At 49.5% G+C, this 70,839-nt stretch overlaps 2 protein-coding genes across 3 annotated transcripts in view; both read left to right on the forward strand.

Annotated features, from left to right (window-relative positions):
- Positions 1-3,526: 3,526 nt before the first annotated feature.
- On the forward strand, positions 3,527-50,234 carry PGAP6 (post-GPI attachment to proteins 6). The gene is made up of 13 exons (XM_065411933.1): positions 3,527-3,654; positions 13,244-13,421; positions 23,646-23,853; positions 28,030-28,163; positions 28,630-28,895; positions 30,264-30,613; positions 39,530-39,623; positions 40,495-40,618; positions 42,585-42,721; positions 44,801-44,979; positions 46,385-46,531; positions 49,112-49,228; positions 49,938-50,234. The coding sequence occupies exons 1-13, from the start codon at positions 3,552-3,554 to the stop codon at positions 50,232-50,234; spliced, it is 2,334 nt and encodes a 777-aa protein (XP_065268005.1). The 5' UTR covers positions 3,527-3,551.
- Positions 50,235-60,722: 10,488 nt separating this feature from the next.
- The window catches only part of MRPL28 (mitochondrial ribosomal protein L28), a 13,084-nt gene continuing 2,967 nt past the window's right edge, over positions 60,723-70,839 (forward strand). Inside the window, exons 1-5 of one of the 2 annotated variants that reach the window (XM_065411927.1) lie at positions 60,723-60,837; positions 61,555-61,855; positions 66,457-66,609; positions 67,235-67,369; positions 68,091-68,177. In XM_065411927.1, coding sequence (XP_065267999.1) covers positions 61,568-61,855; positions 66,457-66,609; positions 67,235-67,369; positions 68,091-68,177 — 663 coding nt within the window. In that variant the 5' untranslated portion in view covers positions 60,723-60,837; positions 61,555-61,567. Of the gene's footprint in view, positions 60,890-61,554; positions 61,856-66,456; positions 66,610-67,234; positions 67,370-68,090; positions 68,178-70,839 lie in introns of both variants that reach the window. The other variant, XM_065411926.1, reaches the window with a different exon arrangement.

Consider the following 70,839-nt stretch of genomic DNA (forward strand, 5'->3'; position numbering starts at 1 on the left):
AGGATGCCCTGTCCGCTCTAGCGGCACATAAACTAAGGATCTTTCCCTACAGGGTACTCACACAGGAGAGGCTAACGAGGATGGCCACGACCCTCCTACACCTCCCTTCAGCAAAGAGCGTTGGCTAGTCTCTGAGAGATGGTGCCGCTTACTCTTGTTGCATCCAGTGAGATGATCAGACTGTCAATGGCTCACACAGAGAGGAAAAGGGGAGGGAAGATGGGTTCACACACTCCTAGACCCAGGTAGCCTCCTCACCGGACGATGCCAGGCCGAGTTAGCCCACCATGGGTTGGATCTCCTAAAAGATCCTCTAGTTACCGGGCTTGCGTTAGAGTAGTTCTGGTCACGAGCCAAAAGACGTCGCAGAGTACTCTGGGCATCTTCCGGTAACTCTCAATTCACACTGCTGCGCACGCACGCACACACACACACACACACACACCTCCAAATACCACGATGCATCTGTACCTTATGTCTGGACTCAATACACTATGAGGTGGTAACAACCCCTCTTGAGGCGGTAAAAACCCCTCAGCACCGGTGCATACCTATGCATCTCTCTTATGCATATGGGGGCGGCCAAACTAACAGTTCCCCAGAACCGCATACAACTACCTTATTGGGGGCGGCAAAACAATTCCCCAGAACCGCTCTGCATCTGATCTTGCTGCACAGTCAATAAGTTCGGATGGCGTGAGCCCAACAGGGACTGATGGCCCCACGGACAGTCCTCCTCCGACACCCCAATAGAGATTTCAAAAGGTCTCCTACCTCTATTGTGGCGCCATGGGGTTCGAAGGGGAACGATCCATAGCAGCTGCCGGTGCCTCTGCGGGCGTTGCCATCCCGGACGAGCCCCCAAATTGTCAGAGAATAACAGAGTTCTCACTTTTTGTTTGGGTATAGCAAGTCAGATACTTTTATTTTCTCTCTATCAATTGCATAGAGGGAGAGAGCTAAACAGGTCTCTCAACAGGTAAACAATTACAGCAAGCATTTATACCTTTTGTTACAGACAATAATGAGCAACAGCTGCATTTTGTTTATACATAGGTCATTCTGATATCTTGTTTTGCTCACTAATGTAGACTTTTAGTCTACATTCCATATTATCTACACAAGGTCGCAACAACTTCTTACACAGTTCTTTCCCACTTGCCTTACACATTCCTTGCTTCTACAAATCTTGCGTTATTAGGGTTACAGTTAGCCTGACTCTTGCTAACAAACTGTCATGCATTGCAATCCCCTTCCTGTCAGTTCTTTCTCTGCTTCCACAATGCTCTCCAAATCTTCTGAACAAGTCTCTCATATTTCAAACTTATAAGTAACAGCCAGGCAAGGCGTGTTTGGTTTATCTTTGTTTTCTCAACTTGTAAATGTTCCTTTTGCTAGGGGAATTACCTCTGTGTGCTGTAACATTGAATCTAAGGCTAGAGGGGGTTCCTCTGGGCTCTTTGAATTTGATTACCCTGTAAAGTTATTTTCCATCCTGATTTTACAGAGATGATTTTTACCTTTCTTTCTTTAATTAAAAGCCTTCTTTTTAAGAACCTGATTGATTTTTCCTTGTTTTAAGATCCAAGGGGATTGGCTCTGGAGTCATCAGGAATTAGTGGGGGGAAAGGGAAGGGGGGGGGAATGATTAATTCCTCCTTGTTTTAAGCTCCAAGGGGTTTTGGATCAGTGTTCACCAGGGAATTGGTGGAGGAGTCTCTCAAGACTACCCAGGGAAGGGAGTTAGCACTTGGGAGTGGTGGCAGCAAAACCAGATCTAAGCTGGTAGTTAAGCTTAGAAGTTTTCATGCAGGTCCCCACATCTGTACCCTAAAGTTCAGAGTGGGGAAGGAACCTTGACAGAGGTTTTTAAGGTCAGGCTTGACAAAGCCCTGGCTGGGATGATTTAGTTGGGAATTGGTCCTGCTTTGAGCAGGGGGTTGGACTAGATGACCTCCTGAGGTCCCTTCCAACCCTGATAATCTATGATTCTCCAGGTGCAGAGAATATTTTCTTCACTTCAATTTATTTAGTTCAATGACTAATTCATTCAACGGTGAGAAAACAATTGAGTTGAAAAAGCAAGAGAGTCACTTTTCTCTTTCAATCTATGAATAAAAATGAGGTGTGGGAGGATGAGCTTGACTACTGTTAAAATCTTTAAAGACATGGTGTCCAGAAATAATTTAAATTCACTAACTCTATATAGCATCATTTTTTTAATAAATAAGTTTTAAATGCAAAACATACTTTGATAAACTTTTTCTTCTTTCCATCAAATTTAAAGGTACTTGTATTTAAATTTAAAAAAAATAATGCTGTTTTTGTGCTTTTTAAGTGAACGTGAATTTCTATCCAGAGCTTGGCACAAAACACAAGTAAAAAATTTAGCATTAAACATTTTCTAACATAAAAATGTAAATTGCTTAAATGTGTACTCGTATAGTGTATTCTTCTGGTTAGTAAAAAAGAAGTACCAACTTTAGTGTAAAGGCTATATTTAGTTGCAAATTAACATGTTTTAGGTTGATTCTCATTTGTTGGTAATCTTTCTTTAGGACTGTACAAATGCAAATGTACAAATGCAAAACACAATTATTAGTTAAATCAGGCTTTCTTGCTTGCTGAGGTAAATCATGATTAATATTGATGATTTAAATCACTTTCATTTCAATGAAAATCAATCCTGGCCAGAACTAGGGCAGGTCTGGAGATGGCTCTGCCTCCCAGATCACATATGTGCTCTTGCATTTTTCTAGCAGCACCGCTGTGGTTCTCATCAGCCCAACTTATGTGCCTATATTTTAAGGGCTTGTCTACAGAGGGACACTTTAGAAAATTAACCTTTGAATTAATTAAAGGTGTGAATTTGAACTGCAATAAACCTCTCTGTGGACATTCTCAATCAGAATTAAAGTAGGCTATCAGCTTAATGGTGAATTAAAATAAATCAAATTAAGGCCGCTTTAATTCTGACTGAGAGGCATGTGTACGCTACAACATTGCTCTACCTATTTTACATCAGCATAGAGCCCCAACAGTAATCACCAGAGTCCTGCCCCCAGCTCCAGGAGCCTCTTCAGGGTTATGGGGACGGGTGCAGCACAGGGAATTGCCGGGGGATGGGTCACTGTGGGGTGAGGGGTCATTCTTGGGAGGTCTCTGGAGTCGGGGGTATACAGGGAACTCTCTTGGGGCTAGGGAGTCTCTGAGGGGGTCACTCCAGAGTGGGAGGTGTCTAGGGGGTGACGCCAAGGGGCTCAAGGGAGGTCACTGTAGAGTGGGAGGTCTGGGGGGGGGTCACTAAGGGCTCTATGGCATGACGGGTAAGGGCGCCTGTGGGGGGGTGTTGTTCCGCACCCCGGGCTAGAGGAGGCGCCCCGCCCCGGCCGCGCTGAGGCTGGGCCCTTCCCCTCGGGCGGGGCCGGGCCAAGCCGCGGAAGCCGGGGCGGGACTTGGCGGCCAGGGAGCCGCAGGGGCGGCGATGGGGTCCCGCGGCGGGAGGAGTCCGCGGCCCCGGGCGGCGATGCCAGGATAGCGCAGCCGGTGCCATGGTGCGGGCAGCGGCCCCAGCGCTCTGGCTCCTCCTCCTGCGGCTGCTACAGCTTCTCTCGTTCCCCGCCGCCCGCAGCAGCCGGACCGGCGACCCCGGCGGTGAGTGAGCGGGGCGGAGCTGACACCCCCGCCCGGCAGGGCCTCGCCGTGTGGGGCAGAGCCCGGCGCCCCCTGCTGCCCGGCTCCGCGCCCCACCCCCGGCACAGACGCACAGCAGGGGCGGGCACAGCCCGGGTAGCTGCCTTCAACGGGCGCTGGGCACTGGGGAGCTCTCCCGGGCTCCTCCCGTCTCCAGAGACCTGTCCTGGGAATTCGGTGCGGCGCCGCGCTCAGGGGGCCGGGTGCTTGGCACCTACGAGAGCAGCCCCAGCCCCGGGGAGGGGAGCCCGTGCGCCAGGCCCGCCGGTGTGGGGAGCGGTAGCGTCCCTGAGCCCGGCCACCGCGGCCCCTTGGCGCTTTTCCTGCTTCCCGGTGGAGGCGGAGGAGGCAGGGAATGGGCCAGGCTGTGCAGGAACGGTGCTGATGGCCTTGGACTAATGCCCTGGTTTGGGAGGGGGGAATGGAAATAGCCTGAATACTCCCTTAGCGGTGTCTGCGTCTCCTCGCTCCATGGCTGGAGGAGGGGAGTCAGCCTCTCTCATGCTGCTTCCTGGCCTCAGCGGCCGCTAGGTCAGCCTAAGCCTGGAAACAGGGCAGCTGGCGGCCTGCTGGGCCGTCTGTCTAGAGCTTGTTGACCAGCTGTGCAGTGAGAATCGGGGGCCACTTTGCTCTGCGTTCTAAGCTGGCTGAGGGGGCTTAGCAGTTTGCGCAGTGTCTGTCCTCTTTCCTTCTTCCGTGCTCCAGCCGGCTGACCCTATAGAAATTGAGTGTTGGAGCTGGCCCCTAATTTCAGCCCTTTAAACTGTGGCCATTATTCACGTCATCACTGGAGAGATGCTTGTGAGGAGCTGAGTACGCTGCATTGGCTGGGCTCCTGTTACTTTTGTATGTGGCTTTCTCCTGACCTAGTCCTATATGCTAACTGTGTGTCATCCTTCCTGGAAGAGGGTGAGATTTCTGAACTCCTGTCCCTGAGGAATTATCACAGCCAGACATTTCTGTACCAATGCTGTGAGCATTGTTGGAATTTGGTGATGGTGACTGGCTTGTGCAGCCTGCGTCACTCTCATTTAGTAAAAAGCAACAGAGGGTCCTGTGGCACCTTTAAGACTAACAGAAATATTGGGAGCATAAGCTTTCGTGGGTAAGAACCTCACTTCTTCAGATGCAAGATGACTTGCATCTGAAGAAGTGAGGTTCTTACCCACTAAAGCTTATGCTCCCAATACTTCTGTTAGGCTTAAAGGTGCCACAGGACCCTCTGTTGCTTTTTACAGATTCAGACTAACACGGCTACCCCTCTGATACTCTCATTTAGTAGTTGCATCTGTGGGCACATCAAATTATGATCTCTTTCCATCTCTTGCATGTGCTGGCAAATTTTTCACCTGGCAAATTCTGCTGCCTGCATTAAATATGTTAGACTGAATTTACTGCTTAGGAAGGTCATTCAATCTATAATCAATGTTAATTAGCCCTGCCAGAAGCTCTCTAAATGTTTATATATAGCATAGTTTCAAAGCTGCAGAATTCTGTCTGTGTGTGTAAGATTTCCTGATCCTCAACACTGCCTCCTCCCTATCTGTGTAGGCACTGGGGAGACTTTTCAGAATCAGTGGGAAATGGCTATCTAGGAAAGTTGTTTGCAGTGTTGGTTGTAGGCATGTTGGTCCCAGGATATTTGAGACACAAGGTGGGTTAAAGTTAAGAGCATTCAATCCATATGCTCTATCAGTTGAGACTGATTAGCCTAATCAAATTCCATGGTCAGTGAGTCATTCTCTGGTGCCTTGTGATGTGCTGGAAGTGGAACAATAGAGGGTTGGTACAACAGACCTGGCTTTTGACTTCCTCACTGATCACTGGTTCTATATGTGAGTTCATCAGTGAAATGGAATTAACAAGATTTTAGGAAATTTTTTTGCTCAGCCTGTGTAAGGGGAGAAGAAGACCCACACTAAGGGTCAGGGAGCTGGATGTGTCTAAAAAGGCAAGTCCCCTTTGCACCAAGATCACTTAAGAGACTTTCCACACACTCCTGGTTAGGTGGACAAGCTGTTCTAAAAATGTGGAATGCCATTTTGAAAACTTTTCAAAATTGTCTTTTTTGCCCTATCCTGGCTACAAATTGCCTTGTCTGAGAAGCCTCAGAAGAGGATTATCCAAAAGATCATGGTGAGTTGTTTCCAGGCCACATCTGAGGTGCTTCCCTGCACACGTTCTACTTGGAAGTCCCCTCCAGGTGGGCTATCACACCCCTCAGCTGGTCTGCATCCTGGAAATGCATTCTGGTGCTGTTTGGGAGGAGCGTGCATCCTGTTGAGACCACATACTTCCTTTCCTAGAGGCCAGGTTTCAGTGCAAGATCCTTCCCCACCCACGCTGAGTTGGATCATGCACACCTTCCCTACAGCCAGAGGCCATTCTCCAACTCAACTTCATTAGTTAGGGAAGCACGTCAGTGATGCTGTGAAAGTTCTGTCCTGGGGCTGCCAACCCTCCCAGCATGGCATTTGCTGGAGTAATCAACCCACGCCTGTCTTGTGGCTGCCATCCCTTAGCATGGCTCATTGTTCAAATATTTGTGTTTTAACTCCTGCAGAGCTGAGAGTCCTAGCTGAAAGGGCAGATGGGGTATTCTATGAATCCATTACAGAGCAATGGAAAGCAAACAGCACTGTGCCCTTGCTTGTAATAAAGGCAGCTCAAAACAGAGTAAAATAAACATAATTAGAAGCTAAGCTTGAAAGTGGCAGGACTGACCTGACTCCTTATGATTCTCATGGATAAAAGGTTACAAAGGTTTCTTTTACTACAGAGCCTAGCCCCTATTGACAGTTGTTCTAGCCACTCCCTCTGTAGCGCTTTGCCCTTGGAGTGAATAGGACTGGTGGTGACAAACAGAGCAGAACTGGGTCTTCTGGTTTTTGCTCTTGTCATTCTCTGCAGCGGGTTGTTGCATAGTTCATGCCTGATCATGTTAATGCCCCAGGTTCCCTTGTCCCTGCCATCCACATTGTTCTAATTTTCACAGTGCCTGAAGGTGTCTTGCCCTCAACAGTGTCCGGAAGGCAGTGACTCTTCCCTGGGTTAGGATGCAGAGGGCGGTAGGTTATAACATGGCCATGTCCAGAGAGGTTCATTGAAATAGGACCATTTCCTTCCAGTCTTAGATCTGGGGGAAAAGGAATTGTTCTGATGTTTGTGACTACCTGTCTGGGTTGAATTTGTGCCGGGGCTTGAGTTGTGGTGTTTAACCTAGCGTAGAGAAGTCCAGTAATGGTGTCAGCTCATGGAGTCTCCTTTGTTTTCTCTCTGTGAGGTGCTTCAGCTTCTTTCCATGTAAAGTGAATCTTCAATTTTAAGTGTGTACAAAACACAATCAACTTGAAATCTAGTCAGTCAAACCATGACTTAATCATAGTTGTTCCAGATACTGCTCCTGCCGGGGGTCCCTCTGCCAATGACTGATTTTCAATCATGTTTTCCTATCTTACAAAATAAGGACCCACAAAAATGGGGAGTGTGTGTTTACAAGGAAGCCAGTAGCACTGGTGATAGGCATATGCACAAAGGAAACAAATTGAATGCTTACTGTATTACAGTGGTGCCCAGAATGCAATGCTGACCACAGGATGGCCCAGACCATGCCCTAGCGAGCTGCTTGTAACCCACTAAAAAACCAGGAAGTGTGATGTTTAAGTTGAAAGTGTCCATTTAAGTAATTTGGGGTTAAGGTGTTCATAAATAGATTATTTATTTGTATTGTGGTTTAAGACCAGGGCCCCACTGTGCTATAGCTGCTGTACACAGAACGAAGACACAGTCCATGCCCCAAGATTTTTTGGGATCCCACTACTCAGCCTTTGGAAGTAAGGAGATAATTGACATGTGATTTGAACCCTCTCTTCAGACCCACCCAACATTGTTTTTAATGGAGCGTTAGCTGTCTGCTGTGTTCTGCATTGAGCTTAGGGTTACCATACGTCCGTTTTTTCCCGGACATGTCCGGCTTTTTGGTAATCAAACCCCCGTCCGGGGGGAATTGCCAAAAAGCCGAACATGTCCGGGAAAAATACCGGCCGGGCACTTCCCCTCCCAGGCTCCAGCTGCTCTGCTCCGGCGGCGCAGGGTCCGGAGGCAAGGGGCCTGCCCGAAGCCGGAGCGCTCGGGCAGCTCGGCTCTTAAACAGAGCCGAAGAGTCAGGGGAGGAGCACAGCAGCTGGAGCCCGGGAGGAGAAGTGCCCGGCCAGGGGCGCAGGGTCCGGAGGCATGGGGGCTGCCCGAAGCCCGAGCGCTACCGGCTTCACGGTTTGCCGGGCAGCCTCCAGACCCTGCGCCCCCGGCTGGGTGCTTCCCCTCCCGCGCTCCAGCTGTGCTGGGGAAGCGCCGGCCGGGGGCACAGGGTCTGGAGGCTGCCCGGCAAACTGTGATGCCAGTAGTGCTCGGGCAGCCCTTTTCGCGTGGCTGGGAGGGAGAAGGGGGAGTTAGGGCGGGGACTTTGAGGAAGGGGCGGGGAATGGGCAGAGTTGGGGTGGGGAAGGGGCGGAGTTGGGGCGGGGCCGGGGTTGGGAAAGGGGCGGGGCCAGGGCCGGTGGAGTGTCCTCTTTTTTTATTTTTTAAATATGGTAACCCTAATTGAGCTGCCACTGGTTACCTAGTGGAGTTTGTATGGTAGTTGATCTCTAGCCTTTGTACTCTCTCTGTGACTCTAACAACTCCCATGGCTGTGATACAGCAGAGTCTCCGCTGCCCTGGAGAGCCCAGTGTGGGCTGACTGCCTTGAGTGCAACAGGGTATTTGCAGTCATTGTTGACACAGGCTGTTTTAAGGAAGCTGCTTCTTTAAGGTTTATGTTTGGCCTTGGTTATCCTTTGACAGAATTATCTTTCGGGCTTCCCTGGCTACTCCCTCATTGTTTGCCGTGTTTGTTCAAGTTGCTGAGGAGCACTGGGAGCCAGCTCTTGGTACAGCTGTGCTCTAGCCCCACCCTCGTCTGGCAGGCTGTTTGGTGGGTTAACCAACCCCGCTCTTAAGCTGCCACCCTTCCTCCCCGGGCACAGTGCACTTCTGGTGGTGGGGGGTGGACAGAGCCTGTTAGACCTCCAACACACAGCTGGAAATCAGGCTCTGATCTGAGAGCCAAAGGGGAATTTCTAAGGGCCAAATGAACAAACTTTCCCAGCAGGGATGTCCCATTCCTGGGGATGATGTCATGAGGAAGCCAGCCCAACCGAAGACATGAACAAAGAAAATGGGGTTTCCTTTATTTTAAAAAGCGAGACAACCCATCATACTTAGAGCCCTACAAATCTGCAGATACCCGCTTTATATCTGTGGACCATGTTTGTGGATCGCAGATCAGACGTGGATACAAATTTTATATCCATGCAGGGTTCTAATCATATAGCTGCACCATACTTGAGCCAAGCGAACGCCATCTCACTAATCGCTGATGAGCTGTAACTGGTGGGGGGAGCTGCCCCTGGAATCACTCATGGGTAGGGGGAAGGGCATTGCCTTTCACCTGCCTGGGAATTTGTCATTCTTTGCAACTGCTTCCATGCCCAGCTCACCCTGTGTACAGTGTAGTTCTGTTCACAATGGTTTGTCTCAATTCATCTCTTTTCTCTGCATCTCCCTTTAAATCCCACTGGCCTGACCTGTCCTCGGGATGTAGCTAGGCAGGTGCTGAGCTGCTCTGTGCAAGTAGCTAGACTACATGAGCACACGCTCCTACTATGATTATTCTGTCCTTTCCCATGCCTTATTTCATCCCCATGCGTCTCATGACTGACCTGGACTGTGAGTCCCTTACTGTGTTTGTACAACATCCAGCACCCAGAGCTGGGTTCTTGGAATGCTCCTCTAAAAAGTCATGTGAAAGGGAAGCCAGCTCTGATGTTTGTCTACACACAGGTTACACTGGATTATCTACAATTGTATTGAAAATTGGTTCACTGGCAGGGGTTTGCACCAGTTTACCAAATGAAGCTGACAGAATAAGCCAGGTGTAGACTGATTGACATTGCTCCACACAGCAGCTGGGAGCAGAGCCTGTCACGTCAGGAACTGACATTAAAATTGCAGAAAGGCTGTTCCCTGCTCAGGTTCTGTCAGATCCAACCTCTGGATGATTTAGTTGGGGTTGGTCCTGCTTTGAGCAGGGGGTTGGACTAGATGACCTCCTGAGGTCTCTTCCAACCCTAATTGTCTATGATTCTGACCTGCACCCACTGGCTCTGCTCCCAGCTGCTGTCTGGCTCTGCTCAATCCCCCTGCACTAACAGCTGTGCTTAGCACCTATCCAGTAGAGCTCTTGCATTAACCTGTTCAAAGCCAAATCACCCAAGGAGGTCAAGGAATTATTTCAGTGCCTTTAGCTATCCTTAGGGGAGGATGGAGATGATCTAAGAAATGGCAAAGGCCTTGTCTACGCACAATTTGTGCAGGTTTAGCTGAAGTATTTTTCAAGTTCATTTAAACTGTTGCAGACAACTGTGTGGCTCTTCCATCTCCCCATATCCCTGTCTACGTGTTCTTCCCCCAACCAGATCCCCTGGTGCTTATAGGCAGTGGCTGCTTTAAATGTTTGTTTCATTTATAAAGTGTAATGCTCTACTAGCTAATCTCAAAAGCCTGCAGTAGAGTTCCTGGGAAGAGGGGGAGCAGCATGACAGTAGGGCAGGTGGAGCAGTCCCTGGGTAGGGAGGAGTGGGGCAGGAAAGGAGAAAGGACAAGAACTCACAGCCTAGTTTATTTTTCTAAAGGGCAGGTAAAGAGAAATAAGTCTGAGTCATCCTGACTCCCTACATCACCGGAGGCTGCTATGTGATGCTGCTCCCCGCAACTTTGAGATCTATTGGCTAGGGTCAAAGCAGGGGCGGGGAGAAGAGGAAGAGCCGCTGTTGCTCTCCAATAGCTATCAACTTTCTTGTGTGTTTGTAAACTCCAAAAGTGCCTGTCCCATGCTTGTCCTTGGCAATCTTAAATCAACATGATAAATAAAGAGACCCCTCAGTTCCCCAGAACAAATCAAATAACCCTGAGACGCAAATATAATATTACCTAGCTCTGGTATAGTACTCATCATCTGAAAGTGCTTTATAAAGAAGGTAAGCATCATGATCCCATTGTACAGATGGGGAAACTGGGCACAGAGAGGTGCAGTGACTGGCGCATGGTCACCCTGCAGGTCAGTAGCAGAACCAGAAATAGAAGTTTATAGATCTACTATCCACCCCACATGAACACACTGCCCTCTGGGTCCGACAGTACCATTACCAACTGTTCCCTACAGCTGATCCCCTTGGATAAAAGCATTAACCGGGTATGAAATATTAAAGAATGTTATTGGAATGGTTCTCCTTGGGCTCAAGAGTTATCCCCCCCATTGAATCGAGTGAGAGCAGTTCCCCTCTCTTAACTTACACTCTCAAGCTGTTTTTCTGCAGACCAGGGAGCTCCGTCTGCACTAAGAAACTGAGAGCCTGAGTTGCTGAGTGGAAAAACTGGGCCTGTGTGCCAAGAAATTAAACCCATGATTACCCTGTCAAATTGCAGTGCCTTGAGTGCAGGCCAGGCCAGTTCCTGCTTTGAGGTATCAATCATGTTTCCTGTTGGCAATAGGCTCCCCTAGTTTCTCAGGCCCTGGGCTCCAAACGCTGCTTGGGGACCAGCCCAGCATATGTTCTGCTCTAAGCAGGCTCTTTATGAAGCTGCCAGAGCCTTAACAGCACAGGTTAAACAGCACCCACTGCTCTGTTTCTTTCCCAATAGAAGTGAAATTGGTCTCAAAGGGGCCATCTTCCCCTGGTGCCAAGGAAATTGTGGGTAGAAAGGAGTAGTAATGGAATTTGGGAGGAGTGTGAAGTGGTGCCGCCTTCTCCCCTCTCCCCAGAACATTGCTGAATGTTAGGAAGCCTGCGCTCCCTGCAGGCATAGAATGGCCCAGGCCACTTGTTCCAATGCACACGGGCAGAAACCGGAGCGCAGTCTGCTAATTCTCTGCCTCCATGCTCTCTTCCCAGCACCAGTCATTTTGGGTATGTCTAGACTGCAATGAGAAACCCTTGGCATCCAGTCTCAGAACCCAGGTCAGGTGACTCGGGCTCGCGGGGCTATAAAATTGTAGCATAGACATTCAGGCTTAGGCTGGAGCCTGGGTTATGAGATCCACCCTTCTGGCAGGGTCTCAGAGCCTGGGCTCGAGCCCAAGCCCATATGTCTACACTGCAGTTTTATAGACCCACAGCCCGAGCCAGCTGAGCCAAGCCAGCTGCAGCCATCCTGCAGGTCTCTTATAGCAGTGTAGATGTACCCTAAGTGCTCTGTATCCACAATAGCCTTCTGGCTACTGCGTCCTATAAACTTTGATTAGGGCTGAACTTTTCACCCCACCTGGGAGCTGTGTCCCCTAGTTACTGGACAAGAGAAACTTGAGTTTGATCTCCATGTCTGTCTTGGGCAGCGTGACTCGGACTACTCTGTTGAACCTCCCTGGTGTAATATTCAGGCCAGTAGACTGGCCTGGCCCATCAGTTCAGAGCCCTGCTTCCCCAGGAGACTCTGAGGAGTCCTTGGCTATGGACCCTCAGTGCCTAGCTCTGTGTGCTAGTGCACGCCCTGAGTTACCATGAGCCACCTTGTGTCTGACCACGTTCTGTTGGCCTTTCAGGGCTAGGGAGCAAGGCCAGGCATTGGAAGGTGCATTTGAAAGAGAGAAGTTGGGGGCTGAGGATTGTATAAGCTTTTGTCATTCTAAATGTGGTCTTAAATTTCAAAGAAATTGTGAAAGTGTGCTACAAAACACTAATACCCTCGCAACCAGCCAAGGATGGGAGTGACAGTGCAATCAAGGGGAGTAAGACACGGTTCTTTTCTTAGTGATGCCACAGCCAGTCACTGAGATGCAAAGTCCTATCCATGCCCCAAAGCCACTAATGACTTCTGCATGCCTAGTCCAAGGCCTCTGTGTGAGCCTCATCCTCCTGGGTCCAGCCAGCTCATTTTGGCCCAATTATTAACTCCATCCACCTGCTGCTGGGCTTTTGTGGCTGTTTGCTTGGTGGCTTTACTGCCTCCATCATGTCTGACTGTGACATTAGCATCTCCCTGGCTGGCTTCTCCCCTTCCCCCTCCAGAGGGTCCCTCCGGGCTGTCTCTGTCCTTGGTCCCCTCCCTTCTACCTTGACTCCCATGTTATCCGGTAACTAGACTGCACAGGATGTAATGTGTCTATCCAGCTAGGCAGTGCTGAGGATGCCCTTTCCTCCTCCTCTGACATATCCTGGCTACTGAAGGCTTGGCCTGCATGAGAGTGTGATCTTGCAGTGTGACGGGAGTAGTGAGATTGGCATCTGTGTCTGGTTAATGCTGACAGTGTTGACTGTCCCTCTCACAGGAGCAGGGCTAAGGTGGCACATAGGTGACTGACTGGATTGTGGCAGGAGGTGAGAACACAGGGTCCTGTGTGAGAAGTTGGTGAAGTAACGGGGTTCTTTCCAGTGACACTAGAATGCCCATACATCCCTGTGGATAGGACCTGCATGAAGGGTCCCTAACCTGTGTTCTGCTCTCTCCCTTCCAGACCTCGTGTACATCTCTGAGTATTTTTCTCAGAGTGCCCAGAAGCTGTCCTTCTACAGCTGGTATGGGAACGCCAAACTCTTCCGCTTCCAGGTGCCGGAGGACACAGTACTGCTGCGGTTGCTCCTGCAGGCGTCCAAGGGAAAAGGACCTGAGTGCACCAGTACGGAGATCACCATGTATGTATAACCTGGCATCCATGGAGGTTGATTCTAATCCCCTCCCCCCTTAAAATTCCTTCGGGGCTGCTATCAGCCCAGAGGGGAATTTGCCTGAGCTGCAACTCCTGATTTTTTGAAGGGTTAGTTCCTCCCTCTGTGTTTTGCACTTGTGTATGCTTCTTGTGCATTTAAAATCTATGTGTAATGCATTTTCAGCAAACTGAAACTCTGAATTTGACATATGTTCACCAAATAGTTTTGGCCAAAAGCATTTTTTTATGAGGAGGTGGTGGCAGTGTCTCCCTTATAAGCTGCAGCCCAGTCATTAGGGCACTGGCCTGAGGTATGGGAGACCCAAGTTCAATTCCTCCCTCTGCCCGATGTGGAGCAGGGATGTGAATTTGGATCTTCCATGCTGCAGGAGAGTGCCCTAACCATGGAGCTATGGGATGTTCTGATATGGGGCTCAATCTCTCCTGTGGAAACTGTTCCACTGTGTATAAGTAGTCATTGGAACAAAAACATTAACTTGGGTGTCTCGCCTCCCAGATGGGAGCCCTAACCACCAGACCAGGGGTCGGCAACCTTTCAGAAGTGTTGTGCCGAGTCTTCATTTATTCACTCTAATTTAAGGTTTCGCGTGCCAGTCATACATTTTAGCGTTTTTAGAAGGCCTCTTTCTATAAGTCTATAATATATAACTAAACTATTGTTGAATGTAAAGTAAATAAGGTTTTTAAAATGTTAAAGAAGCTTCATATAAAATTAAATTAAAATGCAGAGCCCCCCAGACCAGTGGCCAGGACCTGGGCAGTGTGAGTGCCACTGAAAATCAGCTCACGTGCCGCCTTTGGCACGCGTGCCTTAGGTTGCCTACCCCTGCACCAGACTATAGAGTCATTCTTGCTCGCTCTCTCTGGCCCAGTGATTGTCTGTATTTATACACAGTGGAATAGCCTCAACAGGAGAGAGTGAGAGATGCCACCTGTAGGCTGATGGCCCTAGTCAGGGCCGTCCCTACCTATTCTGGGGCCCTACGCAGCCCCCCTGTGGGGTGTGGGGGGGCCCCAAGCCTCCACAGGGGTGGGTGGGGCTGGCCCAAGGCCTCCGCGGCGTGAGAGGGGGCTGGCTTGGGGAGCAGGGGGGAATCACCCCCAGCACTTACAGGTGGCGCGGAGCGAGCTGGGGCCGGGTCCCTGCACTTCCCACTGCTGGTGAGTGCAGGCCCAGCCCTGCTGCACTCTTCAGGGGCGGGAAGAGGCGGGGCTGGGATGGAGCAGGGGTGGGAAGAGGTGGGGCAAGGGCTGGAGCAGAACGCAACTGCGCAGGGCACCAGGAAATTTGGTGCCCCAAGTTTCCTGGTGCCCTACGCAGCTGCGTACTTTGCGTATGGCTAACGACGGCCCTGGCCCTAGTCTGTCACAACCATCGCCTGTCCCCAGGAGCAGTGTTCCCCACACCTCCTTTGAAGGCATCGTACCCCCTGCCTTTGGGTTCGCCGAAGGCCTGTCTGTTTCCATGAGAAGTGTTGCTGTATCAGGAAAGCTGTAAACTCTCAATATTGTAACTTTGCCAGACTTCACCAAAGACAAAGAATTCTGTGTGGTTGGGCAGACGAGTGTGCGGGCAGCCAGTGGGGTCTAGCTGGGCTTCCCAGCACTGCAGATTCAGGCTCTTGGGGCTGCTGCTTTGAGTCTTGGCTTCTCCTGAGCTCAATTAGCGTCTGAGCTAGATCTTACTATACTGCTGCCGTCCACCTCCCATCCAACTGTGAGCTCTGACCCACAATGGCACTTGGGCAGCTGCAAGTTTGGGCACAATGCACCATTGAATGGCAGGCGCTGGGCACTGGCTGGCACAGCTTAGGTCTTAGTCTGATAACGTAAAGTGTCTCAAAAGGTTTGGTATGGTTGGACTGGATGACTTAATAGGTCTCTGCCTCTGTCAGAGAATGGTATGATCATTTATTAAGCAGCATCCCAGCAAGTGCTGTCGTGACCAGTACTGCAGTGAGAGGATAGTGGGCTTCCAGAGACCACATGTATAATACCTGCCATTCTAACCCTCTGCAGTCCCATAACTCCAGAATTAAAGGAGTGTAATATAATTAATGGCAATTAACATGGATTTTTGGAAAATAGATCCTATCAAACTCACTCGATATCTTTTTTTTATGAGAATACAAGTTTGATTGATAAAGATAATAATGTTGATGTAATAGATTTCTGTAAGGCATTTCACTTGTTACTGCATGATGTGATTAAAAAACTATAAAATTAGAACTATAAAATTAACATGGCACACATAACATGGATTAAAAGCTAGCTAAGTGATAGGTCTTAGAATGTAATTATAAATGGGACTCATCATCAAGGGGATGCGGTTCTAGTGGGATTCAACAAAGATCAGTTCTTGGCCCTATGCCATTTACATTTTTATTAAGGACGTGAAAGAAAAGAAAACCATTGCTGGTAGAGTTTGCAGATTCCACAAAAATTGCGGGAGTGGTAAATAATGAAGAGGACAGATCACTGATACAGAGCAATCTGGTTTGCTTGGTAAATTGGGCACAAGCAAACAAAATGCATTTTAGTATGGCTAAATGTAAATGTCTACAGCTAGGAACAAAGAATGTAGACCATACTTACAGGATGAGGAGACTGTATCCTAGGAAGCAGCGAGTCTGAAAAATAATTGGGAGTTATGGTGGATAATCCACTGAACATGAGCTCCCCATGCAATGCTGTGGCCAAAAGGGGTAATGCAATCATTGAATGCATAAACAGGAGAATCTCAGTTAGAATAGAAAGGTTAGAAGTCTAGAGAAGTCTAAATACAAAGATGGGTGAACGTGATTACCTGGTATTAAATGAGGATATTGATATAATAGGCATCACAGAAACTTGGTGGAACGATGATAATCAATGGGACGTGGTAATACCAGGTACAAAATATACAGGAATGCCAGAGTAGGTCACGCTGCTGGGGAATGAAAGAAATCATAGAGTAAAATATAGTAAAAATCTTAAATGAATCAAATTGTACCTTTAGAATCTCTATGGATAGAAATTCCATGCTTGAGTAATGAGTATAGCAGTAGGCATATACTACTGACCACCTGACCAGGATGGTGATGATGATAGAGAAATGCTCAGGGAGATTAGAAAGGTTACAAAAACAGAAAACCTAATAATAATGGGGGATTTCAACTATCACCATATTGACTAGGTATATGTCACCTTAGGACATGATGCAGAGATAAAATTTCTAGACACCATTAATGACTGCTTCTTCGAGCAGCTAGTCCTGTAACGCACAAGGGGAGAGGCAATTCTTGTTTTAGTCCTAAATGGCACACAGGATCTGGTCCAAGAGGTGAATATAGCTGAACTATTCGGTAATAGTGACCATGTAATTAAATTTAACAATCTTGTAAGGGGGGAAAATACCAAAGAAACCCACCCCAGTAACATTGAACTTCAAAAAGGGGAACTACACAAAAATGAGGAAGTTAGTTCAATGGAAATTAAAAGGATCAGTCACAAGAGTGAAATGCCTGCAAGCTGCATGGAAACTATTTAGAAACATCATAATAGAGGCTCAATTAAATGTATGCCCCAAACAAAAACAAACAAACAAACAAACAAAAAAGGGGGGAAGAGAACCAAAAGAATGCCACCATAGCTAAACAGAGTAAAAGAAAAAGTTAGAGGGGGAAAAAAGGCATCCTTTAAAAATTGGAAGGTTTCAGAGTAGCAGCTGTGTTAGTCTGTATCCACAAAAAGAACAGGAGTACTTGTGGCACCTTAGAGACTAACAAATTTATTTGAGCATAAGCTTTCGTGGAGCTTATGCTCAAATAAATTTTAGTCTCTAAGGTGCCACAAGTACTCTTGTTCTTTTTAAAAATTGGAAGTTATATCCTACTGAGGAAGATAGAAAGGAACTTCAAGTCTGGCAAGTCAAGTGTAAAAGTATAATTAGGCAGGCCAAATATTAGATGCTGGATGACAGCCAACCAATCAGTGGGGCCACTGGATGATCAAGGTACTAATGGAGCACTCAAGGAAGACAAGGCCATTGCAGAGAAGCTAAATGAATTCTTTGGTCTTCACTGACGAGGATGAGAGGGAGATGCCCACACTTGAGCCATTCTTTTTAGATGACAAATCTGAGGCCTTGTCTACACTGGGAAGTTTCTGCGCAGTAAAGCAGCTTTCTGCCGTGTAACTCCTGTGGTGTACACACTGCCAAGCCACTTTGTGCACAGAAACTCCTCAGTTGCAGCGTTGCAAAAAACCACCTCGAGTTGTAAGCCTTACAGCGCAGAGGATCCAGCGCTGTATTGGCAGTGTAAACACATTACAGCGCAGAAAGCAATCAGTTGGCCTCCGGAAGTGTCCCATAATCCATCAAGTGGCCGCTCTGCTCATTGTTTTGAACTTGGCTGCTCTAGAGACATGCGCCCCTCCCCTTTCAAAGCTCAGGACACAAAGCAAACCATTAATGTGGAATGCTCATGCTGTTGAACACCGAGGCATTTGTGTGTGTGTGTGTGAGAGAGAGATTATCTCTCCCCCTGCCTCAGGACTGGTTGCTTCCTGCCACTGTATGAACTTACAAGACAACATGCTGACACTCTCTGTCCCCCAAAACACACACTCTCCTCCCCCACTCCATACACACACACACACTCTCTGTCACACACTCTTCCCCCCCACCACTTCAGTTGAAAAGCAGCTCGCAATCTAGTAGGATGCCCATGGAACAATGGGATTGGGAAACCTGCATCATGTGATGCTGTGCCTGCCCCATGAGGCATTGCAAACCCTTCCCAAAGCACCCTGTGGCTAGTTGCACAGTGGGATAGTTACCACAATGAACTGCTCTCTTTGCAAGAGCTGCTAAAGTGGATGCGCTCCACCGTCACAAGGAGCACAGTGTAGATACGCAACAATGGTTTAATTCCAGCGCTTTAATAAAAGTGGTATAACTTGTTGCACAGAAACTTGCCAGTGTAGACATACCCTGAGAAACTGTCAGAGATTGAGGTGTCAGTTAAGGAGGATTTGGAACAAGCTGGTAAATTAAACAGTAATAAGTCACCAGCACTAGATGATCTGGAAAAGGGGGAAAACAGTGACGTGGCAAAGTTTGCAGATGATACACATTTACTCAAGATAGTTAGGTCTAAAGCAGACTGTGAAGAGTCACAAAGGGATCTCACTAAACTGGGTGACTGAGAAACACAATGGCAGATGAAATTCAATGTTGATAAGTGCAAAGTAATGCACATTGGAAAACATAATCCCAACTATACATATAAAATGATGGAGTCTAAATTAGCTGTTCCACTCAAGAAAGAGATCTTGAAGTCATTGTGGATAGTTCTCTGAAAACATCGGCTCAATGTGTAGCAGCAGTCAAAAAAGCGAACAGAATGTTAGGAACCATTAGGAAAGGGACAGATAAAACAGAAAATATCATAATGCCATTATATAAATCCATGGTATGTCCACACCTGTATGTAGTTCTGGTCTCCCTATCTCAAAAAAGATAGTAGAATTGGAAAATGTACAAATAAGGGTAGCAGAAAAGATTAGGGGCATGGAATAGCTTCCATGTGAGTGGAGATTAAAAAGCTTTAGACTGTTCAGCTTGGAAAAGAGACGCCTAAGGGGGGATATGATATAGGTCTATAACATCTTTGAATGGTGTGGAGAGAGTGAATAGCGAAGTGTTATTTACCCCGTCACATAACACAAGAACCAGGGGTCACCCAATAAAATTAGTAGGCAGCAGGCTTAAAACAAATATAAGGCAATACTTCTTCACAGAATGGACAGTCAACCTGTGGAAGTCATTGCCAGGGGATGTTGTGAAGGGCAGAAGTATAACTGGGTTCAAAAAAGAATTAAATAAGTTCATGGAAGATAGGTCCATCAATGGCTATTAGCCAAGATGATCAGGGACGCAACCCCATGCTCTGAGTGTCCCATAACTTCTGACTGCCAGAAGCTGGCAATGGATGACGGGAGATGGGTCACTCTATAACTTGCTCTATTCTGTTCATTCCTTCTGAAGCATCTGGCACCGGCCACTGTCAGGATCCTGGGCTAGCTGGACCATTAATCTGACCCGATATGGCAGTTTTACCTCTGTGTTTGGCACTGGTGTGACCACTGCTGGAATACTGTGTCCAGTTCTGGTGACCACAATTCAAGAAGGATGTTGATAAACTGGAGAGGGTTCAGAGAAGAGCCATGAGAATGATTAAAGGATTAGAAAATATGCCTTATAGTGATAAACTCAAGAAGCTCTATCTACTTAGCTTAACAAAGAGAAAGTTAAGGCGTGATTTGATCACAGTTTATAAGTATCTACATGGGGAACAAATATTTAATAAGGGACTCTTCAGTCTAACAGTCAAAGGTATTACATGATTCAGTGGCTGGAAGCTGAAGCTAGACAAGTTCAGAAAAGGGCAACAAAAATTATTAGGGGTATGGAACAGTTTCCATATAAGGAGAAATTAAGAAGACTGGGACTTTTCAGCTTGGAAAAGAGACAACTAAGGGAGGGATATGATAAAGTCTATAAAATCATGACTGGTGTGGAGAAAGTAAATAAGGAAGTGCTATTTACTCTTTCTCATAACATGCAAATGACATGCACATGCAGAGCTTGTGTGAGGGCTTATTGAACTGCATCAGCAGAGCTGGGAGCAGGACTGGCTGCTGCAGGTCATGATAGATACTCCTGGGGGAATTCTGCGTCACTGCACGTGCACAGAATTCATGTCCCCCGCAGATTTCTTTGCTTCCCCACAGAAAAAATGACTTCTGGCGGGGAAGCTGCAAGAGCGGTCACACGCCCCTCCCCAGCAGTGTAGGCAGCTTGGTTTGGGTGCCCGGAGCAGCCGGTAGGGACGTAAATCACCGCTGGGAGGGGGGTGCACGTGAGAGAGAGAGAGACACTCTGTCCCTCTCATTCGCTATTGCAGCACGCTCAGCATGGAGGGGCAGGGCTTCGGGGTGTTTCTGAGGAGGTAGGCGTGGGGCGGGCTCTGTCCCCTCAGGCAGAGCAGAATGTAGCAGCCTGCCTGCTTAGTGATTTATTCCCATTGTCTTTGTGAATTCCCCCAGGAGTATAAAACAGGTGTAAAAGTTTTAAGGCTTCTTTACATTGCCAGAGTGGCGTAGAAGAAGACAGTATGGCCTTATAAATGCGTATAGTGCTTTAGTGATTAGAACTGGTCTAAATTTTTGGACTGAAAAAATTTCCTATCAAAATGTGCTCCAGGAACTGTTTGCTACTGACCTTTCTGGAGATGGTCAGTAGCCAATATAAATTGTGAGTTTTGATTCCCCTGCCCTCACTTGCTCTTCAGTTGCCTGTGATGTAACATGGAGAGCATATAGCTGCATATATTTGTTGACTCGAAATAAAGGGTAAAACCTAGCTATATTACTATTAGGCAAGGGGGTTTGCACCCCACTCCTGTTCGCTATCCATTATATTGTAGTTTAAATAAATTACCAAAATAATTGAAACCAGAGTGATTATATTGCATTATTTTGACAAATAAAATATGCAGAATTTTGCAGAATTTAAAAATATTGTGTGCAGAATTTTTTTTTTTTTTTTTTTGGCAGAATTTTTAGTTTGGCGCAGAATTCCCCCAGGAGTAGATAGAGGTGCATTGGCTGAGCTGTGGGTGCGGGGATGGGAATGCAGAATTGTAGTCCATTAATGGGGCTGAGTGGGAAAGCTTGCACAGCTCCAACACAAGCTCACCTGCTTCTGCCAGCATTGCCTGCCCTCTATTCGTAGGCACAGTTCTCACTGAACTTCTTTTCTTGTGTTATTGGTTGTGTTTTCCAGACAATGGGGGTGGGGAGGAGAGCCAAGTAGACTTTTAGCTCTGGTCTACACTGCAGAGTTAGGTCAATGCCAGGCAACTTACATGGACCTAGCTATGGAAGCGTCTACTCTTCAGCTTCGCTCCCGCCAACGTAACTTCCCCGCTGCGCTGACTTAATAACTCCACATCCATGAGCGGCAGAGAGTCAAAGTTGATGGAGATAAGTTGATGCAGTGTCAGTGTAGACCAGTGGTCCCCAAACTTTTGAGGATTGCACTCCCTCCTCCCCCCCTTGTCTGTGCCCTGTTGGGTCCAGGAGTTGGGCCGTGGCTCGGGAAGGGGGGAATGTGGATGGGGTAAAGAGGCAAAGGCTGGGGCTGCAGCTGGAGGTGGCTCTGGGTCTGGGTCCAGGAGTGGGGCTGTGGCCAGGGCCTGAGGCTTGGAGATGAGCCACAGCCAGGCTGCGGTGGGGACCAGCAGCCGGGCAAGCAGCCAGGTGCGACTCCACTCCCGGCCCTATCCCCAGCCTCGTCCCCAGGTCGGGAACAGAGCCGCAGCCAGTGGTTGAGGCTGGGGGTGGGACCAGAGCAGAGCTGAGGACTGGGGAGGGGCTGGGTGGCGCTCCCTCTCCTCTCCCTCCTCCCCTGTGGGGGCTGGTCCAGGCCCCGCTGCACCCCTTGGATGTTCCTCCATGCCTCCCCTAGGGGGGATGCCCCACAGTTTGGGGACCTCTGGTGTAGATGCTGTGTTGCTTATGTCCACTCATACTGGCTTTCAGGAGCCATCCCACACTGTCCCACGCCGACAGTACAATGGATACTAGCGCTCCTGGTGAGGATGTGAACCGCTGACACAAGGAGCAAAGTGTAGACATGTACAGGCAATGTAATTACTATGGCGGCTGCATGCAGACGTAAGTTAGGTAGATATAATTTTGAAGCATAAACATGGATTTAGCCTTTCTTGGGGCCTGGCAAAGTGCCTTGGGTATGGTCCCTCGCAGCTTTCTCTCTCAGAGGTAGGGAGTGGTGCTGGTAGCTGAATTTCCTCATGCCCTTGGACCTAGCTCTAACTGCACTCTGCTGTTCTCCCCCTGAAATGCACGCAGCTCCCTCCTGCACTCCAGACTGGATGCATCTCAAGTGCCCCACTTATTTCTGCTGTTGATTCGCCACTTAGCTCCCTCTTCCCAAGCACCCTGTGGGTAAAGCCCTCCTGCCCACATTGCTGGCATATGGTGATGCCATTCTATAATGAATGGTGTGGCTGCCGCTGGAATCCCGTGGGCAGGACTGGCTACCCAATCTGAAAAAGGAAACTGCAGAATTAGAGAGGTTCAGAGAAGAGCAACATGAATGATTGGGTCTGGGAAAACTCTCCAGTGAAGAGAGATTGAAATGACTGAGATTGTTCCCTTAGAGAGGAGAGGGATAAGAGGTGATGTAAGTCAGTCAAATAATTGTCTAGAAGTGATAGATTGGGAGTGTCTGTTCTTTCTGTTTGATAACACTAGAAAAAGGGGACAGTCAATGACTTTAAAAGGGGACAAATTCAACACTGATAAAGGAAATGCCCTTTCATACAGCAGGTAATCACCACAGAGTTTTGTTGAGGCCCAGAACTTAGCAAGATTCAGAGAGGAATTGGACACTTACTGGGTAGTGAGACTATCCAGTTGTTATAGTTTTGGAAGGACTATAAACCCTCCCACATTAGGGCTCAAGCCATCTTCTAGGAGGAGACTTCTAAAGGAAGCATGTTATCCCACAGTGGGACTGCAGGGTTCTTGCACCTTCCTCTGAAGCATCTGGTGCTGGCCACTATCTGAGACCGGATACTGGACTAGATGGATCTTGGGTCTGATTCAGCCTGACAATTCCTATGTCCCTTTGCTGCTGCAGCCCAACTTCCTGCCTGTGACTGCTTGAATTTAATCAGTCACTGGTGTCTGGACCCATTTTCTCTTGGTGCGGGGGACACATGTTGGTTGCTCTGTTGCTCTGATCTCTGTCCTGTGCTGGCTAAAAATGTCATCCCCATGTTGGTTTGCACACTGAGTACACTGGTGGCTGGAGGGGAAGGTGATTCCTAAGTTCAGACCCGTTGAGCATATTCTGCTGCTTTAATTATTTTCCAGGCCAATGAAATGTTCCCACTTTCTTTTCCTCAGGAGGATTTGCCAGCAGGTCAAGAGTGGGAGGGGGCAAGGCAACATCTGGAGTCCAGCCTGCAGCTCTGTGCTCTCCTTGGGACCAGGCTGCTGCCTCCTTTCTGCTCCCCAGTTGATCCAGTCCAGCCTGGCTGTTGCTGTAGGTGCTCATGCTATTGGAGGGTGGGCATGGCATTTTATGTGCATCCTTCCCTGCTTTATCTTGCAGCCACTTCCGTTACGGAGCCCCTCCCGTTATTAACCCACTGGGCACTCGGTTTCCCTCAAATGCAACTGTCCGCCCGTCCTACAACCTAACCATGACTCTGAGCAGCACTCTGCAGAACAGTATCTTTGTGAACATCACCACCCCAGCTGCCGGAGACTGGTTCATCGCTGCACACCTGCCTCAGGCTGCAGGCAAGATCGAAGTGAAGGTAAGGGCTACAGGGGACATGAGTCCAGAATCCTTTCACCAGTCCAAGGCCCCCAGCAAGGGAAGCCCTTGCCCGTAGTGAGGTATGGCGGTAACTGTTCACCATGGCCTGTGCAGTTGGGCATGGAATGGCGTTCCAGCCACTGGAGAGTCACTCTGCCAACTCCGGGTTCCCAGTTTGCAGCTGAGATGTGGGAGAGGGGCTGCATGGGGGTGGAACTCTCTGAGCTGTCCATGCACGCTTGGACCATGTCTATGTTCCCGTGGTAAGTGGGAGCCCAGTTGGCATCCAGGCAGGCTGTGAGATGGTTCCCCCTCCGCTGGGACACCAGGCCATACAGCGAAAGGCTGTGTGGGAGCTACACCCCTCTGCTTCTGGGGGGAAGTGATTTTCTAGAAGATCTGCTCTAGGAATTATTGTAGCGTAGTTTTCTGGCCTGTGTTCTACAGGAAGTCAGACTAGTCAGCGGTTCTCAAACTGTGGGTCGTGACCCTGTTTTAATGGGTTCGCCATTAAAACCCCCTACCTGGGGCTGAAGCCCTTGGGTTCAGCTTTGGCCCCCCTCTGCCCGGGGTGTTGGGGCTCAGGCTTTGCCCCTCCCCCCCCCACCTAGGGCGGCAGGGCTTGGGCAGGCTCAGGCTTCAGGTCCCCCTTCCTGGGGTCGTGTAATAATTTTTGTTGTGAGAAGTGGGAGAACCCCTGGACTAGATGATCACAGTGGTCCCTTCTGTCCTTGGTATCTGACTCCCCCAGGAGGGATAGACAGTCTTTGCTGGAGCCAGACTGGCTGCAGATGCCAAGGGGACATTCGTTGGGGAGGGGCTTGAAAAATGTAGCCAATGCCACACAATTAGGCTTATTGTCCAGAGACTGACTTGAGAAATTCCACCATTCTCCCGGCTCTACCCTGAGACAGCCGGGTCCAAAGACACTGCCCTAGGGAGGCATCTGGGTAGAGCCTTCCACCAGGGAGAGGTACCCTGAGGGGCTGGGGACAGGTGGCATCAGGGCTGCTCTGTGTAACGGTAGGAGAGGCCAGGGTATCTGCAGGCCCAGGTTGGCTGGTTCTGGTTCTGAGCTGTTTTGGGGGTTCTCATGGCATGTGCTAGGTGCAGAGGTTCCATTAGTACAGACTGGCTGCTGGAGGAATCCAGATTCCACTCTGCTCTGGCATGCCTGCTGGGAGCGCACTCTGCCTCCTCCCGTAGGCTCCCCTTAGGGCAGGGGTCTCAAACATGCGGCCCGCGGGCTGCATGCGGCCCGCAGAGCTCTTCCCTGCAGCCTGCCAAGCTCCCCGCGCCCCCCCCCGTTACTTCCTGTCGCCGCTCCCCCCCCCCCCCGAGTTATTTTATGTGGCAGCTAAGCTCCCTGCGCGCTGCTCCCTAACGTTTGGGGCCGGGTCTCTTCCCCGGCCCCGCCTGCTGCCCCCACGCACCTCCCCCGAGTGTCCCCCGGCCTCACTTGCTGCCCCCTCACCTCCCCGGAGCCTGCAGCTCATGCTGACTCTGCTCTGCTGGCTTCCGGCATCACCTGCTGCTGCAGGGTCCTAGTGCCCCCCTTCACTAGGGCCAGGGCAGGCTGCCCTTCCCCTGCCCTTCTGCCCTAGTCCTGAGCCTCTCCAATGTCCCGAGCCTCTCCAATGCTCCAAACCCCTCATCCCCAGCCCCACAGCCCTCACCCCTGTACCCCCTCCTATCCCCAAACTCCATCCCAGAGCCTGCACCCCCACCCCCTGCCCCAGCCCAGAGCCTGCACCCAGCACCCAAACTCCCTCCCAGAGTATGCACCCCAGAACCCCTCCCCCATCCAAACTCCCTCCCAGAGCCTTAGGCAGGTGGGAGTGGAGTTTGGGGGGGGCAGGTTCTAGGCACCACCAAAATTTCTACAAACCTGCCACCCCTGGAAGAGGCAGAGCAGGGGTGGAGTGGTGGTGCGGCCCAGTGCAGGGGAGGGGCTTTACTGAGTGTATATATTTTATTAAAACCGCTTGGAGGAGGAGGTGGAGAAGAGATGGGGCAGGGGAGGGGCCTCATGGAAGGGGTGGAGTGGGGGTGGGGCCAGGGGCAGCGAGTGGGGGTGTCAGTGATGCGGCCCTCGGGCCAATGCACTAGTCCTCATGTGGCCCTCGTGGTCATTTGAGTTTGCGACCCCTGCCTTAGGGCATAGAATCATCATAGAACTGGAAGGGACCTCAAGAGGTCATCTAGTCCAGTTCCCTGCACTCAAGGCAGGACTAAGTATTATCTAGACCAGGGGTCGGCAACCTTTCAGAAGTGGTGTGCCGAGACTTCATTTATTCACTCTGATTTAAGGTTTCACGTGCCAGTAATACATTTTAACATTTTTAGAAGGTCTCTTTCTATAAGTCTATAATATATAACTAAACTATTGTTGTATGTAAAGTAAATAAGGTTTTTAAAATGTTTAAGAAGCTTCATTTAAAATTAAATTAAAATGCAGAGCCCCCCGGACCGGTGGCCAGGACCCGGGCAGTGTGAGTGCCACTGAAAATCAGCTTGCGTGCCGCCTTCGGCACACGTGCCATAGGTTGCCTACCCCTGATCTAGACCATCCCTGACAGGTGTTTGTCTTAAAAATCTTCAATGATGGAGATTCCACAACCTCCCTAGGCAATTTATGCCAGTGCTTAACCACTCTGATAGTTAGGACGTTTTTCCTAATGTCCAACCTAAACCGCCCTTGCTGCAATTTAAGCCCATTGCTTCTTGTCCTATCCTCAGAGGTTAAAAAGAACAATTTTTCTCCCTCCTCCTTGTAACAACCTTTTATGTACTTGAAAACTGTTATCATGTCCCCTCTCAGTCTTCTCTTCTCCAGACTAAACAAACCCAACTTCTTCAGTCTTCCCTCATCCTCCTCACCTAATGGGCTCTGCTCCTTGATGGAGTCAGGCTGGAAGGGAGAGGCTGCCTGTCCCTGGAGAACCAGTGGCCCTCACTGAGTTTGCCACCTGCTGGGAGATGCTTGCTCCTCACTGTCTCTGGACTGAGTCATATTCTCTCACTGAAAAGGGTGTTGGTGACTCGGTACCTGTTGCGTTGTCTCCCCATACCATGTTGCCTCCCTGCCATGGCTGCCAGCATCCTGTGATCCACTTGGCACCTCACCTCTTCCACCTTTTCACTTTCTTTCTGCATCTTAGAGTCCTCTCTCGCTCAAGCCCCCCGCTTGCTCCCCATGTCACAGGAACTCCACCGAGGAAAGCAAAGACTGTGTGATATGCTGCCCGGTATCTGCTCCCGGCTCTATCTTCTGCCCCAAAGGCTCCAGCAGGAGCCAGGAGTGTGTCAGATTGGCCTGCTGGGTGTGCGTGCTGCTCTGACACAGGCTGGGGCTGTGGGGCAGCACGTGGCTTTGGGGCTGCGTCCACTGGAATGAGAACGGGTCGGGTGTGGGACAATTCCAGGAGCAGTAATCCTTGGTATTCGTTAGAGCCAAGGATCCCTGCTTACCTGGGTCAGCCTGAATGGAGCGCTCTGCTGTGTAGGACACCTGCTGCTCAGGGCGAGGGACCCACATGCAGACCCCATGTGCAGTGCTCCACAGTTAGCAGGCAGAAGCACTGCAGAGAGGTGGCTGGAGGAATTGGGGCATGGTTGTGGTGCGGGAGATGTGGGTTTTCAGAGGAGAATGGGGCATGTGCTGGGGGTGGGGCACATGCTGGGGGCTGATTAATGGAGCACGGTGAGATGCACCTTCAGCCAGACCAGCTATACTGCCACCGCATGGGCTAGGGCAGTGGTTCTCAAACTTTTGTACAGGTGACCCTTTCACATAGCAAGCCTCTGAGTGTGACCCCCACCTTATAAATTAAAAATACTTTTAAATATATTTAACACCATTATAAATGCTGGAGGCAAAGCGGGATTTGAGGTGGAGGCTGACAGCTTGTGACCCCCCATGTAGTAACCTTGCGACCCCCTGAGGGGGCCCAGCCCCCAGTTTGAGAACCCCTGGGCTAGGGTGTCGCTGTGTGTGCAGGCAATGGTAGGGGAAGGAGAGCATTGGTTGGGAGTCAGGAAGGGCTGGCAGTGGGTGCTGGTCCCTTGGTTATAGCTGGGCGCTTCACTGGCTGATCTTTCACCCAACAAAGCAGTTTTCGGATTGGCATTCCCTGGCAGCTGATGCTAAGCTGCCTTCCTGCTCTCCCTGCAGGGTTTCTCCACTCCATGCGCCTATATATTCCAGCCGGACATGTTTGTGCTGAGACTTGTTGATGTCCCTGTCCTGCAGCCGGACACTCCCCTGCAGCAAACCATTGCCTCTCCTGCTAGGCCACTGCATGTCAAGTAAGTGAGCATGACAGCAGAGATTGCTTGGGGCTGCGGGTGGGGCTTCTCTCCCACAGGTGCTGGCCTAGTAGAGGCGCACACGAATCTCACAGAGGGCCCTTGGCTGCCTTGCACCTCGGAGCGAGCTAGAGCTGTGATAGTTCCCCTGGAACCAAAGGGTCTGTGTGTGTGTGTGGGGGGGGGGGGGCTTGTACTAAATGAGGCCCCACTCCTTCAAGGAAGGAAAAGACAAGCTCCTTCATGGTGCTTTTAGAGACACAGTTACACATTACAATGCACCATCCTGGACAGGACTGTAGCAATACAAACCAGAGTGACCTTGTGCTGGGCTCCAAAAGCCCCTCTGGACTCACCCTGGGAGGGTTTCACTTTTTAGGTCTACGGACCTTCTCCGCCCCTAGTGCCCCAGGCTGGCTTGTGTTCAGGGCAGGTGTTGAGGCATTGATGGCTCCCATTCCTGCAGGATCTTCATCCCTGAGTACACTGCCACGATGCAGTTCACACTGCGGAGCTGTGTGGTGAACAGCACAAAGGCGTGTGCCATCCGGGTCATGCTGGGCTCCATCATGCTGCCGCAGTCTTTCCAGAAAACCCTCAGCTGCAAGGGGACAGCGGATTGCAGCCTGGTCCTCCATTCGCCCCCATGGGAGAAGTGGCTGCAGATCATGGCAGAGAATCTGGGCACCGCCAATGCCAGCGTCTCCTTTGAGATGATTGCCTTCTTCACAGGTGTGCTCTTGGATGCTGCCAGCCATGTGGGGAAGGGCCAGTGTGCACATCAGTCTGCCATGTCTCCACTGGGCTTTCACCAGCACAGGCTGGCTTGCTCCTGTGCTCTTCCTAAAGGGGGAAACGGGGCGGGACGGGACAGGAGGGAAACAGAGGTGGGACAAGCCCCATGTCTTGAGAGGGGCAGCCTATACCGTGTGACTGGACGTAGTCGTGTGGGTCACTGTCCCCTGTATCCCTGCTACCTGGCATGGCTAGGCCATTCAAGCTTTCCAGGAGGCTGGGATCCAGTTGTGCCTTGTGTGTGCTGCTGCTTGTTAAATGATTGACCACTGGCTGTGAGGCCTCCCTGCTGTGTGCTTACAGCTGATTCTGTTGGGCGGAGCAGGAGGCCTGTGTTGGGAATTCAAAAGAGCCCAGGGTTTCTCAGCCACAGACTTCTTCAAAGGCCATTGGGGCGGCAGAGGCTAGCTCAGGGCACTGCAGTGAGAGAGGCAGCCTCTCCCCTCCAGCACTGAGGCAGTAACCATCTGCTGGCTGTTTGGCGGCTCTGCAATGAGCCTGGTCTCTGAACGATGTGGGGCAGGCCACTGATGTATTGGGTGCCCAAGACTCGTTTGGCTCTCAGAGCCAGGTTTCACTTTGCGGAGTTTATCTGATCCTTGGAAAGTTCTTAACAAATTAGCTTTTAGAAACTCTTTTCTCCCACCTGATAAGAGGGCTCTGGGGGCTCTGTCTTCTGCAGCAGCTGGTGGGCTCTCGAGGCAAGAGAAGAGCATAATCCTAGGTGCTTGTAGGGAAGCAGTGTCTCTAGCTGCTGCAGAAGACAGAGCTTTGGGGAGGGGAGGCAGGAGCTGAGCTCAGTAATGGGGCACTTTGGCCCCTGTGAGTACCTGGTTGTGGTGACCTGCTGCCAAAGCCAGTGGAGCACTGAGTGTCACAGTTCAGATTGTGCCCCCGCGCTTTGGGGTTTATTCCTGGTCCTGTAACTGGGCTTGAGGCAGATTTAACCCCCACCCCCCAGTGCAGCAGCATCACCAGGCCCGTGGGAAGCTCTGGTGCCTTGTGTACATGGAACAGTTGTGAGACAACTAGCGCTAGTGCCCCATTCTCGTGTGGCAGCAGTTAGTGCGGGTGCCCCACGCCCCCTGTACCCACTTAGTGTGTGCACCCCTACAAGTCTCAGCCACCTAGAGGGGTGAGGCCTGGTTTCCAGCCCTGGCCTCAAGATCAAATGGCTTTGCTTGGCAGTCCTATGAGCTGAAGGCCTAGCATCCCCCTAAGCAAAGTCCTCCAGTTCCAATGAGCGGTGTGCTCATGGTGGTCTCGGTCACGCTAACCTTCCCTTCTTTCCTCGTTGCTCTGCAGCTTGCAAGCCGGGGAGCACCAATTCTTTCCTTAACTTCTACAACAGCCTGAATCAGAGCCAGAGCACTCCAGCCCTGGGCAGGGGTCGCAATGCCAGCACCCTGGGAATGTTGGGGAACACCACTCTACCCGCAGTGGGTGCTGCAAACAATGCATCCGACCCAGGGACCTTCTGCCTCCAGAATCAGCCCGTCATCCGTGAGGACCTGGACGTTGCCTCTGTGAGGTTCAGAGTTATAAATGGGCCCAGCATTCCTGTCCACTCTGAATTCCCCACGCTTCTCCTCTTCAACTTGAATACTGGCATGGACAGTGGAGGCACCCTGGTGGTGAACCTGCTGCTGAACGAGGTACAGTGTGCTCCCATGTAAGCTGTCACCTTTGTGTTGGCATCTTCTCTCTATAGTTGCCCTGCCATGCATGCATATACACTGTTCGTGAGCTGTCTGGGGAGTGTAGGTGCTAGCAGAGCTGCAGGGGCAGGCCTGGGGAGGCTGGGAGTTGGTGTGGAGCTACAGAGCCGTGGGAGAACCTCCCTATACATTGCTTTTCATCTTTCAGTGTCACAAAGAATTTTACAGATCTGCCATTCTGTATCTAGCATGTCCTGCAGGCTGGCTCTGGATCTGCGGGGGAGAAAAGTGTCCTGACTGGGGGGCCAAGAATTGTTATTTAGTCAGAGTCTCTTAGTCGCAGCAGAGCAGAAAAGTCCAGCCTGTGGAGAGGCAGTGGGAAAGAACTTGAGCTTTCACAACAGCCCTAGCCCAGCCATCACTGAAAATGCTAGGTTGCAGAGCCTCCCAAACAGCTGAGAGAAGCAGGGGGCTGCTCACATTAGCAAGGGAGGAAGGATGGTCCAATAGTTAAGACATTGACCTGGGACTTGAGACATTTTGGTTCAAGTCCTTGCTCTGCCAGGACCTTGGGAAGTCACAGCCTCTCTGTTGAGTGATGGCAACTAAAATGTATTTCTCCATGCCTGTGATCTGGCAAAACAATACGCTAGAGTGAACAGCCTGTGCTGGGAGGTCAGATCCACCCCCTGTTCCCCTTCTGGGGAGCTTCACCCTGATATGTTGATGAATGACTTGGGCAGCGATTTGTGAGCCTTTCAATGAGCATGTAATACATGCACTGCAGTGCATGCTGTATTACTAACAGCACCTGACTAGAAAACTTCCTAATGCTCCAAGCAGGTTAGTCTCACCTCTTCCCCTGGTGCACTGGGGGTGAGAGCAATCTCCGGGATCCATGACTGGTTGGCATGTGGCAGTTCTCCAAAAAGGGCCATATTTTTGGAGTTTAATGTACCCACCCTCTGTACACAGACATCATTTATTATTAAGTAAATTTAGATGAGGTATGATGGGGAGCTGTCAAGTGGTTCCGTAAGCCTGTAGATGAGGTGAAGCAGTGGTACCCAAAATGAGGGTAATGTTTGCAGTTCCAGAAACACTGCAACATGACTGACTACAGCTTTTACTGTTAATTACAACACTGTAATGTGGTGTTTATTGGTCAAAGCTACCAAATGAGAACGTATTAAAAGATTTTTATTGGCGTTGCATGGCCAAGTATTTTTTTTTCCAGAAATGATGAAGCTGTTTAGCATGTGGCAAAAATAGCAAATCTCAATATTTTCCAATATGCTGACATGAAATGTTTTCACATCCCATATTTTTAATTGTCAAAGTATCTCACAAGTAATTATAATAGTTTTCTATATTTTCAGCTGAAATTTGCTAACCGGATCAGTCTCTCGCTGAGGGTTGTGCACCAGTAGCAGTAGATTGCGTGCCCATAGTTTGTACTGCATAGTGGGTAGATATAAATATACATGAATTCCTAAAGTAATGCTTCTCCATTCGTAAGCTTTTGTGCATACAATGTAACATGTAATCTGCCTGATAGAAGGTTTTAATTTGTAATTGCCCACAGATGCAGTACTAGCTGTTCTAGCTATTCTAGAAACTAGCTTTTTAATTCAGTGGCGCTTATGCACAGGTCATTATTAGTGTTAGAGATGACAATACACAACTTCATACTGGGCTTCAATCAAAGTGCTCACTGAACAAAAATGGCAATTTTGATACTAGTATATAGATTTAATTTAGCACGAGTTTGTGTACTTGTACAAAATAACAAGTGGTAGTAGTGGGGGTGGGAATGCTAACAATATGCTTTGGAAATTTTACCTCTACAGAGAAGTTAAGTATATAAAGACAGAGAGAATACAAGCCCCTTAAAGTTTACATCAAAGAGAAAAAGGCTCTCCGCAAACTTCGAAAAATGTTTTGTATTTCAAGAAAATCAAAAGAATGCAAAACTGTCAAAAGCCACCAGTGCTGAACAGAATTCTGTGATGCTGGCAGCAGACTCCAGGAGAGAGTAATTGTGTTGGCGGCCTCTGCATGAGTTTTCTAGTGTAGAGGATTTGCTGCCAATACTTTATCACAGGGGTTGCTTTCAGAAATGCAGACACGAGTCAGTTTTGGCACAACAGCAGAGTTGTATTGAACCCCGGAAAGAAAATAGACTCTGAAGCTGATAAGAAAGCATCATGTTCATCTGCGTCTGTAACCATCGGAGCAAGCCCGTCTTCCAGCGACAGGTCCTGTTGCATTGTTTGCTTGAGAAAACCACATGAAAAAGATAAGAAACTTCATAAAATAGAAACATACGAGAGAGCAACCATTCTAAGAGAGGCAACACTTCAAAGCAGAGATGGTGACATGTTGCAAAGAATATCTGTGGAAGACTTCATTGCTAAGGATGCAGTTTGTCACTCAATATGCCTTTCTTCCTACTTGAGTAAAGTGACTCTTAAAGCAAAACTATCCAGTTACACTGCAACAATACAGTCACCTCATTTTATCAGCTGATTGAAGAGATGTACATAATATCATTGTCTAACAAGAAGGCTCTTTTTCTGTCCAAGCTGCTACAAAGATGCAGAGCCCTACTTCCTTCGGATGTCGAAACTGTAAACTGTTCCAGTAGCAAATTACAATCAAGATTAGAAAAAAAACACAATGGTTCTGCACTTCATTTCATTCACAGCATGGACAAGGCAAGTCTACCATTGTTCTGTGCACCGTAGTAACATTAGCTGATGCTATCCAAGCTGCTAGTAATCTGAAACAGGAAATTAAGTCATCCAAATGTTTTATGGATGTTCTTCTAGTGAATGAGCCTGATCAATAGCTTTTAAGTGAACAAGTCGTTTTATATAATGCTGCTTCAATCTTTCGGTCTGAAATAGCCAAAATGAAAGCCTCGGAATATTATCCAAAGTCAGATGATTGTAGTTCAGAGGTCAGCTACTTTTGTGCTCCAATTGGTGCAGGAGTTTGTCCTTTGGCTGATTGATAGATAAAGAGGCATATAATTCAGCCAGCAAGAGGTATCATCCTTCAGAAGACATTTAAAGAAGATAGCTCTCAATTGCAGAGTGCATCGTATTTAACAGTTCCAAAATTATCACACCACTGCATGTAAGCCTTGCTGCACAGCTATACCATGAGTTTGGGTCTTGCAAATTAATTGACATATTACACATTCCTGGATTCTGCATCAGTTACGATGAGCTCAGCTGGCTCATCACTACTGCTGCAAAAACTGAAGTAGAAAGACTCCAGGCAGGTATGTTCATTCCAAATGAATTTATACCACTTCATGCTGGTGGAAAGCTTCTCCATGGAGGAGATGATAATATAGACATCAATGTAGAGACCACTGATGGAAAGAACACCTTCCATTCAATGGCTAGAGTGGTATTTCAAGACCAGTCTACAAGTAGTCCAGCATCACAAGAAATATCACTGAAGTGTAGGAAAGAAAAGTCACTTACTCTCTCTGGGCAATCAGTGTTTGAAAAACCTAGAATATGTCCAGAACCAACTTGCCATGAAAAAGTACTTGAGAAAATAAACTCTTGTCACCTACATATGAACGCTGTCTGAGATCTCTCCTGGTGTCTTTTAAGATGACTACCTCGTGATGTCCTGCCAGTACCAGATGCTGCTCCTGCTGCTGTTCACACTCAGGTGGTTCCATTTTGGCCTAGTTTCAACCACAAGCTTGCAACAAAAAAGAGCACCTACACAGTAGTTTCATATATACCTATTGTGGAGGCCAAACCAGCTGACATGGCCACAATCTATCCTACAATGCAGAAAAGTAAGGAAATGACAGCAATATGCCATTCAGACCATGGATCAGCAGCTGAATGCTGTTGCTCAGCAAGTGAAATGGACTGTCCCAAATGAACTTGATACCACTGTAATTTTTCTGGGTGCTTTTCACACCCCGTGCTGCTTTAGTGCATGTACTGGGAAATTTTGGGGAAACACAGGATTGTGAGACCTTCTTGTTGATTCTGATGTATATGCAGCTTGTACTGCAGCTCAAATGCTTGTTGGTTAGCAATTCAATCATGCTCTATGTGGCTTGCTTCTAGCATATGAGGCCTTGAGTACTCTGAACTTGATTCATTTGTTCAGTGGTGTGAGCAAGGAAGAGGGACTCCTGTAGTTCCAGCATTTGTCTGGCAAATGTTGGCTGACTCTCAAAAGGTGTTTGAGTCTGAAGATACTGAGTCCTTACAACATGTTGTTAAAGAGATGATGCTGTGACTCAGCATATGCTACCGCTACTGGAGGCATATCAGATAAGGGAGTATGCCAAGCCTCCTACATTCAAATTCTGGGATCATTTTCTCCAGGTTATACAGATACTACTTCTGAATGTCCGTACAGAGCGAGAGGATGATTGGAAACTTCACTTATGCTCACACACAGTGTGCAATGCTACCATGTTCCTTTACTGCAGTCAGGCCCTGAAGAAGTACATAGTGCCTTTGAATCTGGCATTTGCTTTGTGCCAGACTCCTGGTTCTTTTAGTGAAATTTGGAGGAGTTGTCGTCGTCTTTCGTGTGGCTGGGGTAGAGCAGCAACTACAATTTCACCTGAAGTTGATCGAGCCAAATGGCTACATCAGGAGTAGCAGAATTTATTGCAATAATGCCTCCTTCATATTTATAAATTGGGCAGTAGGTAGTGATATGTTCGATGGTCTGTTGTGGGGAACCATACTCCCATGCTGGGGAGTCCTTGATTTTTCATTTGTGCATTAGATGTCCACATATACCATGATTGGTTCGGATTCAGTTCAGAGTTGACCAAGATGACCATGGAAGGTCAAACCCAGGAACTTTCTGCGTGGGATTTGGCACAAGGTGCTTATTTTTAAAGTTTAACCCAATCTGCTTTCCAAGCCTCCTCTTGACCGTAGCCTGATTGCATGAGGCTAAATGAATGTTCCCTGAAAGGCTTGCGGGACTTAAGATGTTGTGAGAGGGTGTTATCAAGGTCTTGTTGGATAGGAAGATGTCTGTTTTCTTGGATTCGCTGAGCTTTGCAGAATGTCGCAGCAATTCAGCGTATCGGTGGGGGAGCGATGTTAGAACAGATAGCCATGATGTTGGAGTTGATTTAAGGGTTCCCATGATGCACCGCATCACTGTATTCAGCTGGGTATCCACAAGTCGCCTGTGGCTGCATCTGCTCCGTATCAGTGCACAATATTCAGCTACTGAATATACAAGTGCTATTGCAGATCTTCTCAATGCTGATGCATCCCAGGTTGTACTTGCTAGTTTCTGGATTATGTTGGCTCTCGTTTTTACCTTTACAGCTACCTTCTCAAGATGATCATGGAAGGTGAGGGTGTGGTCGAGTTTCACTCGGCGATATGTTGGAGTGTAATCATGTCGCACATTTTTACCACAGAAACCTACTTTCAGTGTGTTTTTGGCACTTCTATTATCAAGATGAAATGCGCTTACTATTGTTTTCCCAGGGTTTGGTATGAGCCTCCATTTCCGGGAGTATTGTTCCATAGTTTGGAGGTCCTCAGTTAATGCTTTCTCATGTCACGGAAGTTTGATACTTTGATTGTCATGGCAAGATCATCTGCATATCCTAATTTTGGAGGCATGTCACTTATGTAAATAGTAAAAAGGGTGGGAGCAAGTACAGAGCCTTGTGGTAGCCCGTTTTTTATGGTACGGGGTGAGCTGGTCTTATTACCCAGGTACTCCTGTAGGCATCTGTTACTCAGCATGGTCCACCGCAGGTGAAGTGTTTGGTAGCAAGATATAATTTTAGCAAGTTTCAGCATCAGGCCTTTAATCCGTACAGTATCATACGCAGATGACAGGTTGACAAATACTGCACCAGTCGTTAGGGTTTTTTTTTATAGCCGTCTGTGGTAGGGCGATGACTCACCGGCGCGGCGCCTCCTGCTGGTCGTCCTGGAAATTAGCTCTCCAGCATATGGAGCGCCCTCTTCAGGCCAGTGTCTTGCCTGTGCTGGCCCCCGTGTCCCTCCTGGACCCTGGTGCCCCTCTACGTCAGGGTTCTGCCCCCTAGCAGTAACCCACAAGCTGGGTCTCCCCATCCAGGGGAACCCCCAACCCTCTATCCCCACCTTGCCTCAGTGGCTACTGTCAGTCACCCACTTACTAGCCCCCGCTCACTGGGGCGACTGCAGTCTATAAACCACTCATCATCAGCAAGGGGGGGGGGGGGGTTGGACCAGCTGCCTCTGCCTATCTCTGGGTTGCCCCTCTGCAGCCCCAGTACCTTTTGTAGGCCTTTAACAAGGCCTGCAGCCTGGGGTTTTACTAGGCTGGAGCTCCCCAGCTTCCTCTGCCCTTCCCCAGCACTGCTCCACCTCAGGTACCCTTCTCAGCTCCCAGGCAGCCCGGTCCTTCTCTCTCAGGAGCTAGAGAGAGAGTCTTCTTGAGCTCCTGGCTCACAGCCCTTTTATAGGACAGCTGTGGCCTGATTGGGGCATGGCCCCAGCTGTGGCTGCTTCCCCAGTCAGCCTAGCTTTTCACAGCTGCAGTCCTCTCCAGGGCTGCTTTTATCCCCTGTTCTTCAGGAGTGGGGCAGTCGCCCCACTACACCATCCTCAATGTGAGTTGTGATTGCCAGAACTTGGTCACAACAACACATTTTGGCTGGAAGCCTTCCTATTCAACAGGAATAATTGGCTCAGTAAAAGGGCATATTCTTTTGAGGCTGATACGTTCAAGAAGTTTATAGGTCATGTATAGTAGAGAAATTGGGCTATAGCTTCCTGCTTCATCAGTGGGCTTTCTAGGCTTTGGAATGGTAATTACCATTTTCTCATGCCATATTTCAGGGATCTGTACTGTCTTTAAGGTAGCAGACAACAATGTTGCTCCTGAAAGTAGCAGGAAAGAAGAACATTCCCCGAGGTGTCCGGGAAAAGCACACTCCCTGATGGATGACAGAGTCGCAGGAGTTGCTCCAGCAATACAATCAGACCAGGAGCTATCACACCGCAAAATCCCTGCTGTGCTCCCTTGACACAGCAAGATGCCAATGCTGGCTTGTCTGCATGCAAAACTTTGATTTTGCACATTCAAGCCGTCGAGCCTGGACACTACTGTAACATCTTGGGGTCGCTAATCCCACAGAGCATTGGCCACCAAAAATCCAGCCAAACTCAATAGCTTCCAAACTGGTAGAGAATACAAAAGGATCATTTGATAAACACACAAGAAGAGAAGTGTATCAACAACTCTACTGGACACTTGCATCAATCTCCCGAGGAGAACCTTCCACTGTAAGATTGAGAAAGTAAAAGAAGGACTTGCCACAATGAAAAAAGGGAATTTGGAGTGACATGGGAACAGAGAAAATGGTCATCAAAGACTGAAAAGGCTGCAGTGGGATTGTAGGACTGACCAGAAAGAAGCCAGCTCTTGTCAGACAGACCCTCACAAGACATACCTTGAATGAAAATGCGAAAGCAGTGAGGAGAAAGAAGTGGCCTAACAAGTCCTTGTGTCTGCACTAGAGAGGAATGAAAAGCATGTTACAGCTCTTGACAACCACATCAGCAACAATATGATAAACCCATTTGACCCTGAATCACATCCAGGGGTGCTTATCCACATATCTACTGGACTGCATGTCATATCAGATGTACAACAGTCTCTACTGAAAATAGCAGTTGTTGGTGAAGAACAAATGGAGAGAATTGTGAGAGGTGCACTTGATTCTGGTAGGACTCATAGCTTCTTCAGTCCCATCAAAAATTTGGCATGTTGGGAAAGAGTGACGGACAAGCCTGAATTTCTACAGCAAGGAAGTGCTCTATGACCAGAGTGAGAGAGAAAAGAAGACCCACAGAAACCTGAATTGCTTGTGCCTCAGTGTAGCCATCAAAAAGGACAAGTCAATGGCAAAATTCCCACCATGTGTGGACAGTTTTGAAGAGCATGTCAAAAGAGCATCTTGGCAAACAAAGATTTGGATATCTTCACACAAAGGGAAACCAGCTTTGGGTCACTATTGCAACATGGCTGGAAAAATGTGGATGATGAACTACTTCCTGTATTCTTCAAGCGCCCAGTGGCATCTGAGCTTCTATAAGACCTTATCTGTGCTGCACCCCCGTTGTTACAGGCACAATCAGTTATGTCCACACAATCTTCCCTGCACAGAACTGTGTACGTGCCAAGGCAATGAAGACTCTAGTAACCCATGTGCTCTCGACACAGATCGTAATGATGAACAAGATGGCAGTGTTGACTAGAAATATCACCAATGCTATTACATTTCAGTGACACCTGTAGAAATGTATTAGATTTTGTTTTACCCTTTGGATTGCTATGATGCTTTTGAGTCACAAAGAAATCCAATTTTATGTCTTGAAATGATACCTAGAGTCGTTAAACTAACAGAAACAAATGGAAATATTTCAAAGTGGTCATGTTAACTCGCTGATGATGTCATCCCTGTTTCTGTGGTAACAGCACCACGTGACAGATCCACACTATACCTCATCTTAAAGCAGACATAATAAGCTTTCAAATGATGAACAATGTGCACGTGTGTAGAGCGGGAACATTAAGTCAGCAAAATCATTGGTGTCTGCCATTCGCCTATAAGTTCTTTGGTAGAGTCACTACTTGTGCCCCAGCCTGGCTTGCCCAGAGAGCAGTGAAGTGTTGCCAGATGGGTTTGTTCTACAATCCCCGATGCCAAATGCTCTGTTTGGGGGATGTGGGGAGGTATGAAATGATATAGCTGGGAAATGTTGTGGGGAGGGGCTGGGTAACAGCATGAGGCAGGGGATGGTGGAAATGTGTGGTGTGTTGGGCAGAGTAACTTTAGGAGGAGGGGTCAGCTTAATGTTTTTTCAGATCTTGTGTGTTTTATTTCCTCAGACTTCCCTGAGCATAGGCAATGCTAGCGTGTTCGCGTGCATGAGTGCTGCCTCTCCAGTGCTGACCCTCAATACCACACAGAACTGCAGCACAGGTACGGGCATCGCTGGCACCCACCTCTGGGCTCTGCTTGTATTCCTGGTGTAACATTTGGGTTCTGGCAGCATGGTCTCATGGCTGGTGCTGGAGCCTGGCAGCACTTCAGCTCCTGTTTGATAGTGATGGTCTGTTTCAGCCTGAACCATCCTCTCCAAACCTTGCCCCCTGGTTATAAAGGGTCCCTGTGGAAGAAGCTGCCTGTGCTAGCGAGATAAGGGGGAGATGCTGTTGCCACTGCTGCTGCCCAGCCTCCTGCTGGCGGAATGGGTGTAGTTGCTATGCTGGGGATCTCTGGACCTTGTTCAGTGGAGCTGAGGGAACCATCGAGATTCCGCTTACACTGCGGAGCACTGAGCGCCACGGGAGTTAGCTGTGGTGGGAGCGCTGGTGCAGTGAGTAGCCGGCTGCTGGTGGTGATTTAAGCCCTTACTCATCCTGCTGTGAGCAGGGTAACATCACACGGTGTCATACAGCAGAGACGCCCCAGGCCAGCCTCACCTGGGCTCCCAGTGCTGCGAGGACCAGTGGAGCTGAACCAGTGGGTATCTTTGGACACTGTCCCTAGTGGGGATGGGGGCTTGGAGAGTGCTGAGGTATAGGGTCTGGGCTTTTCCCATTACCCCTAATCCCTGGTCATGAGGGCTGGCTCCCTGGTGTGCTCTGATCTCAGGAGGGCCAATTATGGAGAGATCAGGCTGATTTGGGGTATGTATCTCCGACTGCTCCACAGCTCAGGGGATTGGTCTCAGCCTGGTATTTCTGTGGGTCTTGTCTCTTTCCCTTCTCCCACCCGCCAAAGCTCTGGAGCCCCTGGGAGTTCTTAGCCATGTCATGTAACTAATGGCAAACACCCTTTTTCTCTGAAGCTTTTTTCCAGGGCTACCCTCTGAACGTGACTGGGTCCTCCACAGAAGCAACGCTGATTATTCCCTACCCAGAGACTGACAACTGGTTCCTTTCCCTGCAGCTCATCTGCCCACGGGGCCAGGGGTGAGTGTGCGATGGCTGGCCAGGAGCTCCCCTTGACAAACGCCACCACACAGACAAACTGCACCACTGTGCTGCCTAGTGCTCTGCCATGGGGCAGCACACCTGGCACCAGGAAGCCACTGGCACGAAGCCCCTTTGCTCTCACCTGGAGGAGGCAGTGGTGGAGGGCTGGTGCTGGCTTGCATTCTTGCCTGCCCAGTGGCCGTGGAGGCTGGCTTTCACCCGACAGGTGCTGCAAACGGCCATGCTGTAAATGAAAGTAAAACTGCTGTCCTACAGCTCCACAGGGGCCTCTGCAGCCTTAGGCTGAGAGCATTTCTCTATCGTTTGAGACCTGCAGAGGCTGAAGTCACTGTCTCTTCACTGAGAGTCGGACAGTGCAGCTGCAGGCCAGGAATATCCAATCACCATCAAATAAACTCTGGCCCAGGGTGGCTCACGGTGCTCTGTGAGGCCTGTCCAGGTGGCTGGCTGTGCTGCTTCACCTCAGTGGTAACTCATCTCCCAGCCCCTGAGCACTAACTCTTCTAGCTGGTAGGACTGTGGACCTCAGGGTGTCCAGTGGCTTTCTCTGGCCAGCTGAACTCTATCTGCACAGGACATGCAGCTGCTTCACTTCTCTGGTATAAATGTACCTGATCTGGTGCTGATCCTGCAGTGGATGAGACTGAAGAGATGGGGCTGCAGGTGGTGAAGGGAAATGGGGTTAATGGGAAGCAATCGCTCAACCCAGATGGACAGGATGGGAGCCAGGCAGCTGAGCCCATCACCCTAGGGTAGCATTCACCCTACCTAGCTCATGTGCCTTTGCTATACAGCCAGCTCACCAGTCTGTCTGCTGTGCCCTCATCAACTCCCTTCTTCCCCATTCAGCAACCAGTGTCCTAGCCAGGTCCTTCTCTCTGGCCAACAGCAAAGTATTCTGTGTGAAACAAATAAGGGTGAGCATGGTTCAAGAGGAACCGAGGCCAAGATGCCCAAACTTGGGGGCCTGCAACCAAGTTTCCATGTTCACAGCTCCTGGCTGGAACCTCCTGCCAGCCCAGGTCCCATCCATACAGGTGTCCAAACCTGGGGGCCTGAATCCGTATTTAAACGCTTTGGCCAAGGTACTCAAGAACCCATTCGGGCCAGTGAGCAGGTCACTAAGCATCAGCCAGGCCAGAACCCTCCCACATGTCCCATGTCTATGGCAATGGAAGAGAAACCCCCATGGGATGCCCCCCACCCTCACTCCGAGTGCTCCGTGCCCCTCCCACTCCCACTGTGCTTCTGTGGGTGACAACAGGAGGTGGTTTGAGGTGGGAGGTATCTGGGTTGGGGCCGTGCTGGAATGTTTACATCCATCTCACATGCTGCCGGGGGCTGGGTGGCAGCATCCTCCTCAGAGACATTTCAGAGGAGACTGTCCAGAGCCCTCAAAAATACTCTGGGTTTGGTCCTGCATTGGGGTCCCTGGGCGGGGGGGCAGGAGGGACAGGCCAGCTGGGGGGGTCAGGCTCTTCCATGATACCCAGGGGGAGGTTTCTCTAACCTGCTAGTTCTGAGGAGCCCCCACAAACACCCTCCCCACACCCATTTATCGCTGTGGTCCATGAGGCTCTGGAGGCCTTGGCACACCACTTTGGTACCGTTATGGCTGCTCCGTAGCATGCAGCAGGGGAAGGGTTGGCTCCCCAGAGAGGTGCCCGCTGTCCGCAGCATTCCTCCAGCCCCTGGAGAGGGGCAAGTCTACCAGTGGAGATCAGGTCGCTGGCAGCGCAGCACAGGGAGCCCAGCACACTGAACGGGGGGACTGCCGGGGTGACATCAGCCCCAGGATCTCCTGGCCCCAGTGCAGGGAGGGGCTCCAAACTGTGTACTAGCCCTTGGTTACCCGGGGGAGGGGATCAAAGTGCGTTCTGTCGGCAGCAGGTGCTTCTGCACATTCAGGCTCATCTGACAGTCAAATCTCCTCTGGCTGCAGAGAATGTAACAAAGCGAAAGCCAAAGTGACCGTCTCCACATACCTCAGCCCCTGCTTTGACGACTGTGGGACATATGGACAGTGCAGTCTTCTGAGAAGACATGGCTACCTCTATGCCGGCTGCAGCTGTAAAGCTGGTGAGTCCCCTCTCTTTCCGGAGCCTGGGCTAGCCTTCCGGCAGGCCTGCATGTCCACCCTGAGGCAAAACTTCCCCTTTCCTGTGTAGGGACTCTGATGTGCATGCAGTGGAATCCAGGGGCTCCAAGAGCTGGAGAGTGTAGGGTGAAACCACAGCACCCCATGCAGCCCCTGCACAGGCAATGCTCAGAGACCCCCGTGCTAGTGAGGAGCACTGGAATAGCCCACCTGCAGTGGCCACAGCCACCTCCAGCTTGGAACACCTGGGGAAGGGCCCTCTGGCTGCAGCGCTTGCTGCTCTGGGCCCAACTTCCCCTTCCTTATGAAAGTAGCTCCAAGACCGTGATCTTCCAGTGGCATCACTAAAGGACAGCAATGCAGGCACTCCTGGGCCAGGCTACTGGCAGTGAGACAAAGGCCTCTCACCCTTAGGAATGCAGTGATCCACAAAGTGCTCCTACATGTTTCTTGGCTTTGCGAGCCATGAGTCTGTATCAAATAGAAAATAGCCCAAGGAAGATTCAGGATGACTTGGCTGGTTGCCTGTATGTGTTAGGCCCCATGCAGCCATCGGGGGGTGCCTGTTCCCTGACTCTTGCAACATGTCTAAGAGTTACAGTGTGGATGGGATAGAGCTATGTCCCTGTAGACCTTAGCCCAGTTCCTGAGACATGGTTAGGTCCTACCTACCCTACACTATTCATTGTATTATGATGAGGTCAGCACTTAGAATTCACAGATGGACTTCTAGACTTTCCTCCTAAATTGCAGAGCTGGGTGAACCCCTCCAAGTCTTTTCTGAAAACATGCAGGCACATCAAACCCAGCATTTTGCACTTCTTGGACCTTTCCACGAGTGTCCTAGCAAGGCCAATGAATACTGGAGAGTGTTGGCATGAGCTCTGCAATTCCTAACTGAACATTCACCCTACAAACCTGTTCTGGAGAGCAACACCCATCCAGTCAATCAACAGAATTGGCATCCAATCAAAACTAACCCGCACTCTTGGACCTGGGACTCTCAATGGCTCAGAGCAAGTGGCTGGCCAACCCACTGCAGTCTGGGGTTTCACAGTAATTACTTAACATATCCTTCCAGCTTTGCACAAACTTGAGAAAATCGTAAGCTCCTCACAGACACAGAGGTGAAATTTGCCCCAAACTCCTGGCTGTCTTCAAATTCCAGCCAGTTGCTTCCTGTCTATTTGGCTGCAGCCATGTGGCCCTAGAGCGAGAACGCAGCCTCCTCTGTAAACTGTGGCGTTGGTTTTCAATCCTGGTTCTCTGGCTTTGTAGAAATCTCCCCTTTTGAGCCCCCACCCACTGGAGGGCATCATGCCCCAAGCCACTGATCACCGTGTCTGAAAAATCACTTAGCAAGTAGGGAATGCCTGTTGAGTCACCCTGGAGATGGAGAGAGCCCTGACCTCCAGGAGGGATTGACAGACCCTGTGCAGCCCATCGACAGCTGATAGCCCCCACTGTACAGGAGCAGTATGGAAACCTCTCCAAAATAAGGGTTAGGCTCTGTTGGGATGTTCCCCAGGCTTTGGGGTCTGGGCCAGTGCCAGTGTAAATTGGAGACCGCACCTCTCCCGGGGCTGGCGCATCACTGTGTGCTGAGAGCAGGAGTGTCACTGGCTGAAGGTTTCAGATGGGCAGTTGGAGCCATGTTACCTGGCACCCTTGGCTAAGCACCAGGAGCAGGAAGGGGTGTAGTGTCCATTTGTCTCTTGTTACTGTGGATTTGACCAGCCGATGCACATTGCCTATTGGAATCACTGTGACCCCAGCACAGGAATCCTTCCCGAAGGTGCAGTCTGCCCCATTCCCTGCCAAGCTAAGCTGCTGCAACAGAGCCTGGGGTTGCAGGAGCAGGGGAATAGGCAGATGGCTAATGCAGCAAGTGCATTTGGTCACCCACAGGATATGGAGAGAGGAGATTGAGAGGGATGTGGAATTTGTCACATGTGGGGATGGATTGTGTGCGCCTTTGCTAGGGAATCCTTGGACAGCTGTTGGCATGTTATGGAAGCCCTGGAGACGTGCCATTGTAACCTCCCTCTGCTGTGTGCCAGGTTGGGGCGGATGGAGCTGCACTGATAACACTAAAGCCCAGTCTGTCGGCTCACAGAATCTGGCCACCCTTCTTCTCACGCTCAGTAACCTCATGTTCCTGCCAGCCATTGCAGTTGCTCTGTATCGCTACTACCTGGTGGAGGCCTCTGTTTACACGTACACCATGTTCTTCTCCACGGTAAGTCATGTCTGTTCGCTCTGCCACCCAGCAGCAAGTTGGTGTGAGGTGTTGGGCCCTCCCCAGAGGCTATAACCACTCCACTACCCCCAAGCTCAAATTGACTGCTCCTGTAGCCCGCTTCTCTGTACCTGAGAGGGAGAGGCTTAGCAGGAGGGTGCTCTCTACCTATAGCACCCACAGTTCTTGGGAACGCTCACTGCCATCAGCCAGGCACCTCCAGTGGAGAACAGACCCATTAAAACACACATGCCCGGTCCCATGCGAACCCTTTGCCCGTGCTGGTGAACCTGACAGGGCTGCCGCTCCATCCGAAACTTGGCATGAAAAACATCCTCATCAGCCTGCCTCCTTCCAATGTCATGTTAGCGTCCCAGCCAGAGCCTGATCAATGGGAACCATGGGAGAGCTTTGCAGGGCTGGGGTGCTTGTCTTGTGTGTTAATTACCCTGTCTCCCAGTGAGATCGATTGTCTCTATGACTGGGTGCACCCCTCTGTAGGACCTGAGGCAGACATGGACCATGCAGGCCAGGGGGGGAGGCAGCCACAGTGCGCTCAGTGAAAGCTCACATTCTGCCTTGGCTAGCTGGGATATGGCCTGGAGCCTGGACCTTCCACTTAGTCCATGAGAGGGATCATAAGGGATCATATCTAAAGTATGACACGTCTAGTACCAGAACAGCCCCTCCACTCCCCCACAGCAGATTGGGACGGGAGCCCTGGGGAATACACCCAGTGCTGTTCCTAGTTCCTCCTGCACTGAGTGCAGGGAACCCAACAAGCCAATGAGGCAACTGAATCTCTGCAAGGAGGCGAAGGGCAGGCATTAGTCATGACTGAGCAGAGTAGCAAGGAGGTCTGCAGAAGGGGAATGAGGGTGTGGGGTGCTGCTATTATGACTTGAAACAGAGCAGTCTCCAAAGAACAAAATTGCCCAGCCTCCCCTCCCTCCACCCGATTCTTGGGCCCTGTGGGTGAACTGCAGAGCAAAACCGCCACTGCCTTCAAAACCTGTTTGCTTTGCAGCAATTTTACACTAGAAACATCAGGTGCTCCCTTTCCCCTCTCAGCCGGGGAACCCTTGGCAAGATCTCAGGGACGTGAATAGGGATGTCACGTGAGGCTGATCTGTCCCAGGCACTTGCAGATGGGCTGCTGAGTCTGTTGAGAAACCAACGTTTCCTTCCCCTCAGCCCTTGGCAGGCCTGTCACCAACAAATACAGTTCAAAAGCAGATGCTCTCCGTGCCTGCAACAAGGCACCAGGAGACCCTCCCTGCAGGTACTCGTAGCTCCAGGGCTGAGCCTTTTGTATTTGTCTACCAACTCCGTCCAAAAAGGAGCTTGGCCATGCGAGCATGTCGGCCTTCTGCTGCACTTGGCTCTTCTTGTTCCCTGCCTCTAGTTCTACCATGCGTGTGACCAGCCAGGAGTTGCTGTGATGTGCATCATGGATTACGACACTCTGCAGTACTGCGACTTCCTGGGCTCCGTAGTCGCCATTTGGGTGACGATCCTGTGCATGGCCCGAGTGAAGAAAATCTTAAAATATGTGAGTAACAGGCATTCGCTGCACAAAGCACCAGTCACCCTGCAACATGAAACACTCAAGGATCAGCACAACGGCTGTTATTCTGCTCTTAATTCCACAGTCTACCGGCCAGTCCAACCCATCTCCTACAGCCGTAGACTCTCCATTCCCATTATCGCACAAGGAAGGGTTCTCCTGTAATGTGTACATATGATTCAAAGGCCTGCCCTATAGAAAAGGGAATCTGTTTCACAAGATCAGTTTAGTTTAAAAGCCAGTGCAACGTTTTTAATACAGACAAGCACTACGGCTGCATGTTAACTGCAACACTGGCATTTCCTGGCTTCCTGAGCACTGGGCCATGCAGTCTGCACCCTGTATCAGTGTTGTGGGCTTGGCCTTTTGCATTTAAATTCCTAGGAGATTTTGAGAGAGCCCTATTTCCATAACTAACTGGTATAAGTGTAAAAGCCCTGAATGTCCTTGGTATTTGGCTTGATGTCTGTTAAGGCAACCCAGGGCCCTTGGCACAGCCCCACTCGGGGTGCCGGTCCCCTATGGCCCTACCACCCTGCATGAGCTATCTGCTGGGCTAATGGGGGCAGCTGCTACTTCTCTTTGGGGAGACTGGGCCTCCCCATTCCTTGACCATGGCTCAGGCAGGCTGGAGTCTGTCTGTGTGGGGGCCCTGCCAGTGCTACCCAAGCAGAGCTGTGCTGGGGTGGTGGAAAACGGGACCTTCCCCACACAGAGTCCTCAGCTGCGCCAGTATCGGGCCCTCCAGAGCTGGTTTGAGTCTAACTCCTAGAGATGAATAGGAGTTCACCGCCCTCTCAGCCCCTGGTCTCAGGCTCCCTGCAGACCCTGAAGCAATAGCTCTGAGACGGATGAATTGCCCCATTCATTTAAGTAGGGCGGGGCCTAATGATTGATTACTCAAATATCCACATTGTGAGCATGCAGAAAGGCAGGGGCTGATAGGGTTAGGCAGGTCTGCGCTCGGGTACTGCCTGCCTTCTCGCTCAGCTGGGTCAAACTGGGAGAGGCCAACATGCCTGCTCAGTTTAACCCCTCCAGCCCACGTGTTGGTGGAACCACCCGGCCTCTCCAAGCAAAGAACCAGACCTGGGATCTGTCTTCTGAAGTGGGAAAATGGCATTTTTTCATCCATTTAAAAAAACACTTTTCTAAAATGGCTGAAGGGATTTTAATTCAACTTCCAAACAAATTCTCCATGCAGCAGTGACTCGGCGAATGAATGTGCAACTGAATGTGTGGCTAAGTTAGGACTGCAAACCCTGGGCAGTCTGTGAATGGTACTGACCCATCAGGACCATTGTGATTCCTATCCTGACACCCACCCAACTAGCAGAGTAGGGAGAGGGCAAGTTTCCTCCTGCCCTGGTCCTTCAGAGATCAGTTTTAACTGAAGAACCCAGGGGAATGTCGAGGCTGAGACCTGCGGTGCAGGAAGTTGCTTGTCACAACTGACTGAGACCGGCTTCTTAACCATTTCTTTTCCTGCTAGCCCCAGAGCGCAAAGCTGGGCTGTGGTGAAAGCAAAGGGTTGGGGGGTAGGAGAGCTGGGTTCTGGTCCTGACTCTGCCGCTGACGGGCTGCGTGACCTGGGCCAAGGCATGTTCCAAAGTGGCCCAGGGTTTTACGTGCCCGGTGCGAGATACTTGGCCTGACTCAGAGCCAGAGCGCCTTCGCCCTGCTGGGTGCAGATGGGGCTGAGGGGGCTCGGGACCTCAGGCAGGCCCAGTGTCTCAGGCTCACTGGCCACTTAACCCCTCGGCGGTGTCATTTCTCCATGTGTCAAATTAGAGAACGAGTTCTTTGGGGCAAAGCCTGCGTTATATTCTGTGTTTGTGCAGCACCCAGAGCCTGACTAGGGCCTGTGTGTAGGGTGACCATATGTCCTGATTTTATAGGGACAGTCCCGATTTTTGGGTCTTCTCCTATTACCCCCCACCCCCGTCCCGATTTTTCACACTTCCTGTCTGTTCACCCTACCTGTGTGCTGCTGCAATACATTCAGCCGAATCTTCCCCTCCCGACTGGATCCGTTCCCCCTAGCCCCTTTGTGCCATCCCCCTTCAGTTAGCTGTAGACCATCACGTGTCTCCTTTATTCGCCTTCACTGAGCCAAACTGTAATCTCTCCTCAGAACTTGGCTCCTGCAGCTTCCCAACTATTTGTGTTGGGGAAGCACTGTGGAGCCCAGCCTGGGCCAGGGCCTGCTGTGTAAAAACACAACACCAAGACCGTCCCTGCCCCAAAGAGCTTTTCTGTTGCTCTTCTCTGACCCTCTCCAGTTTCTCAGCATCACGGAGTGCTCAGCACTGAACCTGCTGTTCCAGAGCCACATTGGCGGGGCGGGGCGGGGCATCTGTCCAGGTGGCATTTTTTATGCTGCGCTGTTGTATCCCATCCAGATTCCGGCGCCTCTCTGCAGGATTCTCCCTTCCAGGGACCCTGCATTTGAGTTAGGACATTGGCAGCCACAGGAGCCAAGTGACTACAGTGCGCTGCACAGCACTGCAAGGTAGTCTGGTAGGTACGTTCTTGATGTCAGTGTTGTCCTCTTGTCTTGCTTAGGTTCTCTTTGTGCTGGGGACCCTGTTAATTGCCATGTCCCTGCAGCTGGACCGCAGAGGGATTTGGAACATGATGGGCCCCTGTCTTTTTGCTCTCATCATCATGATCATGGCATGGGTAAGTGACTGCTGGGCTGGGGCTGTGCTCCATTTGTTACTGCTTTCAGAAACATGTTTTTAACAAGGTGGAAGCTGGGAGGAGCTGCCACAGTGGCTGAGTGGGATGAGATCCCTGACTGCCCCGATGAGCAGGACTCAGGCAGCCTCCCCTCCGCCCATGGATCAGGGTGACCTGGGGATGCACTGACCCTGGTAAAGGGGAAGGCTTAGGTGCTTTCAACTTCTGTCTCTTCCTTAACTTGTTGCCACAAGTTAACTGAGGAATTCCCAGGTTACCAATCTCAGCCTGGCCTGGCCCAGCTGCTCTGGCAGCTCTAACTCGCCGGCACGTCTCGTGGCCAAACTGTGATTGCTGGCTACATATGTGCTCTGGGCCTTTAAAGGTACAGCGACTGTGACTTGGGCATTGCCTAACTTCACGTGTTTAAATGTGTAACTTGGTTGTTCTATTAACTGAAGGTATTTTGGGTCTTGAATACAAAATAGACAGGTCCAGGCATTGCATCATGCTGGGGCAGACTCTAAGCTTCCTTCCTCAGGACTGAGATGGTACAAGTGACCTCTCTTGCTGGGAGGTGCAGACCTCTTAGTTATCACTTTGTTCCCCTCCTGGCTGGATCCCCGGGTACCAGTGTGAGCGTCTGCTGGTCCCCACAGAAGAGGTGGGTCTGTGCTGCTATAACCCTTCTCTGGTATTGTGCCTTTAGGTTTACCACGGAGTGAAGCGCCGCCATTGCTACCCCACCTCATGGAAGCGCTGGGTTTTCTACCTCATTCCAGGGATCATCTTGGCTTTCGTCGCCATCTCGGTGTATGCATTCATGGAAACCAATGACAACTACTACTACACGCACAGCATCTGGCACATCCTGGTGGCCAGCAGCGTGGCTTTCCTACTCCCGCCTCGTGACAAGCATAAGAATCCCTGGGCCTGGTCACAGAAGCTCATCTGTCGCTATCAGATATGCAAAAATGACCGCGAGGAGCTCTATGCGGTGACCTGAGTTGGGCTGGCGTGCAGGGCCACAGGCCAGTGGGATGGAGGACTTGCTTGGGCCCCTCTTCTCCAGACGAGTGAGAACTGCCACCTGTGCATGCTCAGAACTCAGTAATGCTTTTGCTGGCTAGCCAGGGCAGCACAATGGCAGGAGCAGGTTTGACTCTGCAGATGCTGGGCCTCTGCCTCCGGGGAAAATGGTGACAAGGAGTCCCCGCACCCCTCCACGGGATAGGGAGAGGCTTCTAATGTTTTTTATAAAGAAAGGAATAGCCTGCATCCACGTGCCACCAAAAAGCCGAGAGCTCCATTCCTTCCGGCCATGGCAGCTGGTCTGGGGCTCGCTGTTACCTACCATAGTGAGGGCTCTGGCACCAGAGCTCCTCTCTAGCTGCCAACTCCTCGCAGAGGGCTCCAGGATGGTGCCTGGCTTTGTTTCCACTAGGAGTTCCTGTGATCTCACCTCCCTTTGCCATGGAAAGGGCAACTACCCCAGCTGTGTATTAGCTGGAGCCGGTGGCCTCCTTCAGCAAGGCATGTCTGTCTCATCTTGGCGTTACTGGGGAGCTGCAGGGGTGCGGTGGGCTGCCCATCCCAAAGCAAAACTATAGAAATAGAGGCACACTGTGCCCATGTATTCTAGAATTAGCTGCCCCTTTGCCCATCTCCATAATATGCTCAAGGGTTTGAGTCCTTCAAATCCTGCTTTGCATTGGGGGAATAATAACTGACGTGGAAATTCTGCCACTGAAACAAGAACCAAACCCCAGATCAGGCTACTGTTTTCACTCCTGTTTCTATCAAGTGTCAGGTCAGCAGCTGCTGGAGTTTGTTTAAATGTCTTGGCGGCTATAGCAGTTCTTGTGATTGCAGTAGGTAGTTGAGAACGTAGGTGAGTCCTGGATAGGGTGTCTGTCTTATGAGGAGGGGGCAGAATGAGACTGTGACGTCCCATGTATTGGATAGCTGTGTCTTGTTGAACATGGCAGGACAAATTTTCAACCTGGCCTTGACTAGGCCTCCCTTTCCACAGGTTGAATTATTTGCATCCACAGCTGAGAGCATGTCCAGGGCCGTCCTTACCCATACGCAAAGTACGTGCTGCTCTAGCCCCTGCTCCGGCTCTTCCGCAGGGCCCCTTCCCTGCCCCAGCCCCGCCTCTTCCCGCCCCTGCCCTGCCCCAGCCCCACTCCCCTGAGGACTCCAGAAGCAGTCAGGCCTGCACTCACCGGTAAGTAGAGCAACCCGGCCCCAGCCTGCTCCGCTCCCCTGGCTCCCAGCCGTGTCGCCGGCGAGTGCTGGGGGGCAGTTCCCCCCTCCCCCCAAGGCTGGGAGCCAGGGAGCAGAGCAGGCTGGGGCCAGGTCACTCCACTTCCCGCAGAAGGTGGCCAACCCCCCTCGCCCCCCCCCCCCACCCACGGAGGCCTAGGGCCCCACACAGGCCCCCTCCCCCCCCGCGAGCACCAAAATAGCTAGGGACAGCCCTGATCATGCCGATGTCAAAGTGCATGTACCAACCAGGGGATCAGACACCTCAGCAAACTAAACTGCAGGGGCAAAATTGCAACTGCAACTATTTGTGTGCAATTTGTGTCAAGCAAAAGGAGGCCAGTGCCTTGAACATCTGGCCTGGTGGATGTTCAACATATGTGACTTCTGGCTTTTCCCTCAGGGTGCTGACTATTTCATACTTAGGTCTGATGTGAGTAGAGTGTTGTATATTTCCTGTATACGATATGGAGTCTGACTGCTATTTGACATAAAGGATCCTTCCTTCATGATGATCAGCTGTAGAGGAAGACAGCGAAGGCTCTGTTTAAAACATGTGGTTGGGAGAAGGGAAGAGAGTAAGAGCTGTTAATTAAGGGCGCTTTCTCTGGGTAAGATTATTTGGCTTTTGAAAAATAGCCCAGCATTTTGCCAGCTGCTTACAGTCTCAAACTTTACCCTTCTCTAGCAACTAATCCAGCCACCAGCTAACTTAAAGTTCCAACAAACTCTCTTCAGGGGGCCTGGGCTGGATTTGGTGCAGGTAAATCTGGGGAAGACCTGCAAGCTGAGTTGACCTGCATCTTGCTCCTGGAGTAGAAGCAGCGACGAGAACTTCACATTGGTTGCCATATTTCTTTACAAATTAATTTTTTCAAACAGACATAGAGATGAGCGAATAACACTCATTGTACCTAGATGAAAAAGCCACTGATGGAAGGAAAAAAATGGTTATGGCTATTGCAGGTTGTTTAGAAACACTTGTATCTCTTCACTCCATGCTACAGGTAATGTGAATTTGTATGGAAGATGCTGAGTGGTAACACTAAGTGTTGTGGTAGTCTGCCTTTTTAGTTGTTCCAAGCAACATGAAGACAGGATTTTTATATTGAGATATAATGTCCCAAATCCACCGGCCTTTGTTATTCTGCTATAGGCTTGGGTCTCTGTCTTATTGTTCCTTTCACTTCCTGTACCAAGGCTCTCGTTAGTAATTTTGTACCTCATTGGAGCAGGATTTCAAACACTCTGGGATTCCTATAACTTAATCACCAGTTTTTAGCACTTTCCCTTCAGTTGTTACTAATTAGTTGTAAGCTGAGCACTTGGCCTTAGAGGATTGTAATACATTGTTTGCAACTCTTTCATACATAGAATGCTGCATTTGCAGCTGGGATGCTGCGTATTAACTAGATGGAGCAATAATACTCTAATTTATGCCTTTTTAATATAGTTTTCAATGCTGTGAAGCACATTGAGCTTTGGGATGGGTGCGGGGGGTAAATCCCTGTAATTATTTTGCTACTCTTATTCCTCTTCATCCCCAACACTATGATTGGAAAGAATTATCTTGTATAATTTTACTGGGAGAAATAAATATTTTGTCAATTACCTCGGGTAGAATTTGAGCAGATGCCAATATTTAAATACTTGATTTTTTTGCTGTAATATTTGTGGTTTAATTTTATTTTATATAGTGAATTTTAAAGCTTCGTGTTTTTATAATTTAATAAATGTAATTGTACTTGAAATCGTCCAATCTGCAATAGCACTTTCTGGAATGGGATTTTATATTTGTATGTCTAAGGCAAGAAATTAAATAAAAAGCAAAACAAAGTTCTGCAGTCCCAGCTAGTCTCTTCTTTCATGGGTATGACTGTGTGGTGATGGTGCCTTGGAGGCTGAAGTAATCTCTCCATAGAACAAGCTTAACATAGACAGCGGCAGTGCATGTTCCCCCTTCCCCACCAGTGAGTCCCCTTTCCTGGCTGTAGGGAACCCACTGTGCGAGGGAGAAGAGAGTTCAGGCTTTGTGACCCATTCAGTCCGTGGCCTCTCTGCTGAGACCACGTTGGTGGCTTTTGTGGTGTGCATAAGGGTATGTCTACACTACGGGATTAATCCGAATTTATATAATTCGAATTTTGGAAACAGATTGTATAAAGTCGAATGTATGCGGCCACACTAAGCACATTAATTCGGTGGTGTGCGTCCATGTACCGGGGCTAGTGTCGATTTCTGGAGCGTTGCACTGTGGGTAGCTATCCCATAGTTCCCGCAGTCTCCCCCGCCCACTGGAATTCTGGGTTGAGATCCCAGTGCCTGATGGGGCAAAAAACATTGTCGCAGGTGATTCTGGGTACAGCCTCACCCCTCCCTCCATGAAAGCAACAGCAGACAACCATTTTGCGCCTTTTTTCCTGGGTGAACACTGCAGACTCCATACCACGGCAAGCATGGAGTCCGCTCAGCTCAAGACAGCAGTCATGAACATTGTAAACACCTCGCGCGTTCTCGTGCAGTTTATGCTGAGCCAGGACCAGAAAAACGAGGAGAGGAGGAGGCGGCGACGGCAGCGCAGCGACAAGAGTGATGAGGACATGGACATGGACACAGAATTCTCTCAAACCGCGGGCCCCGGTGCTTTGGAGATCATGTTGTTAATGGGGCAGGTTCTATCCGTGGAATGCCGATTCTGGGCCCGGGAAACAAGCACAGACTGGTGGGACCGCATAGTGTTGCAGGTGTGGGATGATTCCCAGTGGCTGCGAAACTTTCGCATGCATAAGGGCACTTTCATGGAACTTTGTGACTTGCTTTCCCCTGCCCTGAAGTGCCAGAATACCAAGATGAGAGCAGCCCTCACAGTTGAGAAGCGAGTGGCAATAGCCCTGTGGAAGCTTGCAATGCCAGACAGCTACCGGTCAGTCGGGAATCAATTTGGAGTGGGCAAATCTACTGTGGGGGCTGCTGTGATGCAAGTAGCCAAAGCAATCACTGAGCTTCTGCTACAAAAGGTAGTGACTCTTGGAAATGTGCAGGTCATAGTGGATGGCTTTGCTGCAATGGGATTCCCTAACTGTGGTGGGGCGATAGATGGAACCCATATCCTTATCTTGGCACCGGAGCACCAGGGTACCCAGTACACAAACCGCAAGGGGTACTTTTCAATGGTGCTGCAAGCACTTGTGGATCACAAGGGACGTTTCACCAACATCAGTGTGGGCTGGCCGGGAAGGGTTCATGACGCTCGCGTCTTCAGGAACACTAATCTGTTTAAACGGCTGCAGCAAGGGACTTACTTCCCGGACCAGAAAATAACCGTTGGGGATGTTGAAATGCCAATAGTTATTCTTGGGGACCCAGCCTACCCCTTAATGCCATGGCTCATGAAGCCATACACAGGCAGCCTGGACAGGAGTCAGGAGCTGTTCAACTACAGGCTGAGCAAGTGCAGAATGGTGGTAGAATGTGCATTTGGCTGTTTAAAAGGTCGCTGGCGATCGTTACTGACTCGCTCAGACCTCAACCAAACCAATATCCCCATTGTTATTGCTGCTTGCTGTGTGCTCCACAATCTCTGTGAAAGTAAGGGGGAGCCCTTTATGGCGGGGTGGGAGGCTGAGGCAAATTGCCTGGCTGCTGATTACGCGCAGCCAGACACCAGGGCGATTAGAAGAGCACACCAGGAAGCGCTGCGCATCAGAGAAGCTTTGAAACCCAGTTTCATGACTGGCCAGGCTACAGTGTGAAATTTCTGTTTGTTTCTCCTTGATGAAAACCTGCCCCCTTTATTGACGCTCTCTCTGTAAGGAACCCACCCTCCCACTTCCCCCAGCTTGCTTTCAAAGGAAATAAAGTCACTATCGTTTAAAAATCATTTATTCTTTATTAATTGGTTATAAAAAGAGGAAGAGAACCCGGGTGGGGTTTGGGAGGAGGATCGGCAGGAAGGAAAAGGCTACTAAAAAAAGGTTAAAAAAATGACAGCCTTTTGCTTAGGCTGTCCACTGGGGTGGAATGGGAGGGCGTACGGAGCCTCCCCCCCCCCCGCGTTCTTACACGTCTGGGTGAGGAGGCTATGGAACATGGTGAGGGGGGAGGGGAGTTATACAGGGGCTGTAGCGGCATTCTGTTATCCTGCTGCCGTTCCTGAAGCTCCACCAGACGCCAGAGCATGTCTGTTTGCTCACGCAGCAGCCCCAGCGTTGCATCCTGCCTCCTCTGATCTTCCTGCCGCCACCTCTCATCTCGAGCGTCTCTCCTCTCCTCACGTTGGTCCCTCCTGTCCTCACATTCACTGGCTTCTTTCCTATACTTTGAAACCGTGTCCTTCCACTCATTCAGATGAGCTCTTTCACTGCGGGTGGATTCCATGATTTCCGCGAACATCTTGTCTCGCGTCTTCTTTTTCCGATGCCTTATCTGAGATAGCCTTCGGGACGGAGGAGGGAGGCTTGAAAAATTTGCAGCTGCTGGAGGGAGGGAAAAAAGGAGAGAATTTTTTAAAAAGATACATTTTGCAGAACAATGCTTATACTCTTTCACGGTGACCAATACTATTCACATTACATAGCACATGTGATTTCTGTGCAAGGTTGCATTTTGCCTCTTAATATTGAGTGCCTGTGGCTTTGCTGCTAGAGATCACAGACGCAGGTCCGGGCAACAGAACTCAGCTTGCATGCGGCCATGGTAAGCCATTGTCTTTCAGCTTCTGCGCCCTCCTTTCCCACATACCAAGCAAAGCCCGTTGAGTGCTGCGGTTTTCCTGTTAACCTTCAGCAGCAGAAAACAAACTAACCCCCCCCCCATCCAATTCTCTGGATGATCGCTTTATTCCCACCCCCCACCGCGTGGCTGGTATCAGGGAAGATCCCTGCTAGCCAAACGCGAAAAGCTCAGGGCCAATTCCCCACCCCCACCCCCCCCCGCGCTTGGCTAGGGAAGGATTTCTTTTCAGCCACAGGCAAACAGCCCAGTAGGAACGGCCACCTCTGTCCCCTTAATTAAATTCCCGTATTTCAACCAGGTTACCATGAGCGATATCACTCTCCTGAGGATTACACAGCGAGTTAAAGAACGGATGTTGCTTGAATGCCAGCAAACACCGGGACCATACGCTGCCAGGCTTTGTCATGCAATGATACCAGATTACTTGCTGCAAGCATGGCGTGGTCAAGTGTCCTACCATGGAGGACGGAATAAGGCTGCACTGCCCAGAAACCTTGTGGCAAGGCTTTTGGAGTACCTCCAGGAGAGCTTCATGGAGATGTCTCTGGAGGATTTCCGCTCCATCCCCAGACACGTTAACAGACTTTTCCAGTAGCTGTACTGGCCGCGAATGCATCCCAAGTCCTCAAGGCAAAGTAATCATTAAAAAACGCTTGTTTTTAAAACAAGTTTTATATTTTAAAAGGTAAACTCACCTGAGGTCCCTTCCATGGGGTCATGGTCTTGGATACAGGGTTGGGAGGGTACTTCAGTCAGGCTGAGAAAAAGATCCTGGCTGTTGGGGAGAACGGAGTGCTGGGTGCTCTCTGCAAGCTCGTCCTCCTCCTCCTCCTCTTCCCCGTCCGCAGAATCCTGAGGTGTAGCTGATGAGATTACCCCCGCCTCGGAATCAACGGTCAGAGGTGGGGTAGTGGTGGCGGCCCCCCCTAGAACTGCATGCAGCTCGGCGTAGAAGCGGCATGTCTGCGGCTCTGACACGGAGCAACCGTTTGCCTCCTTTGTTTTTTGATAGGCTTGTCTGAGTTCCTTGACTTTCACGCCGCACTGATCTGAGTCCCTATTGTGGCCTCTCTCCATCATGCCCTTGGAGATTTTTTCAAAAGTTTTGGCATTTCGTCTTTTCGAACGAAGTTCTGCTAGCACTGAATCCTCTCCCCATATAGCGATCAGATCCAGTACCTCCCGTATGGTCCATGCTGGTGCTCTTTTTCGATTATCGGCCTGCATGGTTACCTGTGCTGATGAGCTATCTGTGGTCACCTGTGCTATCCACGCTGGGCAAACAGGAAATAAAATTCAAATGTTCGCGGGGCTTTTCCTGTCTACCTGGCCAGTGCATCCGAGTTCAGATTGCTGTCCAGAGCGGTCACAATGGTGCACTGTGGGATAGCTCCCGGAGGCCAATACCATCCAATTGTGGCCACACTAACCCCCCCGAAATGACAATATCGATTTTGGCGCTACTCCGCTCGTCGGGGTGGAGTACAGAAATCGATTTTAAGAGCCCTTTATTTCGAAATAAATGGCTTCGTTGTGTGGACGGGTGCAGGGTTAATTCGATTTAACGCTGCTAGATCCAAATTAAAGTCATAGTGTAGACCAGGCCTAAGTATCCAGTAGGAACTGGCCTGGGAGCACCAACCTCATTGCACGTAGAGCGCTGAACAGGCAGGCAAAGACATGGAAATGGTCACTTCCTGCCAGGGTTACTGGCAGAAAATCTGAACCGTAATCTCCCTTCCTCATGTGGGGGAACCCTGACCAAACATCTAAAGCAGCATAATTCAGTAGAATTGTTCCTCCACTATTGCTTGTGCGTGTCAGTGCTGACCTCATGCCCCCATCTTCTGTCTCTTGCAAAATGTTCTATTTATATTATTGTAGCTGGGTATAATTTTCTGGTGTAGACCAGCCCAAAGACTCTAAACTCTTGGGTCTGCATCCAAAGGGCCTATGAAGTCAGGAGGCATCTGCCCAGGACAATAGCTGCAGACAATGGATTAGCCATTCCATCTCATTTTATATCTGGAACAGAAAGTGAGTAATGGTTGGTCTACACTAGCATTCTTCCATCTACCTAGCTACCACCTCTTTGGGAGGTGGATTTATTACAGCAAAGGGAAAACCCCTCTTGTCACTGTAGTAAGTGTCTACACTGAAGTGCTACAGCGGTGCAGCAGTAGTGGTTAAGTGTAGACATAGTCTAGCAAATGGATAATCCACCTCAGTTAAGCAGGTGCAGCCTCCCATGCACTACGTACTGGAGTCAAGAAGGAGGGGATCTTTCCTGAAGTAGGCAGTTCCTCTAGCCTCCTCCATGGCCAATGGCAAAGCTTTGTGTGGGAAATCCCAACTCTGGCACAGACCTCAGTGAGGATGTACTCTTCACAGCACACTGGAGAATGGCTCCTCCTGCCCTTCCTGGCTGGAACAGGAGTTCTGTATTTGCCTTGTGAATGAGCCATAGTACTTTCCCATATTTCATAGGCCCATTTCTGTTCATGTGCACAAGGCAAGGTCTCACTCCAGAGCAGGGCTGTGAGAGAGAGAGTGGTTGAAAGGTGATGTTCCCCTTACCATTTACTATTGTGTGCTATCCACCCCATCTCACCCTGCACAGGCCACCAGCACTGGCAGCTGAATCACAAGGTCTGATGCAGCTGAAAGCCTAAAGCCACAGATACAGAAAACTGCAGGTAGCAGACTGCACAGCTCTTGCCACTCACCCTGTACAGGCTGTCAAATGGCATACAAACATACTGCTTTCAAAGCAACATCAACCAAGCCAGAAAAAAAATCACTCTTATTCCAGAATAAAAACATTCACAAAGGGAGTTATACCCATATAGCTCTAGTGGTAAAATTATACCAGTGGAATCATGCTGGTAAATTGTCTACAATCCATAGAGTGTCTGATGGGGGAAAAATAGGAGCCAACTAAGATAAAGCCCTGCTTGAAAATAAGAAAGTAAAACAAGCAGAACCTCATGTGATGCTAGCAGACCAAGTCAGATCAGGGCCACAGGCCAATTCATTTGTGTTAGTACAGATCAAAGTGTTTGTATAAGAGTGGTGTTTAAACTTCATGAAAACGAATGGGACGTAACTTGCATTATTTTCACTTGTCTGTGTCGTTATAATGTAACAGCAAAAATGTACAGTGTGTATACCGCTGTAACTAAATAACCCATCAAAGAAGTCTTGTGAAATGCTAATTTCAAAGCAAGCAGCCATTATGTATGATGGGCAGAGGTCAAAAGACTATGTGCATTCCTCACTACTCAGCATCAAAGGCAAACCCCATGTGGGTAGAGACACAGCTTGCTTTCTGTGTAAAGAAACTATAAATATGATTCAAAGAAAGCTCCTGTATCTCTGGACTGTTTGGATTCTTACAAGGAAGAGTACCAGATGCAAAGCAGAGATCCCCAGAGACAATCTGGGTACCCTGAAAAGACTTTTGGGAAACTGGCAGTTTATCACATCACTGCCACCATTTGGAACTACAAACTGTGACTCACCTGTTAATATCTTTTACCTGCTTTAACCTCTCAACTCTTATTTCCTTTTCTTAGCTAATAAACCTATAGTTACATTACTATAGAATTGGCTGCTAGTGTTGTCTTTGGTGTAAGATTTGGAGTACCAATTGATCTGGGGTAAGTGACTAGTCTCTTGTGACTAGGAGCAACCAGATATAGTGTGATATGGGTTTGGGGGAGCGCAGGGTTGGGGCATGAGCTTACCTCCTGCGGCTCCCGGTCAGCGGCACAGCCGGGGTGCATAGGCAGGCTTCCTGCCTGTCCTGGCACCGCAGATCACGCTGCACCCCGGAAGCAGCCAGCAGCAGGTCTGGCTCCTAGGCTGCAGCTCTCACCTGCAGGCACTGCCTCCCCCAGCTGGTGTTCGGGGCAAGGGCAGCACGCGGAGCCCCGTGGCCCCCCGCCAGGAGCCAGACCTGCTGCTGGCTGTTTCTGGGGCACAGTGTGGTGTCGAAACAGGTAGGGACTAGCCTGCCTTAGCCAGGCAGCACCGCCGACTGGACTTTTAACGGCCTGGTCGGTGGTGCTCACCAGAGCTGCTGCGATCCAGTGCCTTACATTACAGTACTGGGTTGTGACCCAGTTTGAAAACCACTGCGCTAATGCATTTCAGTCACAATGAGCTACAGTGGGCACTAGGGCCCTTTTTGGGGGTGGTCAGTGGCTGGTTTTTCTGCATCTTGGAGGTGGCCGCCCTAGCCCCCAGCACCCGCAGCCTGACCCCTTGAGCCCCCCTGACCTCAAGCCCGCACCCCTGCTGGAGCTAGGCTGAGCATAGGCAGGGCCCTGGTGCGCGGGCTCCGGGGAGCTGGGTTCGCCCAGGCCCCAAGCCGAGCCGCTCCGCTCCGGCGGGTGGTGCCCGTTCGCAGGCGCGCTCTGGTCCGCTCCTCGCTCGTCCCCGCTCGCGCTTTCTCCAAACCCCGAAAGGAGGGGGCGGGGCTTGCGAGTGACACCAGCGGCAGCTAATGGGAGCAGCCTCGTGGATAGCGCCGCAGGTCCCGGTTTCTGTTTCCGCTGGCAAGGGGCGGGCGTTGGGCCTGTCTGCGTGAGCGGGGGGTGGCTGCGGTACGTGGGCTGCAGATGGGGTCGGGCTGTGGGGGATCCCCGCTTGGGGGGGGTGAGTGAGAGAGAGGGAGCAGGGCGGTTGTGGGGAGTCCCGGGGAAGCAGGGCGGTGGCAGGGCAGTGAACAGCCAGGAGGCAGGGCCGGATTAACCTTTTGTGGGCCTGGCGCCAAGCATACTTGTGGGCCCCCGCGGGGGCAAAGGAGCGTGGCGTGGGGAGGGCGGTCCCCAGAGCAAGGGGCCAGCCAGGGGCATTGGGGCATAGCATGGTGGGGCCGGCCCCGCTCCACCCAGCCCAGTGCAAGGGCTCTGTATGCAAACCGGCAGTTGCCAGACACACACTGACCCGCCCAGCCCTGTGCTGCCAGTGTGCCCCTTCCCCTCGGGGGTGGGCCTGTGCCATGCCACACAGCCCCGACTCCCTATGCCCAGGGCATCTGCCAGGCTGAGTTGGCAGCGTGGCCAGGGCTGGTCCAGTGCCAGGGTGGGGAATCACTCCAGCCTCTCGGGAGTGGCACGATTAGTCAGGCCAGGGTCTCCCCCAGCCCTGACCGGACTACCTCAGGGGTTGGGCTGTGGAGATAGGATGCCTGGAGATAGGATGACCATACATCCCCTTTTGGCCGGGACAGTTCCCTTTTTAAGCTCTGTCCCGGCCATCCTGACTTTTTTGACAAATATCCGATATCCTAACTGATCCGTTCTGTTGTTTGTTAACAGCAACCACTGCCTGATGCCGCTACACAAGTACCCGCCGCGGATCTGGGAAGCTCTGAAACTGAAGCAGGGCATCTATGCCCGTCTGCCTGCTCATTATCTCAAGTCACTACAGGATAATACACAGCTCACCCCAGTTCACTGGAAACCCCTTGGGGTGAAATATAAATTAAATCCAAAAACAGGCCAACGAGAGCGAGTGCAGGATGTTCCTATCCCAGTCTACTACCCCCCAGAGTCTCAGCAAGGGCTCTGGGGAGGAGAAGGCTGGATTTCTGGCTTTCGGTATGCTGGCAATGACAAAGTGAGTGAGTATGAAGTGCGTTCTCATCTTATGGCTTCATTTGTCTGCTGAGTGAACTGGGCCAATGCTAGGAACAGGCTGCCACCACCACACTCTCTAGCACCAAAATCAGAAGGAGAGAAAATTTCCCCCCACCCCCCATTCTTCAGTAGCAGGGAGCTTGGGTGGCGGTTGCTGTAACTCTTATTCTTTTTTCTTCACCAATAGTATCCAGGCTTCCAAGTTAGGGTTTATTGTTCCTCTTTCTCCCACCTGCTCCGATGAGAGCATCATATGAACTGTGGTCTACTATACTTTCATTTGTTAATCTTGAGAAATAATTCCTGTTTATGCAGTGTTGTAATGGGCTGTGTAACTAAGGGTACATCTTCACTACCCGCCGTATCGGCGGGTAGCAATCGATTTATCCGGGATCGATATATCGCGTCCCGTTAAGACGCGATATATCGATCCCCGAATGCGCTCACCGTCGACTCCGGAACTCCACCAGAGCGAGCGGCGGTAGCGCAGTCGACGGGGGAGCCGTGGCCATCGATCCCGCGCCGTGTGGACCCCAGGTAATTTGATCCAAGATACTTCAACTTCAGCTACGCTATTCGCGTAGCTGAAGTTGCGTATCTTGGATCGATCCCCCACCCAGTGTAGACCAGCCCCAAGACCCAACCACATGTGCAAGAGGAGCTGCTGCAGGCTTAATGTTGCCAAAGCTGCAGAGCTACAATACAGTAAGAGGAGCAGAGTGGTAGGAAGCAAGGTCATCGCTAAAGTCAGGCAGTGAGAGGAGTGATAAATTTATCCCCAAGTGGTGTAGAAAGGGGCCCGTGCATCCTGAAAGTCATTGCTTTTTACCTGGTGTTCTGCAGATAATTTTATGATAAGAAGCAGAGTTGGGGAGGGGCATGCCAAGGTCAATTCTGGCCATGAAGTTTGGAGATGTATTTCTAAGTGCTTAAGTAATGACCTTCCTGGTAACTAATGAACTTAATGTAAGTCACTTTTTCTCCTTTTGTAAGGACGTGGATCGTGTCTCCTATTTACATAGAGAGTTCTTGCCTTCGATGTATTTATTCAAGATGTGCTTTATGTAAAACCATATTTTCAGACCCGTAGACTGTCCTATAACTTGCAGGCCTGTTCCTCTGGCATTTGACTGTGTTGAGCACAGATAAGAGACCTTGAGCACCAGTCTCTTAAGCTTAATCAGGAATAGAGTTAAACTTGTTCCGTCTAAAAATGTTATTTTCAGCTTGGCACCCTTCACTAGTTTAGTTTATAATATGAGACCAGATACTAGTCCAGGGGTCGGCAACCTTTCAGAAGTGGTGTGCCAAGTCTTCGTTTATTTACTCTAATTTAAGGTTTTGCGTGCCAGTAATACATTTTAATGTTTTTAGAAGGACTCTTTCTATAAGTCTATAATATATAACTAAACTATTGTTGTATGTAAAGCAAATAAGGTTTTTAAAATGTTTAATAAGCTTCATTTAAAATTAAATTAAAATGCAGAGCCCCCCCCGGACCGGTGGCCAGGACCCGGGCAGTGTGAGTGCCACTGAAAATCAGCTCGCGTGCCGCCTTTGGCACGCGTGCCATAGGTTGCCTACCCCTGTATTAGTCTAAGTTGTTTCATTAAGGGTGATGCTTAAAGTATGTGTTTATGGTCTGTAAAATTGATACCTTATTACTTCACAGAACCCGCTACCTGTGCATATTTAGTCTTATCTGTTGATTTCACAGACCCAAACAAGTTCCTACTCCTGTTGGTACTGCAATGCCAGTACAGCTCTGGAAGAGAACTGGTGCCTACTCTTGTTTAGATGTGTGGCAGTTCTCCAAAAAGGGCCATATTTTTAAGTTTAATGTATCCACCCTACACACACCCACGTTATATATTATTTGAAAACTTATTTAAGATGACGTATGATGTGGGGCTGTAAGCCTGTAGGTAAGGTGAAACAGTGGTACCCAAAATGAGTGTAACTTTTTTCATAGTTCCGGAAACACTGCAACATGACTGACCACGGTTTTTCTGTTTAAATTAATTTCAATACCTTAATGTCATGCTTACTGGTCAAAGCTAGCAAATGATAATGTATTAAAAGATTTTTATTGGTATTGCATGGGCAATTTTCCCCCCCAGAAATGATGCTGTTTAGCATGTGGCAAAAATGGCAAATATAAACATATACAAACATGAAATGTTTTCACATCACGTTTTATATGTCAAAGTATATCACGTGATTATAATAATTTTCTATATTTTCATTGAAATTTGCTGATCTGATCAGTCTCACACTGAAGGTTGCACACCACTAGCAGTAGATTACATGCCCATAGTTTGTGCTTCGTAGTGGGTAGATATAAATGTATGTTAATTCCTAATGGGGTTCTCCATTTGTGAGCTTTTATACATACAATGTAGCATCTAGTCTGCCTGGTAGATTTAAATTTGTACTTGCCTATGCAACTACCCATTGAAATATTCTAGAAACTATTGTTTTAATTCAGTGACACGTATGCACAGGTCAGTATTAGTGTTAGAGATGACAGCTTCATATTATGAATATCCAAAGGCTATGAAAGAAAGAAGTTACCTAACAAGAAGTAGTGAAGACAAAGTCCACAAACAAGTCCTTGCCTCTGCACTGAAGAAGGAAGAAGAGCATGTTACAACTCTTAACAACCATGTCAGCAACAATAAGACAAACACATTTTACCCTACATAGCATCCAGAAGTGCTTATCAACATATCTGCTGAACTACATGTCACATCAGATGTACAAGAGACTCTACTGAAAATAGCAGATGTTGGGGAAGAACAAATGGAGAGATTTGAGAGAGATGCATGATTGTGCTGCAATTTCTTATACATACACAGTTCTGCTTATGCTATCAAGCATGAGAATAGACTCTTAAAATCCACAGCAGGCTTCTGTCAGGCCTACATATGCCTTTGCTCCCAACAGTAATGACGTTGACTAGAAATGTCAGCAGTGCTATTACATTTCAATGATACCTGTACAAATCTGTTGTTAGACTTTGTTTAACCCTTTAGATCAGTGGTTCTTAACCTTTTTTCATTTGTGGCCCCTAAAAAAAATTTCAAATGGAGGTGAGAACCCCTTTGGAAGTCTTAGACATAATCTGCGGACCCCCAGGGGTACGTGAACCACAGGTTGAGAATCACTGCTCAAGATTATAACTTCAAAGCATCACAACAACAAAGAAATACAATTTTATGTCTTGAATTGATTCATAGAGTCAAACTAACAGAAACAAATGCAAATATTTCAAAGTGGTCATTTTAACGTGTTGATGGTGACATTATCACTGTTTCTGTGGTAATGGCATCAATTCACAGCTTCATCTTAGACCTCATCTTAAAGTAGACATAATAAGCTTTCAAATGATGTACAGGGGGCATATGTGTGTATAGAGAAAGTATACTAAGTCGACCAAATTGGTGGTGTTTGCTGCCCACCTATTTGTGCAACGTATTCAGAATTGTTGACTGAATTCCAGTGTTAGGTTCTAGTGCTGGTGATGTGCAAATCAGAAAGAGCCCAGCTTAACTATCAGATCCCAGGGTAAGTGTGCAGGGGTGGCAGGTAGAACAAATATAATTTTACTTATCAGTTGAGCAGACTTGCTCTGGAATGACTGAGACCCAATACCCACAGACTTCTCCAGCAAACCCTTCATCCAGTTTTCAGTAAATCATACCTAGATTTAATTTCAGACCCAGCATGATTTTATTCTGTAGTTCCTGAAAGGCTCTAAGGGCCAGACCCTCCAGGGTATCAGGTGCCCATCTCCCATTGAAATCAGGTGGTAGTTGAGTACCTAAATACCTTTTGAGAATCTAGAGCAACTTCTTGACACAGGAATAAATCCGTTGCACAGCAGAGCGGACAATAATTAGCATTGTGTTTGTCTAACCGAGGTGTGTGAACCAAGGCTTCCGCACACAGCAACAGTGTGTCTACTTTCCTATGGTGTGATTAGGCTTCCTGCCTTAGGGATAGTCTTTGGAGGTGTTGGGATGCCAAGCAAGGCACGTTTGTGCTTTTTGTAAGAGTTTGTCTGTTTCGTTCCAAGTAATCCCTTGGTGTGTCCTAGGATGACCCAATGTTCTGGGTCTTGGAGCGGCATTGTAATGTCTCCAGCCTTGGATCAGGGCAAACCTGAGGTGAATGAACCCTGACAAACACTGACCAGCAAGGAGAAGGTGATGTGGGGGAGCAGGAGGAAGTCATTGGGTAGGGGGGCACCCCAACTTAACTCAATTGTGGATCACAGCAGCTTGTCAGGAGATTAGTTTGCATAAAATGGAGTAGATTGCAATGGCTGTGAGAAGTACTTCCCAGCATGCAATGTAGCCTGGCTGCCCAGATTGCATGCTGGGTTCTGCTGTCCCCACATGCTATATCTGCGGGTGGGCCCTATTTGTCCATTCCTGCCTTAGGGGCTCTGTGACAAAACATAGGCTCTCTACTGCCATGTCCAGTGTTTGTGGGTGCGATTGTATAGTCTCTTCTGAGTAATGTGGCCATTAACAGAGGGATGATTTATTCTTTGGGAATCTTCTTTATCCATATTAGCTCTCAAACAGACTGAAGAAGACTTGGAAGCCACAGCTTTTTGAGCGGGAGTTGTATAGTGAGATCCTTGACAAGAAGTTGACCATTACAGTCACCATGAGAACCCTGGACTTGATCGACGCAGCCTATGGATTGGATTTCTACATCCTCAAGGCAAGGCGCATGTGTTTCTGCTTTGCTGAGTTATGTGGGAGGGTAGGCCCCTGAACTTTTCCCAATGAGGTCCACATCAGCAGCTTGGCATTTACCACAGTGCTGCACCCAAATCATGTAAGTGGAGCTGGTTGGAAGCACCCTAACCTTAATATGGCAGTGCAGCCCTAAAGGTCCCAGCCTGCAATGCTCCATCTTGATTTCGGCATTAAATGTTAGGGCGGCTGTGTCTGTATTCTAGACCTCTGTGACTCGGGCTACACTCTGACCACACCTCAGAGTGAGTTAAGTTCAATGTAGATGCAAGAAGTCATTTCCAGCCTCAGGTGCTGTGCCTTGTCTGTCCTCAAGCCTTTCTAGTGAGAGCTTCAACAATCTCCACGGGCAGATTATTCCACCAGCTAGTCACGCAGCTGTTTGCAGCATTTTCTTAGTGCCTAGTTTAAATTTCCTTTCTGGTCATTACTACAGTGCTGCCTATAAAATAGCAGGCAGTACTGAGGAGTAGCCACCAGTAGGTGGGGAAAGGAGGACTGACTGTTTCACTGATGTTGCAGAAAAGTAATTTACAGTCTTTTGAATCCATCCGTCCATCAACATCAATCATCAAACTTTATTCCTTCAGACTCCAAAGGTTGATCTGTGTTCCAAGCTAGGGATGGATTTGAAACGAACAATGCTGCTACGGCTCGCTCGGAGGGACCCTAGCCTGCATCCAAATGATCCAGCAAAGAGAGAGGCTATCTATAACAAGTATCAGGTGGGTAGTTCACCTGTTTATTATCAGATCTATACAATGAAGCTTGTCTGTCCCTCCTAATTGGTCATGTTTGCTAGGCAGTGGGGTGATGAATAGTTGAAGATTCTATTCTCAGGGTTAAAACTGGAGGGTAGAGTTGATGCCCCCCCCCCCCCTTCTATTATTTGGCCAGTTGTCATTTTACATGGGCTGTTTGCTGAGTGCACCTTTGATCAGTCAGAAGGGGAAAGGCTCACGTTTTCGGTGTTAGCCAGAAAGGCCTTGAAATGATCACTGGGCTTCTACCATCACCACTATGTTGACAGAGGGGCCATCTGAGCTGCTGCTGCAGTGAAGCCCTATCCGTGTGTGTGGGATACTGCTGATTAACATTTAATGCTGAAGCAAGTCAGCACAGAGCCAGTGTTAACGTAATACCCAGTTCCCAAAGCTATTCTGACGTTCACTATGCTGACCTAAGACAGAGCCTGGCAGCTTGTGTGCAATAAGAAACAAACCTATGTTTGCTAAATGGAAAAGAAGTAAGCTGGGGCGGATAAACTTCTTTGCTGGTCACCAGAAATGGAAAGTGCACATGCACAATGCTCAATTCTTTTGACGGTGATTCTGTTCCAATTAGCTCCCCCCCAGTTGCCTGAGACATTCCCACAGTCCTACTGGAGCTAGTCACTAACTTCCCCAGTAAAGATTATACCATTAACCCCTTCCTCTTGTCACACAGGAATTTGTGATCCCAGAAGAGGAGGCGGAGTGGGTTGGGCTGAGTTTGGAAGAAGCTGTAGAAAAGCAGCGTCTTCTAGAGAAGAAGGTGAGTTCTGAGTTATATGGGAACACAATGTCCTCACTCTCTCTTGGGCAGCACCCACTGGCTGTGTATCCAGTTGCTTTACAAAGAGCCCATGCAGTGCTCTCATTGATGCTGTGCTCTGAGGTGGGCACCTCCGAAGTGCCACGTTAATCAGCACAGCTAATGTGGACATGTTTTAACAGGAGATGTTTAATGTTGGAATGATTTCCTTGGGGGTGTTTGATAAGAGTCAGTTACACACACACACCCCTGACCCTATAATGGAAATGCTTTGGGTCTGCTGGCTTCTTTCTTTTCAGAAGGAATCATTCCTCTGAGCCCCTTCTAGGTCACATCCATGCTGCTTAGGATATAGATATGACTGCAGGTTCCAGCTCTCCCCCTGCAGCCCTATCGACACCTCAGTTTCACTTGCTTTTCAGAAATACTAATCTGGAGCTTCTTAGTATTATGAGGTAGGGGTTGGGGATCCCACAGGCAGCCACAATGCATCAGAAGAGAGAGTAGCTTCCAAGCTTCCCAGCAGCCTGCAGGGTGTGTGCCCCACGCTCACCCTCAGTACTCCCATCTGTTTGCAACCTCAGCAGTCACAGAAAGACACAGCATGGTATGGCTAGTTGTTCCTGAGCTTCATGGAGGATGGGATTCCAGGCCACCAATTCCAGGGGAGGGGGTGTCTCCTGTAGTAGCAGAGGAAGAAAGGACAGAGCATGGAAGGGTAGGCAGTGGAGGCCAAGGGCAATTATCAAAAGGCTTAGCAATCCTCGTGTGGAATCATTGGTCTCTAGCCTTACCTGCATGAGTGTGGATGGATCAGTACTTGTGCTCTTCTGTGAACTTACTTTTTTTTTGAGACATCCTAAACAGTTGAGACACAGCTGAGGAGGGGGGGGTGTTGCCAACACTTTGGAGGATAGAACTAAAATTCGGGGGGATCTTGATAAATTGGAGAACTGGGCTATAGATGACAAAATGAAATTCAACAAAGATAAATGTAAGGTGCTACTCTTAGGGAAGAAAAATCAAAAGCACAAATACAGAATGTAGGATAACTGGCCTGGCAGCACACAGCACTGCAGAGAAGGATCTGGGAGTTGTGGTGGATCACAACCACAACATGCATCAGCAATGCGATGCTGTTGCAAAACAAGCAAATGCAATTTTAGGTTACATTAATAGAGGCATAGCATGCAAGACACGGGAGGTGATAGTTCCGCTCTACTGGAGTACTGCGTCCAGCTTTGGTCACCAATGTATAGAACGGATGTGGAGAAATGAAAGGATCCAGAGGAGAGCAACAAAGCTGATCAAAGGATGGAATGCAAGCCATATGAACAAAGGCTGAAGGAACTGTGTGTGTTTAGTTTGGAAAAGAGGAAACTAAGGGGAGACATGATAGCAGTCTTCAGATACTTGAAGAGGTGTCCTCTCTCGCCTCAGAGGGCAGGACAAGAGATAATGGGTTCAAACTACAGCATAGCAGATTTAGATTAATCTCAGAAAAAACTTCCTAACTGTAAGAACAGCAGGACAATGGAACAGACTGCCTAGGGAGGTTGTGGAAGCTACTTCACTGGAGGTTTTCAAAAGGAGACTGGAGAGTCATCTGTCTTGAATGGTTTAGACACAACAAATCCAGCATCTTGGCAGGGGGTTAGAGTAGATGATCTTTGTGGTCCCTTCTGACCCTATGGTTCCTGTGATTCTATAAACTGGTGCCCAGTCTCTGAGTGGCTTCAGCACCTAGCAAAGCCTGCAGTGCTTTCTGGGGTCAGGGAGTTAGATTTTTTCCCCCCTACCCGTGTAGTGATCGGCTGAAACCCTGTAGCAGCATCACACTGCGTGACCCCAGTGACTGCAAATGACTACTGCGTTATTTATGATAAATAACTAGAGGGGTGCGCTTTGTTGTGTCTGTGGGCCAAGCTGCAGACCCAATGAGAGGGCAGCATGTTCCTGCAGCCTGTGATGTGTGGGCAGCAGGTGGAGAGCCAGTCATTTTTATGCCTGCAGCTATTTGGCCGGGGGAAGGAGATGTGTAGGGAGTGATGTGGATGGGTAATGGGGAGCCTGCAATAGATACTTCTAGTCCCTGCACTCGGAGCTGCTTTGTTCTTTACCTTCCAATTACTCATTAAATCTGACTCCATCCTCTTCCCACTTGACTGTAGAAGTTCACACAGCTCCCTCACTAGAATCCTTATGCCCCCCAGCATTTGGCTGAGAATCACTGCCTACTCTCCCACCCACCCTCCAGGGCCCCCCTTCTTCCCGAGTCAGTATTTGTGCTGTGGAGCTGATAAACGCAGGGTTCATTATAAACAGTCTCTGCTCTCTGCCCCCTCTTCTGGGTCCTTATCTTTCCTCCCCATCCCCAGATCCCTGCTTGCCTCATTATCACCCCCACTCCCTTCCAACTACACTGCCCCCTCCCCTCCAGGTGCCTGCTTTGACCTCCACATCTTCACTTCCCTCCAGGTTAGTGGTCCCCAAACTGTGGGGCATGGCCACATAAGGGGGCATGGCGGAATGTTCAGGTGGGTGCATGACAGGGCCCGGGCCAGCCCCAACGAGAGGGCGGGGAGGGATCTCCCCCCAGCTGCAGCTCTGCCCTCATTCCCTCTCTACCCCCAGGCCAGCTGTGCCTGTACCCCCAGCTCCT

The sequence above is a fragment of the Emys orbicularis genome, chromosome 10 (genome assembly GCF_028017835.1).
Source record: "Emys orbicularis isolate rEmyOrb1 chromosome 10, rEmyOrb1.hap1, whole genome shotgun sequence".
NCBI classification, from domain to species: Eukaryota; Metazoa; Chordata; order Testudines; family Emydidae; genus Emys; species Emys orbicularis.

What these genes read in the sequence shown, in the direction of transcription:
- PGAP6 (XM_065411933.1), top strand. Translation starts at nt 3,552, where the DNA reads ATGGTGCGGGCAGCGGCCCCAGCGCTCTGGCTCCTCCTCCTGCGGCTG. An exon ending in GCTAGGCCACTGCATGTCAA is followed by an intron (nt 28,164 to 28,629) that starts GTAAGTGAGCAT and finishes CCATTCCTGCAG; the next exon opens with GATCTTCATCCCTGAGTACA. An exon ending in ACACCATGTTCTTCTCCACG is followed by an intron (nt 44,980 to 46,384) that starts GTAAGTCATGTC and finishes CCCTGCCTCTAG; the next exon opens with TTCTACCATGCGTGTGACCA.